The sequence below is a fragment of the Panulirus ornatus genome, chromosome 56, assembly GCF_036320965.1.
Source record: "Panulirus ornatus isolate Po-2019 chromosome 56, ASM3632096v1, whole genome shotgun sequence".
Lineage (NCBI taxonomy): Eukaryota > Metazoa > Arthropoda > Malacostraca > Decapoda > Palinuridae > Panulirus > Panulirus ornatus.
In genome coordinates this window covers 33,287,140-33,357,176 of record NC_092279.1, presented here as the reverse complement: position 1 = coordinate 33,357,176, position 70,037 = coordinate 33,287,140, and the positions used below count along the sequence as shown (strand labels likewise).

The window sequence follows — 70,037 nt, the reverse complement described above, 5'->3', positions numbered from 1 at the left end:
ATTCATCTCTATCTAGCTTTAAAACACATCCTAACTATCGATCAAAAATCATTACGAAAGAATTATCATCAAACGATAGATAACATAAGAAAAGTAGTTGTGAACGCACACCTAGGTACCCAGGCCAACCTCCGCCCGTCAGCTCCGTGATAACCCCCCCCCCCCCCCAACACACACACACACACACACACACACACACACACACACACTTCCTGTAACGGTCGGGCCAGTGTCTACTTTGGCATGGCAGTGACTTGACGGAGTCTGGGTTTTGGCGTTGGGATTTAGCTTATCTATAAATTGTTTGCATCTGATGAGACGGACGGTCTGTGTGAAATATGTAATACAACATGTATTGAAAAATACATGATAAATGAAATCATCTGAACTCTTACCGAATTCCGATTCCACCTTCATAACTATCACCATAAACTAGTTAGATTATATATATATATATATATATATATATATATATATATATATATATATATATATATATATATATATATATATATATATATATATATATATATATATATATATATATATATATATATTGAATAACCTTACCAACCAGTCAACAATACAGTCACCCCCTTTTTTAATAAATTCCACTGCAATACCATCCAAACCTGCTGCCTTGCCGGCTTTCATCTTCCGCAAAGCTTTTACTACCTCTTCTCTGTTTACCAAATCATCTTCCCTAACCCTCTCACTTTGCACACCACCTCGACCAAAACACCCTATATCTGCCACTCTATCATCAAACACATTCAACAAACCTTCAAAATACTCACTCCATCTCCTTCTCACATCACCACTACTTGTTATCACCTCCCCATTTGCGCCCTTCACTGAAGTTCCCATTTGCTCCCTTGTCTTACGCACTTTATTTACCTCCTTCCAGAACATCTTTTTATTCTCCCTAAAATTTAATGATACTCTCTCACCCCAACTCTCATTTGCCCTTTTTTTCACCTCTTGCACCTTTCTCTTGACCTCCTGTCTCTTTCTTTTATACATCTCCCACTCAATTTCATTTTTTCCTGCAAAAATCGTCCAAATGCCTCTCTCTTCTCTTTCACTAATATTCTTACTTCTTCATCCCACCACTCACTACCCTTTCTAATCAACCCACCTCCCACTCTTCTCATGCCACAAGCATCTTTTGCGCAATCCATCACTGATACCCTAAATACATCCCATTCCTCCCCCACTCCCCTTACTTCCATTGTTCTCACCTTTTTCCATTCTGTACTCAGTCTCTCCTGGTACTTCCTCACACAAGTCTCCTTCCCAAGCTCACTTACTCTCACCACCCTCTTCACCCCAACATTCACTCTTCTTTTCTGAAAACCCATACAAATCTTCACCTTAGCCTCCACAAGATAATGATCAGACATCCCTCCAGTTGCACCTCTCAGCACATTAACATCCAAAAGTCTCTCTTTTGCGCGCCTGTCAATTAACACGTAATCCAATAACGCTCTCTGGCCATCTCTCCTACTTACATAAGTATACTTATGTATATCTCGCTTTTTAAACCAGGTATTCCCAATCATCAGTCCTTTTTCAGCACATAAATCTACAAGCTCTTCACCATTTCCATTTACAACACTGAACACCCCATGTATACCAATTATTCCCTCAACTGCCACATTACTCACCTTTGCATTCAAATCACCCATCACTATAAGGTTATTTAATGTATGTATGACTCATGGTGAGGTGCCTGAGGATTGGCGGAATGCGTACATAGTGCCATTGTACAAAGGCAAAGGGGATAAGAGTGAGTGTAATTTGTACAGAGGTATAAGTTTGTTGAGTATTCCTGGTAAATTATATGGGAGGATATTGATTGAGAGGGTGAAGGCATGTACAGAGCATCAGATTGGGGAAGAGCAGTGTGGTTTCAGAAGTGGTAGAGGATGTGTGGATCAGGTGTTTGCTTTGAAGAATGTACGTGAGAAATACTTAGAAAAGCAAATGGATTATTAAGAATATATGGTGTGGGAGGCAAATTGTTAGAAGCAGTGAAAAGTTTTTATCGAGTATGTAAGGCATGTGTACGTGTAGGAAGAGAGGGAAGTGATTGGTTCTCAGTGAATGTAGGTTTGCGGCAGGGGTGTGTGATGTCTCCATGGTTGTTTAATTTGTTTATGGATGGGGTTGTTAGGGAGGTGAATGCAAGAGTTTTGGAAAGAGGGGCAAGTATGAAGTCTGTTGGGGATGAGAGAGCTTGGGAAGTGAGTCAGTTGTTGTTCGCTGATGATACAGCGCTAGTGGCTGATTCATGTGAGAAACTGCAGAAGCTGGTGACTGAGTTTGGTAAAGTGTGTGAAAGAAGAAAGTTAAGAGTAAATGTGAATAAGAGCAAGGTTATTAGGTACAGTAGGGTTGAGGGTCAAGTCAATTGGGAGGTGAGTTTGAATGGAGAAAAACTGGAGGAAGTGAAGTGTTTTAGATATCTGGGAGTGGATCTGGCAGCGGATGGAACCATGGAAGCGGAAGTGGATCATAGGGTGGGGGAGGGGGCGAAAATTCTGGGAGCCTTGAAGAATGTGTGGAAGTCGAGAACATTATCTCGGAAAGCAAAAATGGGTATGTTTGAAGGAATAGTGGTTCCAACAATGTTGTATGGTTGCGAGACGTGGGCTATGGATAGAGTTGTGCGCAGGAGGATGGATGTGCTGGAAATGAGATGTTTGAGGACTATATGTGGTGTGAGGTGGTTTGATCGAGTAAGTAACGTAAGGGTAAGAGAGATGTGTGGAAATAAAAAGAGCGTGGTTGAGAGAGCAGAAGAGGGTGTTTTGAAATGGTTCGGGCACATGGAGAGAATGAGTGAGGAAAGATTGACCAAGAGAATATATGTGTCGGAGGTGGAGGGAACGAGGAGAAGAGGGAGACCAAATTGGAGGTGGAAAGATGGAGTGAAAAAGATTTTGTGTGATCGGGGCCTGAACATGCAGGAGGGTGAAAGGAGGGCAAGGAATAGAGTGAATTGGAGCGATGTGGTATACCGGGGTTGACGTGCTGTCAGTGGATTGAATCAAGGCATGTGAAGCGTCTGGGGTAAACCATGGAAAGTTGTGTAGGTATGTATATTTGCGTGTGTGGACGTATGTATATACATGTGTATGGGGGTGGGTTGGGCCATTTCTTTCGTCTGTTTCCTTGCGCTAGCTCGCAAACGCGGGAGACAGCGACAAAGCAAAAAAAAAAAAAAAAAGAAAAATATATATATATATATATATATATATATATATATATATATATATATATATATATATATATATATATATATATATATATATATATATATATAAGATTGTCTTGGACAATAACATGTTTACCAAATGGCGTCCTAGCTAAGTTCTTAGTTGTATATCAACTGACTGTTATACTTTTGTGTGTCCCCTGATGATGTGATTATTACATTTTACAGAACCTAACTGTACAAAAGCGGAGGCATATGAACACGAATATAGCGTATATGAACGCGCATATGGTCGTGGGTTCGAACCCTATCTGTTGGAGAGTTATGCGTTCTATGACAGTGTGCGTTCATGCGCACTATATTCGTGTTCATATACCTCCACTTTTGTACAGTTGGGATCTCTAAAATGATGGGATTTGATCGGTCCAGACCCCGTTGCTCATGGATGTGAGACGAAGGATATTATGAAAGGCCACATCCACTCAACCATAAACGAGCTGTCATGTGTATTGCATCGGAATCACAGCTCCCTATCCACTCCTAGACCCTACAGAACTCTTCCGTGGTTTACCCCAGACGTTTCAAATGCCCTGGTTTAGTCCACTGACTTCACGTTAGTCTCAGCATACCACAACGTTCCAATTCATTCTACTCCGGGCATGCCTTTCACCTTCTTGCGTATTCAGGCTCCGATCGCTCAAAATCTTTTTCACTTCATCCCTCCACTTCCAATTTCGTCTCCCGCTTCTCCTTATTCCCTCCACCTTTGACACATATATCCTCTATGTCAACCCTTCCTCACTTATTCTCTCCATATGTCCGAACCATTTCAACACACCATCATCTGCTCCCACAACCACACTCTTTTTATTGCCTCACATCTCTTTTCACCCTTCCTTTACTTACTCGATCAAACCACCTCACACCACACACTGTCCACAAACACTTTATCTCCCACACATCCTCCCTCCTCGGCACAACCCTATCTATAGCCCATGCCTCACAACCTTATCATATTGGGTATTCCTTCAAACATACCCATTTTTGCTCTCCAAGATAACGTTCTCATCGTCATAGATTCTTCATCGCTCCCAGAACCTTCGCCCCCTCCCCACTCTGTGACTCACTTCTGCTTCCATGGTTCCATTCGCTGCCAAGTCCACTCAAAGATATCAAAAACACTTCACTCTCTCTCTCTCTCTCTCTCTCTCTCTCTCTCTCTCTCTCTCTCTCTCTCTCTCTCTCTCTCTCTCTCTCTCTCTCTCTCTCTCTCTCTCTCTCTCTCTCTCTCCTCTCTCCTCTCTCTCTCTCTCTCTCTCTCTCTCTCTCTCTCTCTCTCTCTCTCTCTCTCTCTCTCTCTCTCTCTCTCTCTCTCTCTCCATTCAAACTTACGTTCTAGCTATCTTGCCCTTCAACCATGAACCTAATAACCTTGCTCATTCACAATTACACTCAACTTTCTCCTTTCACACACTATTCCAAACTCGGTCAACAAATTCTGCATTTTCTCACTCGAATCAGCCTCGGCGAATAGCAACTGACTCATTTCCCTGGCCCTCTCATCCCCAACAGACTGCATATTTGCATCTCTCTCTCAAACTCTTGTATTTACTTCCCTAACCACTCCAACCATAAACAAATTAAACAAACATGGTGAAATCACACACCCTTACCGCAGACTTGAATTCATTGGGAACCATTCACTCTCCTCTTTTCTTACTCGTACACATGCCAAAACCATTATAAAAATTTCCTCTGGTTTTAGGAGCATACCTCTCACACCATATATTCTTAAGACCTTGCACAAAGCATCTCTATTAACCCTATCATATACTTTCTCCAGATTCATAAATGCCACATACAAATCCGTCTGTTTTTGAAAATATTTCTAACACATTCTTCAAGCAAACACCTGATCCACACATCCTAAATCACTTCTGAAACCATAGTGCTCCTCCCCCTTCTGATGCTCTGTACATGCATTCACCCCTCCCAGTCAATACCCTCCCATGAAATTTTCCAAATATACTCAAAAAACGTATGCCTCTATAGTTTGAACGCTCATCTTTCTTCCTTTAACATTATCCAAAGGCAATATACATGCATTTCGCCGATCCTCAGGCACTTCACTATGATCCATACATAATTGAATATCCTTCCCATCCATTCAACAACACATTCACCCCCTTTCTCAATATATTCAACAGCAGTACCATCCACTCCCGCCGCCTTGCCGGATTGTATCTTCTACAAGGCTTTCACCACCTCTTCTCTCTTCACCAAACCACTCTCCCTGACTCTCCCACTTCGTAGACCACCCCGACCAAAACACCCTACATCTGCCACTCTTTCCTTAAACACATCCAACGATCCTTTAAAATACTCACTCCATCTCCTCCTCACTCCATCACGACCTGTTATCACTTCCCCTTTGCCCCTTTCACCGATGTTCCCATTTCTTCTCTTTTCTTACGCACATTATTTACCTCCTTCCAAAAATCTTATTACTCCTCCAAAAATTTAATGTCAGTCTCACCCCAATTCTCGTATACTCTCTTTTTCAATCCCTGCACCTTCCATTTGAACTTCTACCGCTTTTTTTCATACATCTTCCAGTCATTTCCACTCCTTCCTTGTAATTACCGCCCAAAAGCCTCTTTTCTGTTTCACTAGCAAGTTCACTTCTTCATCCCAACACTTATTACCCTTTATAATCTGCCCACCTCACACCTTTCGCTTGCCACATGTATCTCTTGCATATGCCATCGCTGCTTCCCAAAAGACATCCCATTCCTCAACCACTCCCCTCATTTTATTTGCTCACATCTTTTGACATTCTGCACTCAATATCTGGTGGTATTTCTTCATACAAGTCTCCTTTCCAAGCTCATTTACTCTCACCACTCTCTTCTCCCTGACATTGTCTCCTCTGTTTCTAAAACCTCTACAGATGTTCACCTTCGCCCTCTCAAGATAGTGATCAGGCATTCCACTACCTGCCCCTCTCAGCACATTTGCATCTAGTAGTCTCTCTTTTACACGCCTATCAATTGGTACATAATCTAATAATGCCCGTTGACCATCCCTCGTGTTCACATACATATACATGTGCATATCTCTCTTTTTAAACCAGGTATTCCCAATCGCCAGTCTTTTTTCAGCACACAACTCCACAAGCTCTTCACCATTTCCATTCATATCACTGATAACCCCATGCGCACCAATCATACCCTAAAATGCCACATTACTAAGCTTCGCCTTTAAATCACCCATTACTCTTACCAAGTCTCGTGCACAAAAACTGCTGACACATTCACTCAGCTGCTCCCAAAACACTTGTCTCTCATGATCTCTCTTCTCATCCCAGGTGCATGAGCACCAATAATCACCCGACTCTCTCCACCCATTTTCAGTTTACATAAATCAATCTAGAATTTACTTCCTTACACTCTATCACACACTTACCCAAATCCTCTTTCAGGAGTAATGCTACTCCTTCCTTAGCCCTTGTCCTTTCATCAATACCTAACTTTACTAAAAAGACGTTTCCAAACCAATAAACTCCTTTACGCTTGAGTTTTGTTTCATCCAGAGCCAAAACTTCCGAGTTTATTTCCTCATACATACTACCTATTTCTACTTTCTTCTCATGCTGGTGACATCCTCACACATTCAGACACTCCAATCTGAGCCTTCGGGGAGGATGAGCACTCCCCCACTTGACTCCTCTTTCTGTTTCCCATTTTATAAATTGAAATACAGGAAGGGAGGGTTTCCGGGTATCTCCCCTCCCGGTTCCCGCCCCCTTTAGTCGCCTCCTACTACACACAAGAATACGGAGGTACCGTTCTTTCTCCCCTACCTCATTTGATAAACACGTGCCGGTCCAACACAGTATATCAGCTGACTGTTATATTTCTCTCTTGTATCTCCCCGGATGATGTGATTATTACACGAAAGTGCACTTGGGAACTTATCGTCTTTCATTTTCCCCGTGGGCTCAAAGGAATATATATATATATATATATATATATATATATATATATATATATATATATATATATATATATATATATATATATATATATATATATATATATATATATATATATATATATATATATATATATATATATATATATATATACAGATTGGGGAAGAGCAGTGTGGTTTCAGAAGTGGTAGAGGATGTGTGGATCAGGTGTTTGCTTTGAAGAATGTATGTGAGAAATACTTAGAAAAGCAAATGGATTTGTATGTAGCATTTATGGATCTGGAGAAGGCATATGATAGAGTTGATAGAGATGCTCTGTGGAAGGTATTAAGAATATATGGTGTGGGAGGAAAGTTGTTAGAAGCAGTGAAAAGTTTTTATCGAGGATGTAAGGCATGTGTACGTGTAGGAAGAGAGGAAAGTGATTGGTTCTCAGTGAATGTAGGTTTGCGGCAGGGGTGTGTGATGTCTCCATGGTTGTTTAATTTGTTTATGGATGGGGTTGTTAGGGAGGTGAATGCAAGAGTTTTGGAAAGAGGGGCAAGCATGAAGTCTGTTGTGGATGAGAGAGCTTGGGAAGTGAGTCAGTTGTTGTTCGCTGATGATACAGCGCTTGTGGCTGATTCATGTGAAAAACTGCAGAAGCTGGTGACTGAGTTTGGTAAAGTGTGTGAAAGAAGAAAGTTAAGAGTAAATGTGAATAAGAGCAAGGTTATTAGGTACAGTAGGGTTGAGGGTCAAGTCAATTGGGAGGTAAGTTTGAATGGGGAAAAACTGGAGGAAGTAAAGTGTTTTAGATATCTGGGAGTGGATCTGGCAGCGGATGGAATCATGGAAGCGGAAGTGAATCATAGGGTGGGGGAGGGGGCGAAAATCCTGGGAGCCTTGAAGAATGTGTGGAAGTCGAGAGCATTATCTCGGAAAGCAAAATTGGGTATGTTTGAAGGAATAGTGGTTCCAACAATGTTGTATGGTTGCAAGGCGTGGGCTATGTATAGAGTTGTGCGCAGGAGGGTGGATGTGCTGGAAATGAGATGTTTGAGGACAATGTGTGGCGTGAGGTGGTTTGATCGAGTAAGTAACATAAGGGTAAGAGAGATGTGTGGAAATAAAAAGAGTGTGGTTGAGAGAGCAGAAGAGGGTGTTTTGAAATGGTTTGGGCACATGGAGAGAATGAGTGAGGAAAGATTGACCAAGAGGATATACGTGTCGGAGGTGGAGGGAACGAGAAGTGGGAGACCAAACTGGAGGTGGAAAGATGGAGTGAAAAAGATTTTGTGTGATCGGGGCCTGAACATGCAGGAGGGTGAAAGGAGGGCAAGGAATAGAGTGAATTGGATCGATGTGGTATACCGGGGTTGAAGTGCTGTCAGTGGATTGAATCAGGGCATGTGAAGCGTCTGGGGTAAACCATGGAAAGCTGTGTAGGTATGTATATTTGCGTGTGTGGACGTGTATGTATATACATGTGTATGGGGGTGGGTTGGGCCATTTCTTTCGTCTGTTTCCTTGCGCTACCTCGCAAACGCGGGAGACAGCGACAAAGCAAAAAAAAAAAAAAAATATATATATATATATATATATATATATATATATATATATATATATATATATATATATATATATCATAACATTTATTTAAAGCATGTACAAAACATAAGACAGGTCTTGAAGAATGTGGTTTCAGAAGTGGTAGAATATGTGTGAATCAGGTGTTTGTTTTCAAGAGTCTGTAAGAAACAGAGAAACAGAAGGGTTTGTTTGAAGCATTTATGGATCTGGAGAAGGCACATGACAGGGATGATAGATATGCTTTGTGGCAGGTCTTAAGAAATATGGTGTGGGATGTAAGCTGATAGAAGCAGTGAGTGAGAAATTGCAGAAGTTGGGTACTGAGTTTGGTAGATTATGTGAAAGGAAGAAGCTGAAAGTAAATGTGATTAAAAGCAAAGTTATTAGGTTTAGCAGAGTTGAGGGACTGGATAGGTGGGGAGTGAGTCTGAGTGGAGAAAATTTGGGGAAACTGAAGTGTCTTAGAATACTTTGTAGTGGACATGGCAGTTAACGGAACCATGGAAACGATAAGAAGTCATAGGTTTTGAGGGCATTGAAATTCAAAATGCGTGGAAAGAAAAGTTTGGGAGTGCGAAAATGATCATGTTTGAAAGTAAAGGCCTAAAAATGTTGTATGGTTGTGAGGCATTGGTTACAAATGGGGTTGTACGGGGACGGATGGATGTGTTGGAAATGAAATGTTTGAGGACAAAATGCATTATGAGGTGGTTTGATTGAGTAATGAATGCGTAGGAGTGAGGTTTGGTAAGAAAAAGGAAGAAGCTGAGAGTGCTGAAGAGGGTGTGCTGAAATGGTTTGGACATATAGAGATAATTAGTGGGGAGAACTAGACAAAGAGGATATGTGTATCAGATGTGGAGGTGAAAAGGAGAAGGGAGAGACCAAATTGGAGACGAGAGTCCAGTATCTACCACAAAATGATGGTAACTTTCGTCAACTGTTCCGTTTTCGTGATCGCAGTGGCAACACAGAACAGCGCAAACACTTTGAAACGGTTTGACAAAGAAGACTGTTTATGAGCGAGAGAATCCAGAATGTACTAGTACTACTCACGGTGTCACATGTATAAGATAATATTGTTTGACACACGAAAAAAAACCTTCACATGTATGATCATAGCTGAACCAAGACCTGGTCAAGCTTGTCGTGATCACGTGGTAATACTGTGCGCAGGTCTGGATGAAACTACAGACTACAAGGTGAATAGGAAGAAAAATGGGGAAAGTGATGCTGAGCGGAAAGAATGTTGCCGGAGTAATGAATGAACGAAAAAAAATTGATTACCTGAAGTTATCAATGGACAGGTTTACTTGGTTGGTTAGTCAAGGATTGGATGGGGCTGCATCTATGTCCAGCAAGCAGGTCGGAACAGCAGCAGATATTAAGAAAGTTGCATCATTTGCAGAGGAGTTTCATTGTGCAAGTCATGCAAGCAACCTACAAAGCTCACAATGCTCTCAGGTTGTGGCCGTCCATTATGATCAGGATGTTGTGGCAAATGTTGTCCAATTTTTCAACGTCAATGTAAAACGAAATATGTGTAGAAGTGTATGAGAGCAACACCTTGGCAAATGGATGTCTGCGCTTAAATTGTCTCACTCGTGGTGTTGAAAAGCTTACCTCATTTGTGCGGTTCTCTGCTGCACTTCCAGTTGTGTCTGGGGTAATTTCAGAAATGGTCAGCTTTCAGGACCGTAAAACAAGCTGTCAAGCAAAATCCCATCCTAACATTCTTGCGAGCTGAGATTACGTGGTGGATTTATTGTACTTGTGACGTCTGTTTGCTCAGCTTCCTCCTCTGGCTGTTTTTGTTCGAGGAAGAGGAATGGACCTTTTGAAAGCAATTTATGTAGTCGGTGATAAATTGGTAATTCTCAAAGACTGGAGATCAAATACAGAAACAGAATTCAAGGAGATACATTCAGAAGTATGTGGTATAGCTGAGAGCTTAGGAATAGTAGTAGAAAAATGTCGAGTGGCATAACGGTCAAGTTACCAAAACAATACATAGTAAACATGATGCTGAGCCATACATCAGATACCATCATTTCTGATTTAAGTTCTGGCATTAGGGAACATCAACATGTGTCTTTCATGCCGACATAACTTTTATCGAAGCATGTAATAAACTACAAAATGAAGCAACATGAAACCTGCTGTCGAAAAGGACTGATTCACAATTTCATGTATGGAAACAGATGTGAGTCAGAAAATAGGAAGGAGTCATTTGTTTGCCTGTGTCAACAGCCGGGCTAGAACGTGTCTCTTCTAAATAGTCCATTGCTCTACATTCCATCCTCAGCAACGTGACAAGAAGAAAAAAACGTTTGGAGGCGCTTTTGTTACTGTCATTACACAGACAGAGGCTTCCAGACAAACACAAGATTTAATTGATGTTCTCTCTCTCTCTCTCTCTCTCTCTCTCTCTCTCTCTCTCTCTCTCTCTCTCTCTCTCTCTCTCTCTCTCTCTCTCTCTCTCTCTCTCTCTCTTTCCGCCTGGAATTGAAAGCAATTCTCAAATATGATTTCGACAGCGTCTTCATAGTACCTCACTGTAGCCTGTAACATATTAATTAGAATTACATTTCATTGTTTTCTTAACTTTTTTAATATGGTGTGATAGGCTTGCTATGGTTATTTCTAAAACTAACAAGAACCTACAATGATCTTCCATCCTCAACATTAAGAACAGACAAGTAAATATTGCATAATGAATTCATGTATAGAGTCAAAGTCTTTATATAAATTTCATAGCAACATGCCGCATAGTCTCCCGCCAGCGAAACTATCCATGTTGCTTGTTACATGACCAGGAATAGTTATGATGCGTGAAACTATGTGGCAATGTACAGTGTACAGCACCCAGTCTCAAGGTATGTGCCCCTCCATTGTTCGTGGACAGTATAGCACGTACGCATCACAAAAACTCTCATCCGGTAGCAGTTAACAGGCATTAATCCATTTTAACGAAATTATGCTAACACTCTCTTAGATGAATGTACTAGTAACTAATTGTGGTGCATATTTGAAGCAACTTCAGTGGCGACGGTACAGGGGGGACAGGGAGGCTAAAGACCCCCCACTTTGAAAAGCAGGGGGTCTCACCCCCCTACATAGAGGGGCCTCCCCCACTTTATAAAAGCTGCCGCCGTCTCTAAACTTTGTAATACATGTTAAAATGGCGCTACATTACTATAATGATATTCTTATATGGGCCCCAAGTCATGCATTCCCTTTCTCTTAAAAAGGGAAGTCTAAATACGCTCCAGCCTGTAGGCTGCCGATGAACGTTGCAATAATCAGAGACAAAATAGACGTTTTGAGAACTGATCCGGTGGTGATTTTCCACACGTTTCTTAATCGATATTATCAAAATGATGGACAAAAGACAAGAAATTTATATACCAGGCACGACTACTTTAATCACCAATGCTCGGTAATGAGTGAATTAGGCCGTTAAGAGACATACATGATTATTTTGGCTCATGTTCCATCATTTTATAAGCATAGAATTGACAGTTATGTAATACTAATTTCTTTTTGGTTATTGTATTAAATTATGATGAGACGTAACCCATATATAAATATTTAGCTAGGTATCCCCCATCACTACCCTGTACACAATAAAGTTCTACTCCACGATGACAAGGTAAACATTTAGAAAGTCGTTTATTCAACCTTTTTGTTTGATATTGTATCACTATTTTTTTTTATGGAATATAAAATAGTAGTAGGACATACTATTATCTTTGGAATATATGTGTTATTTCACGAGGTAGTGGAGTACGGTGTTATTGCGATAACATGAAAATGGCGCTTCCTGTTCATGACTTTTTCTTGCCTTTTTGACAGTCAATGATTCGAAGAGGGTTATGAAGATCAGGGAAAATATGGGATTAATGGTAGAATTTTCCATGTGATGATATGTGGATTTGGAAGAAACGCTTATCGTTGAACCCTATTATTGGAAAAATTGTATTAGTATCTACCAAGTGAGTTACAGGATTGAAGTGTGAGCTGGGAAGAAACCCAGAGTAATGGACTTGCAATTTGTTTAATGAGATTTAGAGTAAAGGAGGCGTTTTACAGTAGTTGGGAGATCAGTGGTGAATAGGGAATATATAGGGTGAAAGTAAATGAAACACCCAGAAATCAAAAGAATCAATGAAAATCTCATAACTTTCCCAAGGAACATAAGTTTACCATATTTTCGGTATTATGTAGGCATAATTGTACACTGTTATCCCTAAGTGGTGAAATACAAAAGGATTGCTCGAGGCTTAGTGAAATACACTGGTATTGCTGTAGAAATTCCGGTCAACAAATAAGAATTATACTCATATTTATAATTTATAGCTTTTCTCCGTGTGTTTTTATGATTTTGTTTCACCGTGTCCATTCTTATGATGCAGTGCTATATGTTTATAGTTTTTCTAAAAGTCGTCAGGGGTTGCAATTATGCACTTACAGAGTTCAGTAGAGTCTAATAATTGCTCCTCTTATCCATATCATCCTGTGAAATATGGAAGTACACTGTGTATTGTGATGACACCTCATTAGTAGTTGAGGTTCATCCAAATATACAATATTCAAGTTGAAATATACCATTCACACCCATAAGTGAGCATTGTTTAGATTCTACTGAATGTCATCAGGCAACAGACGTGTGCCACCATCAGACCTTCTCACATACACTCATTTGTTCTAATGTTTCTCTACATTTCAGCTACTAGGTTAGGTGAGGTTTTCATAGTTTTTGTTGATTATTTTACAAGTGTTACCAACATTTACATTAATGAACCCCACATTTTCCCTGAAGGAAATAAGCCTCGTCACTTTCATCTTATTTACTATTGTTCAAGAAAGTATGATCTTTGAAATCATGCATTTCATGTATTATGGTATTCTCTAAACACTCAAGCATTACCAAACAGAATCGCCCAACATCCAAAAGTGACAGTAACGTAGAGCTAGACTGGACTTTTTCTCTTGTTTGAAAAATATGTGATTGTCTTGGTGTTGTGCATTCAAGTGAAGGGAGATTTGTTTGTTGACTGTGTATGCTTTTTTCATGGCGTGTTACTACATGTACGTTAAGGAGAGAGAGTCTTAAACTCTTGTTAACCCACCTCTGAACCTTGTATATGTACCATGTCTTTTATTCCACACACACATGCACACAGTAGGCTGTGGTGTGGTCTCATGCATATGTACAAAAGAGTAAAGACATTGTAAATATATACAAGGTTAAGAGATAGGGCAACACAGTTGTAGAACTCTCCCTGTAACAAATTCATGAACAAATCCCACACACACATACGATTAGCAGAGAGAGGTTGCATGCAAAATTAACATCCACTTTGCCAATACTTGCCAATGATTGCCAAAACTTGACGTCAACTCCCTCTTAGCATACCTACTAGCCCCACTTCCTCCACGCACAGAGAGGAATATCAGGTAGCTAAATGCCGTCAGCACCTTAAAATCAAATGATTAACCACACTCTGAGATCTACCAATTGAATTGTACAGTGGAATTCTTCCATGAATTAGGTACACAACTAAGTGCCATGATTAATGCTTCACTCAGTCTAAATGTCCTACAGCTTGGAAAACGGCATATGTCACTTTAAACAAATCTGCCAACCCAGAGTCTCTTTATAGCTTATTCCTTTTTGCTGTCTCAACAATTTCTAGTCTGACTAATGAAAGTTTTGTCTTGACTGGACTTGTGCTGATTCAGTGGATCCTCATCAATTTGGAAACATGATGTCCTCCACTTCTCACTGCCTTATCAGTTGACTTTACCATTGCTTTCAACTTGGTGAACCTCATTGTCATCATAAACAAAGCTGTTAACCATGACTATATGAATATCTTGTCTCATGGCTGGTGAGCTCCCTAGTTTAGCAACACCAAGCCATTTGCTTTCAGCGGGGACACCACCACCTCACTTTCCCTCACTTGCAGTGTCCCACAGGGCATCAAGATGGGGCCATTCTGCTTCCTCATCCATATCAATGATCCCTGAGGGAAACAAACCTCTGCTGGAAGCACATAGACAACTCCACCTTTGGCATCATTAACAACTCTCCTGACTTCAGTGCCCTTCAGGACATCATCAACCTTCAGGAGTGCATTTAAACCAACAATGTCACCATTAATCACATCAAAACTGTGATTATGCACATCAACCTGGATGCAGACAGCATCCTTCCCCCTGACATCACACTCAGCCCTGACATCCCCAGGTGGTCAGAGACATCAAACTTTTTGGTTTCACTGTAGATGCATTTATTTTTTTTTTTATACATTTCATTTTCAACACATCTACCCTCCTCCTCACACCCTCATCTGTTGCTCATTCATCACTTTGTCCATTTAACATTGTTGGGACTACTATACGGTTTAAACTGGAAGACCCATGTCAGCATTATTGTCAGATCTTCCTCATAGTATCTCTACCTTCTCCACTGACTGAGATCATTTGACATCTCATCATCTGAGCTCAGGAATGTGTATACCATTTCCAGTTTACCCAAGGGACCTATGCCTCCCTAGCTTGGTCCTCCTCCCTTACAGCTACACAAACAGACCAGCTGGAAAGAGTTCAAAGAACATGCTGATTCATTGTGAGGCCAGTCTTACACCGCTTACCAAGAGGCTATCATCTTTTTGAGCAAGTCCATCCCCTCCAAACCTCATTGGCAGCTCACATGGCTGTTTGGCAATAACTGCAGACATGCTCCATCCCCATGGACAATTGACTTGCATCAGTCAGAGCTTGTGCAAATAGATTAAGAATATTCCTATACCTACCATTTTGAAGATAGACCATCCTTATACAAGTTCATAGCTAAACACATAATTAGCTTGGCCTCTCTTGGTTAGGCTGTGTGGTATGTCAACTGCTAAATTACTGTAACTTAATCAACATGTAACTATTTGTCACAGTGTCCAAATTACCACTAAGTACGTAATATGTAAAACATGGTATTTTCTGTAAACCTTCCTCTATATCTGCCACTTAGACATAGTAGAAGTAAATTAATTGTGCTTGTCCAAAGTGAGGAAATATCCAGCCCTACCTTGATTTTCCCAATGATTAGTTAACTAGCTATTGTTCTGACTTCCCAGTTTTGTAATATCTCAGCTATGTATTGTAAGCCAAATAGCTATCTAACTTCACTTCAATAATCTGTTTATTATTATTATAATTAATATTATTATTATCTACATCAGAAGATACTGGGATAGAGCAACCTGGGAACACAATATGAAATAAAGCAAGAAACAGTAAAAAAGATATATATATATATATATATATATATATATATATATATATATATATATATATATATATTTTTTTTTTTTTTTTCTTTGTCGCTGTCTCCCGCGTTTGCGAGGTAGCGCAAGGAAACAGACGAAAGAAATGGCCCAACCCACCCCCATACACATGTATATACATACGTCCACACACGCAAATATACATACCTACACAGCTTTCCATGGTTTACCCCAGACGCTTCACATGCCTTGATTCAATCCACTGACAGCACGTCAACCCCGGTATACCACATCGCTCCAATTCACTCTATTCCTTGCCCTCCTTTCACCCTCCTGCATGTTCAGGCCCCGATCACACAAAATCTTTTTCACTCCATCTTTCCACCTCCAATTTGGTCTCCCTCTTCTCCTCGTTCCCTCCACCTCCAACACATATATCCTCTTGGTCAATCTTTCCTCACTCATTCTCTCCATGTGACCAAACCATTTCAAAACACCCTCTTCTGCTCTCTCAACCACGCTCTTTTTATTTCCACACATCTCTCTTACCCTTACGTTACTTACTCGATCAAACCACCTCACACCACACATTGTCCTCAAACATCTCATTTCCAGCACATCCATCCTCCTGCGCACAACTCTATCCATAGTCCACGCCTCGCAACCATACAACATTGTTGGAACCACTATTCCTTCAAACATACCCATTTTTGCTTTCCGAGATAATGTTCTCGACTTCCACACATTCTTCAAGGCCCCCATAATTTTCGCCCCCTCCCCCACCCTATGATCCACTTCCGCTTCCATGTTTCCATCCGCTGCCAGATCCACTCCCAGATATCTAAAACACTTCACTTCCTCCAGTTTTTCTCCATTCAAACTCACCTCCCAATTGACTTGACCCTCAACCCTACTGTACCTAATAACCTTGCTCTTATTCACATTTACTCTTAACTTTCTTCTTTCACACACTTTACCAAACTCAGTCACCAGCTTCTGCAGTTTCTCACATGAATCAGCCACCAGCGCTGTATCATCAGCGAACAACAACTGACTCACTTCCCAAGCTCTCTCATCCCCAACAGACTTCATCCTTGCCCCTCTTTCCAAAACTCTTGCATTCACCTCCCTAACAACCCCATCCATAAACAAATTAAACAACCATGGAGACATCACACACCCATGCCGCAAACCTACATTCACTGAGAACCAATCACTTTCCTCTCTTCCTACACGTACCCATGCCTTACATCCTCGATAAAAACTTTTCACTGCTTCTAACAACTTGCCTCCCACACCATATATTCTTAATACCTTCCACAGAGCATCTTTATCAACTCTATCATATGCCTTCTCCAGATCCATAAATGCTACATACAAATCCATTTGCTTTTCTAAGTATTTCTCACATACATTCTTCAAAGCAAACACCTGATCCACACATCCTCTACCACTTCTGAAACCACACTGCTCTTCCCCAATCTGATGCTCTGTACATGCCTTCACCCTCTCAATCAATACCCTCCCATACAATTTGCCAGGAATACTCAACAAACTTATACCTCTGTAATTTGAGCACTCACTCTTATCCCCTTTGCCTTTGTACAATGGCACTATGCACGCATTCCGCCAATCCTCAGGCACCTCACCATGAGTCATACATACATTAAATAACCGTACCAACCAGTCAACAATACAGTCACCCCCTTTTTTGATAAATTCCACTGCAATACCATCCAAACCTGCTGCCTTGCCGGCTTTCATCTTCCGCAAAGCTTTTACTACCTCTTCTCTGTTTACCAAATCATTTTCCCTAACCCTCGCACTTTGCACACCACCTCGACTAAAACACCCTATATCTGCCACTCTATCATCAAACACATTCAACAAACCTTCAAAATACTCATTTCATCTCCTTCTCACATCACCACTACTTGTTATCACCTCCCCATTTGCGCCCTTCACTGAAGTTCCCATTTGCTCCCTTGTCTTACGCACTTTATTTACCTCCTTCCAGAACATCTTTTTATTCTCCCTAAAATTTAATGATACTCTCTCACCCCAACTCTCATTTGCCCTCTTTTTCACCTCTTGCACCTTTCTCTTGACCTCCTGTCTCTTTCTTTTATACGTCTCCCACTCAATTGCATTTTTTCCCTGCAAAAATCGTCCAAATGCCTCTCTCTTCTCTTTCACTAATACTCTTACTTCTTCATCCCACCACTCACTACCCTTTCTAATCAACCCACCTCCCACTCTTCTCATGCCACAAGCATCTTTTGCGCAATCCATCACTGATTCCCTAAATACATCCCATTCCTCCCCCACTCCCCTTACTTCCATTGTTCTCACCTTTTTCCATTCTGTACTCAGTCTCTCCTGGTACTTCCTCACACAAGTCTCCTTCCCAAGCTCACTTACTCTCACCACCCTCTTCACCCCAACATTCACTCTTCTTTTCTGGAAACCCATACAAATCTTCACCTTAGCCTCCACAAGATAATGATCAGACATCCCTCCAGTTGCACCTCTCAGCACATTAACATCCAAAAGTCTCTCTTTCGTGCGCCTGTCAATTAACACGTAATCCAATAACGCTCTCTGGCCATCTCTCCTACTTACATAAGTATACTTATGTATATCTCGCTTTTTAAACCAGGTATTCCCAATCATCAGTCCTTTTTCAGCACATAAATCTACAAGCTCTTCACCATTTCCATTTACAACACTGAACACCCCATGTATACCAATTATTCCCTCAACTGCCACATTACTCACCTTTGCATTCAAATCACCCAACACTATAACCCAGTCTCTTGCATCAAAACCACTAACACACTCATTCAGCTGCTCCCAAAACACTTGCCTCTCATGATCTTTCTTCTCATGCCCAGGTGCATATGCACCAATGATCACCCATCTCTCTCCATCAACTTTCAGTTTTACCCATATTAATCGAGAATTTACTTTCTTACATTCTATCACATACTTCCACAACTCCTGTTTCAGGAGTACTGCTACTCCTTCCCTTGCTCTTGTCCTCTCACTAACCCCTGACTTTACTCCCAAGACATTCCCAAACCACTCTTCCCCTTTACCCTTGAGCTTCGTTTCACTCAGAGCCAAAACATCCAGGTTCCTTTCCTCAAACATACTACCTATCTCTCCTTTTTTCACATCTTGGTTACATCCACACACATTTAGGCACCCCAATCTGAGCCTTCGAGGAGTATGAGCACTCCCCGCGTGACTCCTTCTTCTGTTTCCCATTTTAGAAAGTTAAAAAAAAAAAAAGGAAAAAAAAAATATATATATATATTATATATATTATATATGGCGATGGGAATGAATAAAGGCAGACAGTATGAATCATGTACATGTGTATATATGTATATGTTTGTGTGTGTATATATATGTATACATTGAGATGTATAGGTATGTATATTTGCGTGTGTGGATGTGTATGTATATACATGTGTATGTGGGTGGGTTGGGCCATTCTTTCATCTGATTCCTTGCGCTACCTCGCTGACGTGGGAGACGGTGACAAAGCAAAGGAGAGGGAGAAAATGAATATATATATATATATATATATATATATATATATATATATATATTCATGTGAGAAGCTGCAGAAGCTGGTGACTGAGTTTGGTGGGGTGTGTGAAGGAAGGGGGTTGGGAGTGGGTGTGGGTGGGAGCAGGGTTGTTGGGTGCGGTGGGGTTGGGGGTCAAGTCGGTTGGGAGGTGGGTTTGAGTGGAGAAGGGCTGGAGGAGGTGAAGTGTTTTGGATGTCTGGGAGTGGATCTGGCGGCGGATGGGACCATGGGGGCGGAGGTGGGTCGTGGGGTGGGGGAGGGGGCGAAAATTCTGGGAGCCTTGGGGGGTGTGTGGAGGTCGGGAACATTGTCTCGGAGGGCGGGGGTGGGTGTGTTTGGGGGAGTGGTGGTTCCAACAATGTTGTGTGGTTGCGAGGCGTGGGCTGTGGATGGAGTTGTGCGCGGGAGGATGGATGTGCTGGAGGTGAGATGTTTGGGGACGGTGTGTGGTGTGAGGTGGTTTGGTCGAGTGGGTGGCGTGGGGGTGGGAGAGATGTGTGGAAATGGGGAGGGCGTGGTTGGGGGAGCAGAGGGGGGTGTTTTGAGGTGGTTCGGGCGCATGGAGAGAATGAGTGAGGAGGGATTGACCAGGAGAATGTGTGTGTCGGGGGTGGAGGGAGCGAGGAGGGGAGGGAGACCGGATTGGAGGTGGAAAGATGGAGTGAGGGGGGTTTTGTGTGATCGGGGCCTGAACGTGCGGGAGGGTGAGGGGAGGGCGGGGAGTGGAGTGAGTTGGAGCGATGTGGTGTGCCGGGGTTGACGTGCTGTCAGTGGATTGAATCGGGGCATGTGGGGCGTCTGGGGTGGGCCGTGGGGGGCTGTGTGGGTGTGTGTGTTTGCGTGTGTGGACGTGTGTGTGTGCATGTGTGTGGGGGTGGGTTGGGCCGTTTCTTTCGTCTGTTTCCTTGCGCTGCCTCGCAAGCGCGGGAGACAGCGACAAAGCAAAAGAAATATATATATATATATATATATATATATGTGTGTATATATATATATATATATATATTATCCCTGGGGATAGGGGAGAAAGAATACTTCCCACGTATTCCCTGCGTGTCGTAGAAGGCGACTAAAAGGGAAGGGAGCGGGGGGCTGGAAATCCTCCCCTCTTTTTTTTTTTTTTTTTTTTTTTTTTTTTTTTTTTTTCCAAAAGAAGGAACAGAGAAGGGGGCCAGGTGAGGATATTCCCTCAAAGGCCCAGTCCTCTGTTCTTAGCGCTACCTCGCTAATGCGGGAAATGACGAATAGTATGAAAAAAAAAAATATATATATATTTATATTCCCTGGGGATAGGGGAGAAAGAATACTTCCCACGGATTCCCTGTGTGTCGTGGAAGGCGACTAAAAGGGAAGGGAGCGGGGGGCTGGAAATCCTCCCCTCTCTTTTTTTTTTTTTTTTTTTAATTTTCCAAAAGAAGGAACAGAGAAGAGGTCCAGGTGAGGATATTCCCTCAAAGGCCCAGTCCTCTGTTCTTAACGCTACCTCGCTATCGCGGGAAATAGCGAATAGTATGAAAAAAAAAAAAAAAAAATATTATCTCGGAAAGCAAAAATGGGTATGTTTGAAGGAATAGTGGTTCCAACAATGTTGTATGGTTGCGAGGCGTGGGCTATGGATAGAATTGTGTGCAGGAGGGTGGATGTGTTGGAAATGAGATGTTTGAGGACAATATGTGGTGTGAGGTGGTTTGATCGAGTAAGTAATGTAAGGGTAAGGGAGATGTGTGGAAATAAAAAGAACATGGTTGAGAGAGCAGAAGAGGGTGTTTTGAAATGGTTTGGTCACATGGAGGGAATGAGTGAGGAAAGATTGACCAAGAGGATGTATGTGTCGGAGGTGGAGGGAACGAGAAGTGGGAGACCAAATTGGAGGTGGAAAGATGGAGTGAAAAAGATTTTGAGTGATCGGGGCCTGAACATGCAGGAGGGTGAAAGGCGGGCAAGGAATAGAGTGAATTGGATCGATGTGGTATACTGGGGTCGATGTGCTGTCAATGGATTGAATCAGGGCATGTGAAGTGTCTGGGGTAAATCATGGAAAGTTGTGTGGGGCCTGGATGTGAAAAGGGAGCTGTGGTTTTGGGCATTATTGCATGACAGCTAGAGACTGAGTGTGAACGAATGGGGTCTTTGATGTCTTTTCCTAGCGCTACCTCACACACATGAGGGGGGAGGGGGATGTTATTCCATGTATGGCGAGGTGGCGATGGGAATGAATAAATGCAGACAGTGTGAATTGTGTGCACGTGTATATATGTATGTGTCTGTGTGTGTATATATATGTGTACATTGAGATGTATGGGTATGTATATTTGCGTGTGTGGATGTGTATGTATATACATGTGTATTGTGGTGGGTTGGGCCATTTCTTTCGTCTGTTTCCTTGCGCTACCTCACAAACGCGGAAGACTGCGACAAAGCAAAATAAAGAAAATAAATATTTTTTATTTTCAGTGATTGGGGCCTGAACATGCAGGAGGGTGAAAGGCGTGCAAGGAATAGAGTGAATTGTAACGATGTGGTATAGCGGAGTCAACATGCTGTCAGTGAATTGAACCAGGGCATGTAAAGCGTCTAGGGTAAACCATGGAAAGTTTTGTTGGGCCTGGATGTGGAAAGAGAGCTGTGGTTTCGGTGCATTATACATGACACCTAGAGACTGAGTGTGAACGAATGTGGCCTTTGTTGTCTTTTCCTAGCACTACCTCGCGCACATGCAGGGGGAGGGGGTTGTCATTTCATGTGTCGTGGGATGGTGACGGGAATGAATAAGGGCAGACAGTATGAATTATGTACATGTGTATATATTGCAGGGAAAAAATGCAATTGAGTGGGAGAAGTATAAAAGAAAGAGACAGGAGGTCAAGAGAAAGGTGCAAGAGGTGAAAAAAAGGGCAAATGAGAGTTGGGGTGAGAGACTATCAGTAAATTTTAGGGAGAATAAAAAGATGTTCTGGAAGGAGGTAAATAGGGTGCGTAAGACAAGGGAGCAAATGGGAACTTCAGTGAAGGGCGTAAATGGGGAGGTGATAACAAGTAGTGGTGATGTGAGAAGGAGATGGAATGAGTATTTTGAAGGTTTGTTGAATGTGTCTGATGACAGAGTGGCAGATATAGGGTGTTTTGGTCGAGGTGGTGTGCAAAGTGAGAGGGTTAGGGAAAATGATTTGGTAAACAGAGAAGAGGTAGTAAAAGCTTTGCGGAAGATGAAAGCCGGCAAGGCAGCAGGTTTGGATGGTATTGCAGTGGAATTTATTAAAAAAGGGGGTGACTGTATTGTTGACTGGTTGGTAAGGTTATTTAATGTATGTATGACTCATGGTGAGGTGCCTGAGGATTGGCGGAATGCGTGCATAGTGCCATTGTACAAAGGCAAAGGGGATAAGAGTGAGTGCTCAAATTACAGAGGTATAAGTTTGTTGAGTATTCCTGGTAAATTATATGGGAGGGTATTGATTGAGAGGGTGAAGGCATGTACAGAGCATCAGATTGGGGAAGAGCAGTGCGGTTTCAGAAGTGGTAGAGGATGTGTGGATCAGGTGTTTGCTTTGAAGAATGTATGTGAGAAATACTTAGAAAAGCAAATGGATTTGTATGTAGCATTTATGGATCTGGAGAAGGCATATGATAGAGTTGATAGAGATGCTCTGTGGAAGGTATTAAGAATATATGGTGTGGGAGGCAAGTTGTTAGAAGCAGTGAAAAGTTTTTATCGAGGATGTAAGGCATGTGTACGTGTAGGAAGAGAGGAAAGTGATTGGTTCTCAGTGAATGTAGGTTTGCGGCAGGGGTGTGTGATGTCTCCATGGTTGTTTAATTTGTTTATGGATGGGGTTGTTAGGGAGGTAAATGCAAGAGTCCTGGAAAGAGGGGCAAGTATGAAGTCTGTTGGGGATGAGAGAGCTTGGGAAGTGAGTCAGTTGTTGTTCGCTGATGATACAGCGCTGGTGGCTGATTCATGTGAGAAACTGCAGAAGCTGGTGACTGAGTTTGGTAAAGTGTGTGGAAGAAGAAAGTTAAGAGTAAATGTGAATAAGAGCAAGGTTATTAGGTACAGTAGGGTTGAGGGTCAAGTCAATTGGGAGGTGAGTTTGAATGGAGAAAAACTGGAGGAAGTGAAGTGTTTTAGATATCTGGGAGTGGATCTGTCAGCGGATGGAACCATGGAAGCGGAAGTGGATCATAGGGTGGGGGAGGGGGCGAAAATTTTGGGAGCCTTGAAAAATGTGTGGAAGTCGAGAACATTATCTCGGAAAGCAAAAATGGGTATGTTTGAAGGAATAGTGGTTCCAACAATGTTGTATGGTTGCGAGGCGTGGGCTATGGATAGAGTTGTGCGCAGGAGGATGGATGTGCTGGAAATGAGATGTTTGAGGACAATGTGTGGTGTGAGGTGGTTTGATCGAGTAAGTAACGTAAGGGTAAGAGAGATGTGTGGAAATAAAAAGAGCGTGGTTGAGAGAGCAGAAGAGGGTGTTTTGAAATGGTTTGGGCACATGGAGAGAATGAGTGAGGAAAGATTGACCAAGAGGATATATGTGTCGGAGGTGGAGGGAACGAGGAGAAGAGGGAGACCAAATTGGAGGTGGAAAGATGGAGTGAAAAAGATTTTGTGTGATCGGGGCCTGAACATGCAGGAGGGTGAAAGGAGGGCAAGGAATAGAGTGAATTGGAGCGATGTGGTATACAGGGGTTGACGTGCTGTCAGTGGATTGAATCAGGGCATGTGAAGCGTCTGGGGTAAACCATGGAAAGCTGTGTAGGTATGTATATTTGCGTGTGTGGACGTGTGTATGTACATGTGTATGGGGGGGGGTTGGGCCATTTCTTTCGTCTGTTTCCTTGCGCTACCTCGCAAACGCGGGAGACAGCGACAAAGTATAAAAAAAAAAAAAAAAAAAATATATATATATATATATATATATATATATATATATATATATATATATATATATATATATATACATTGAGATGTATAGGTGCGTGTGTGGACGTGTATATAGATGCATGTGTATGTAGGTGGGGGGGAAGGGCCTTTCTTTCGTCTGTTTCCTTGCGCTACCTCGTTAATGCAGGAGACAGCGACAAAGTATAATAAAAGAGAATAAAGAATATATTATCTCTGGGGATAGGGGAGAAAGAATACTATCAACGCATTCCTCGTGTCATAGAAGGCGACTAAAGGGGACGGGAGCGGGGGGGGGCTAGAAACCCTCCCCTCCTTGTATTTCAACTTTCTAAAAGGGAAAACAGAAGAAGGAGTCACGCAGGGAGTGCTCATCCTCTTCGAAGGCTCAGATTGTGGTGTTTAAATGTGGGTGGATGTAACCAAGATGAGAAAAAAGGAGAGATAGGTAGTATGCTTTAGGAAAGGAACCTCGATGTTTTGGCTCTGAGTGAAACAAAGCTCAAGGGGAAAGGGGAAGAGTGTTTTGGGAATGTTTTGGGAATAAATTCAGGGGTTGGTGAGAGGACAAGACCAAGGGAAGGAGTAGCATGTGATTGGTAGTATGTGATTGAGTGTAAGAAAGTAAACTCGAGATTGATATGGTAAAACTGAAAGTGGATGGAGAGAGATGGGTGATTATTGGTGCCTATGCACCTGGGCATGAGAAGAAAGATCTTGAGAGGCAAGTGTTTTGGGAGCAGCTGAGTGAGTGTGTTAGTAGCTTTGATGCACGAGACCGGGTTATAGTGATGGATGATTTGAATGCAAAGGTGAGTAATGTGGCAGTTGACGGAATAATTGTTGTACATGGGGTGTTCAGTGTTGTAAATGGAAATGGTGAAGAGCTTGTAGATTTGTGTGCTGAAAAAGGAATGGTGATTGGGAATACCTGGTTTAAAAAGAGAGATGTACATAAGTATATGTATGTAAGTAGGAGAGATGGCCAGAGAGCAATATTGGATTACGTGTTAATTGACAAGCACACGAGAGAGACTTTTTGGATGTTAATGTGCTGAGAGATACAACTGGAGGGATGTCTGACCATTATCTTGTGGAGGTGAAGGTGGAGATTTGTAGAGGTTTTCAGAAAAGAAGAGAGAATGTTAGTTAGGGTGAAGAGAGTGGTGAAAGTAAGTGAGCTTGGGAAGGGTACTTGTGTGAGGAAGTACCAGGAGAGACTGAGTGCAGAATGGAAAAAGGTAAGGGCAAAGGATGTAAGGGGAGGGGGGGAGGAATGGGATGTATTTAGGGAAGCAGTGATGGCTTGCGCAAAAGATGCTTGTAGCATGAGAAGCATGGGAGATGGGCAGGTTAGAAAGGGTAGTGCGTGGTTAGATGAAGTAAGATTATTAGTGAAAGAGATGAGAGAGGCATTTCAACGAGTTTTGGAGGATAACTGCAAATGAGTGGGAGGTGTATAAAAGAAAGAGGCAGGAGGTCAAGAGAAAGGTGCAAGAAGTGAAAAAGAGGGCAATTAAATTTTAGGGAGAATAAAAAGATGTTTTGGAAGGAGGTAAATAAAATGCGTAAGACAAAAGAATAAATGGGAACATCGGTTGAGGGGGCTAATGGGGAGGTGATGATGACCATTATCTTATGGAGGTGAAGGTGAAGATTTGTAGAGGTTTTCAGGAAAGAAGAGAGAATGTTAGGGTGAAGAGAGTGGTGAAAGTAAGTGAGCTTGGGAAGGAGACTTGTGTGAGGAAGTACTAGGAGAGACTGAGTGCAGAATGGAAAAAGGTAAGAGCAAAAGTTGTAAGGGGAGGGGGGGAGGAATGGGATGTATTTAGGGAAGCAGTGATGGCTTGCACAAAAGATGCTTGTAGCATGGGAAGCGTGGTAGGTGGGCAGGTTAGAAAGGGTAGTGAGTGGTTGGATGAAGTAAGATTATTAGTGAAAGAGAACAGAGAGGCATTTCAACGAGTTTTGGAGGGAAACAGTGCAAATGAGTGGGAGATATATAAAAGAAACAGGCAGGAGGTCAAGAGAAAGGTGCAAGAGGTGAAAAAGAGGGCAAGTGAGAGTTGGGGTGAGAGAGTATCATTGAATTTTATGGAGAATAAAAAGATGTTTTGGAAGGAGGTAAATGAAGTGTGTAAGACAAAAGAATAAATGGGAATATTGGTTAAGGGGGCTAATGGGGAGGTGATGTTAGAAGGGGATGGAGTGAGTATTTTGAAGGTTTGTTGAATGTGTTAGATGATAGAGTGGCAGATATAGGGTGTTTTGGTCGAGGTGGTGTGCGAAGTGAGAGGGATAGGGAGAATGATTTGGTAAACAGAGAAGAGGTAGTAAAAGCTTTGCGGAAGATGAAAGCCGGCAAGGCAGCAGGTTTGGATGGTATTGCAGTGGAATTTATTAAAATGGGTGACTGTGTTGTTGACTGGTTGATAAGGACATTTAATGTATGTATGACTCATGGTGAGGTGCCTGAGGATTGGCGGGATGCATGCATAGTGCCATTGTACAAAGGCGAAGGTGATAAAGGTGAGTGCTCTAATTACAGAGGTGTAAGTTTATTGAGTATTCTTGGGATATTATATGGGAGGGTATTGATAGAGAGGGTGAAGGCATGTACAGAGCATCAGATTGGGGAAGAGTAGTGTGGTTTCAGAAGTGGTAGAGGATGTGTGGATCAGGAGTTTCCTTTGAAGAATGTATGTGAGAAATACTTAGAAAAGCAAATGGATTTGTATGTAGCATTTATAGATATGGAGAAGGCATATGATAGAGATGCTCTGTGGAAGGTATTAAGGATATATGATGTGGGAGGCAAGTTGTTAGAAGCAGTGAAAAGTTTTTATCGAGGATGTAGGGCATGTGTACGAGTAGGAAGAGAGGGAAGTGATTGTTTCTCAGTGAATGTTGGTTTGCGGCAGGGGTGCGTGAGGTCTCCATAGTTGTTTAATTTGTTTATAGAGGGGTTGTTAGGGAGGTGAATGCAAAAGTTTTGGAGAGAGGGGCAAGTATGCAGTCTGTTGTGGATGAGAGGGCTAGGGAAGGGAGTCAGTTGTTGTTCGCTGATGATAAAACACTGGTGGCTGTTCGGGTGAGAAACTGCAGAAGCTGGTGACTGAGTTTGGTAAAGTTGTGAAAGAAGAAAGCTGAGAGTAAATGTGGATAAGAGCAAGGTTATTAGGTACAGTAGGGTTGAGGGACAAGTCAATTGGGAGGTAAGTTTGAATGGAGAAAAACTGGAGGAAGTGAAGTGTTTTAGATATCTGGAAGCCGATTTGGCAGTGGATGGAACCATGGAAGCAGAAGTGAATCATAGGGTGGGGAAGGGGGCGAAAGTTCTGGAAGCGTTGAAGAATGTGTGGAAGTCGAGAACATTATTTCGGAAGCAAAAATGGGTATGTTTGAAGGAATAGTGGTTCCAACAGTGTTATATGGTTGCAAGGCGTGGGCTATAGATGTATCCACTCCAATTTTCTCCTCCAAACTTCAACATTTCAGCTTTATTCCCATCCACTCCAAGTGCCTTTCTTACCTTTGACCACATTATCGCCCTTTTAACCTCCCTTGCTATAGGTTCCTGCACTTGTATCCTTTTCCTTCCATTCTCCCTACGCATGCATGTAACAACTGCTGCCTCACCTTTTCCTACATTCATCAGTATTTTAGGATATTCTTTCCAACTTACTTTTATTTCCTCCTTTTAATGCAACAATGCCCCATCCTTACTTCATAACATTTACATTTATGTTCTTACATCCACAGCTTTCCTTTTTAACCTCTTCTGATACAGTTTCTTATTTTCCTTAGCTTTTCACTCAACTTTTTCCAAGATCATCCTTTACTCTTTCTTTGCTTTCCTCTATCAGTTTCTTAACATTCCACTTACACATCTTATATTCTTCCCTCCTTCTTTGCTGGTGCATTCCTATGAAGCAGTCTACCACATACCTTTTTCTTCTCTTCCACAGCATTTCTAATATCATCCATTCACCACACATTTTTTCCCTTCAGTTCTTAAATCTCACATATCATATCCAACAACTAATTCTACAATCTTTAACAGTCTTTCTTTAAACATTTTAAACACCTCATTCAAACATGGCTGCATTGGTATATTTACTGCACTTTCTTCACTTCCTGTTTCACTTTCTTTCTTCTCACTTGCCAATACTTGCCTATCCATTCTTCCTTATGCCATACCTCCACTTCTTCCTGATCTTCACCTCCACAAGAACTGCAAAATGGTCAGAATCTCCAAAGAATCCTTTCACAACTTTAGCATACAGCACAAACTTTCCCAGTCTTCCATACAGTGCCACAGAGTCAGTCAAACCACTTTCTTCTTCTCTTTCATTAATTCTCATCCATATATATCTGTGGATCATCTTGTGCTGATAAAAGATGTGTTTGCAAGGAATAAACAACCTTTCTCACCTCTCAGCAGACATTCTCATGAAAACTCCCATTCTCATTTACTCCAGGCACTCCCCATTCACCAACTCTCTCAACCAATTTCATTACATCCCACCCACACATTCATATCACCCATTACAACCATCTTTCTCACCTCAAACCCTTTTGTACAGTCATTCACATTTCTCCAGAAATGCATCATTTTATCCTTACCTCGCATAGTCCTCATATTCATGGGCGTATATGTGAATACCAGTACAATCATCCCAATTCAAAGTTTCCTTTCACCTATACCATTCAAAATCCATTCCATCCATGTTTTGTAACAACTTCCCACACACTCAGTGATAGCACAATTGTACATCCTTCTTTTCCTCTTCCTGGATAATTACACTGGTCAACGGAATTTTGTAAACTTTTCTTTTTTGTCCCACGACCGAAATAGGTGGACCTTATAGTACTCTTTACGCTGACTTAGAATCTGTTTTTAGAATTTTTCTATCAGGCATGGTTTTTTAGTGACAGAGCTATTGAATTTTGCAATAAGTGTATATTACTCATTCATTCGTAAGATTGGTATTACACTTAAAAAACTTACCTCAAAAATGTTGTGTACAATTTTTAGTTATATTTGGCCTCAGGAACATCCTTCCTTACTGTCCAGCAGTAATCTGCCAATATAGATGAGCTCCACTATTCAGTGTCCAAAATATCCTGATAAAATCTTTTGCCATGCTCATCACCGACTGCCTAAAAATTTTCCTTTAAAAAGTCCAAGTGTGAGTCAAAAAGTGAATTCTTAGACTCATATTGCACCCCAGAGCTTTACATGAAGTCAGTAGATCTTTTACATCACAGTAGTTTTCTGATCTGTGATTTCCAAAAAAATCTTTGCAAACTCTCTTAAATGACAGCCATGCTGTTTTTTCAACTTCATTTGCACGTCATCGAATTTTTCATCTCAAAGCAGTTCCCTGATTTGTGGTCCTACAATAATAACCTCCTTACATCACTGATTCTGGGAAATTTATTCCTCAGATATGTGAATCCATGGCCAGTTTTATCCATACCTTTGACGAAGTTCTTCATCAGCCCAAGCTCAATGTGTAAAGGAGGCAGATAGATTTTCTCTGGATAAACAAGAGGAGGATTGGTGACATTCTTATTCAGTGGAGTCGGTGATATTTTTTTTTGTCCTGGCTGTCCCACTCACAGAGGAAACAACAGAACCTTTTGTAACCAAGTTGCATTCCGAGTAAAAGTGCCACAACCTTCAGGTCACCACATCCATTTCACTTAAATCCCCGTACTTAATTTTTTCCAAAAGAAGATTTGTGTTATCATATGATTTCCTTGTGTGGGCTGCATGAGCCAGAGGAAAAGAGTGGAACTTATTTCCATTGTGGAGTAGAACCGCTTTAAAACTTATTTTTGATGAGTCGGTATACAAGCCCCACTCATTTGTGTTATATTCGTGGTTTAGTGCCTCCATAACAGAGTGAATGTCATTGCAAAACACCAGACCACTTCAAGGGAGAAAAATTCTTTGAATATGACATGGTGATCACAATAAAAACAAGCTCAAGCTTCATTTTGGAGAAGATTCCAGTCTTTTAACCTGGAAACCAAAATTTCAGCTTGCTTCTTAGACAAATTAAAATCATGGACAAGATCATTAATATCTTGACTCAGTGAATGTGGTTCACTTAAAGAACTTGCTTCAAATGTTGGATCCATATTGTCCTCTACTTGGTCTACTTTTTCATCACCAGATTCAATGTCGCTCAGTGTCATCTGGCACAGATGATTCCTGACGTGTGAGGTACTAGCCTCATAGATGGTAAATTAGGAAATTTGATAGTATGCATAGACTTTGATGTTATACCTTTTACATTTGTCAGGCAGAAGTAGCAATCCAAAGCACGATCTATGGGTTTTCTCCAAACCATAGGAATGGCAAAAGGCATGTGGCATGAACCTTTTGCCCATGCTGTGAGAATCCTGACACATATGACAACAGATATCGAGGGCCCAACTTTTATCCTGGTCACCCACTTTACAACCAATGTTCACAGCAGTTTTTGATGAGGGGTGTGAAAGAACATTTATGCGATATGAATGTCTTCACTGCAGATGTAGCAGAAGGAATTTGGACTATTTACTCAGTTTCTTGGCATTATAATGATGGATTGGGTATCAGCACAACACTTGAATGCACAAAAGCACAATCTGTCAACAGAGTGGAAAAGACACTGTTTACACATTGAGCTCTAACCTACAACTGACAGAGAACTGTTACTCAGGAGTGGGCGCTGTTTGAATGTCCCAACACTTCCAGTTGTGTTTCTGCAGGTTCCTGGTGACTCATTTATCTTGGCTTATGCTTCCAAGAAAGAAGCTATTTTTTTTCACAAGCAATAAAAATAGCTGTCTTTATTGAACTTTTTGTTTCAGATGCTCCATATAGCACTGGTACATATATACTGTGGTAATGATATGCAAGTATATTGCAACAAAACATTATGGTTGATAGAGAAATTCTGAAAACATATTTGTATTCAGCATGCAAAATACATAAGAAACAGATTTTTTTTCCACAGGACAGAACCTTTGTTGACCAGTATTATCAGTCATTCCCATCCATACCACTCCTTTCCTGCCTTCCCACAACTTATATTCATTGTTTCCACTTTCAATCCACATACTCTGCTGAAGGATATGAGTTTCCCCAATCCCTAGGACATCCATAATATAACTTTTGAATTTCTGCAAAAGTTCCCTCCTCTTACACTCACTAGTCATCCTATTAACATTCAGAGCGATCTCCTGGAGTTTCTTATTTGATATGAAGAATAACATGTAATGCTCAGAATCACACTGCAGTTTTTCGTCTGTTCTTTAGATATTACATTAGTGTTGCAGATGGAAAGTTACTGAATATCCAAAGGTATTTTCAGCTTATGACTGAACTTGTAATTCACCCATTATCCAAAAACAGGTCGCAAATTTCCATAACCATCATGTTTCTCAGATATTTTGCTTTTACGAAATAAGGTAAATACTTTCAAGAAATATGGTATCAGCTGCTGGGAAAGAGGGGTTCAGTTAGGTTTCATAGCTTCTACTGATGTTGTGCATGTACATAAAGTATTCCTATATTTTGCCTCTTTTTTTTCCATTACCATTAGTATATAAATGATCATTAAATGAAATATCGTATGAAGCTCTGAATCATGCTCCAGAACTTGTATGTTATTCTCTAAACACTCCATTGCCATTAAAGACCATAGTTCCTCAGTACCCAAAGGTGTTGTTGATGTGTAATTATACTGATAACTTATTTTTCTTATTTTGCTGGCAATAAATAAGTTGATAGTGGGGTGAGTTATGAACCTCATGAAAATATGAGGTTAAAAACTATATCAGTGAAACATATCCAGGCATCCACAGATCCTATGAAACTTTCATTTTGCCAATCCAATTGTTGAAAATTATTAATGGCTCTCATCTCTGAACCAAAATGGTCAAACATGATCATGGATAGAGTTCACATGAACAGAAATAAAATTATTAAATGTCAAAATAGCTGAAACTTTATGAATCAACAGTCACTAACTTTCTATTGCTGAAATCTATGCTGGAGAGTAGAGGCACTTAATTTTTCCCAAATTTTTTGGGTAATCAAACAATAACCTTTAGGTTGTAATTCTTTGTGAATGCTAAAGATGATGTCCCAGAATTTAGTGCAATTTTTAATGGCCAAATGAAATCTGATCACTATTTGCCAATGAAAGACTGTAAGAAACCCTTATCCAACATATGAAGAACTTAACTGCAGTTAAGTTATGAATCCAATCCAACCACATTGTCTTTCACTAGGAGGTTTGCTTTACGTTGAACAGAAGAATTGTCTAGAATTACCAAGATTTTACTTGGATCCAGTCCCACAGATGTACAGTGAGCTCTTGCTTCAGGCACAGAATAATTCTTGAACCACTTCAGGGTAAGGTTAGTGTTTATCCATCCATTTTTATTGTGCAGTAGGTCACTAGCATCCTTTTGGTGTCTTTGAAGCCCTATCACACCAATTTTTTTCAATTACCATTAATATGCACATGTGTACTTGCAGTGTTGGAACAACCAGGGACAGTCAACTTGTATATTTACTTTCATTTCATTGGCTTCTTCCTTTTCCGTCATTGCCTGGGTATACCATTCCAACAGAAAGCAGTTTCATTAATCTTATAAACCTGCTTCTAACTTAAATTTTGTTAATTTAACTTAACTACCTTTTTCAGGTGCTTAGCAAGGGCTTCTTTATTTGCAGAGCATTTTTCACCTCACACACTATGTAGTTTGATACCATGTTTGTTCTTAAAATTCTTTGGACAGCTTTTAGAGTAGTCACAGTTTTTTGTAAGGTTAAATCTTCTGTGGAATATTTTAGCTTTTCCATCCATTTTGCTGGAAATACTAGCACCATTCCAACAAAGTCTAAATCTCTGAATTATTGTCCAATCCAAACCACTGTTTTATTCTTTCTTTAGAAATTTATAAATGACCTTACTTTTTTTTTTTACTTCTGATGCCATTTTAGAATCTAAGGATCTTATCTTGTGCTATTTTAAATCATACTTAGTTGAGAAACCTGCATTGTAAAGCTCACATAAATCCCTGACCAAGGTGCCCATGTATAATTTTTCAACAAATTCCTCTTGTATTGATAATGAAATGTGCTGATGTTTGATAGCACTGCCAGAATTTGGACTGCTTGCTTGTCCATCCATTTTGCTGGAAATACTAGCACCATTCCAACAAAGCTTATATCTCTGAATTGTTGTGCAATCCAAACCACTGTTTTATTCTTTCTTCAGAAATTTATGGATGACCATACCTTTTTTTTTTTTACGTCTGGTGCCATTTTAGAATCTAAGGATCTTGTGCTTTTTTAAATCATACTTAGTTGAGAAACCTGCATTGTAAAGCTCACATAAATCCCTGACCAAGGTGCCCATGTATAATTTTTCAACAAATTCCTCTTGTATTGATAATGAAATATGCTGATGTTTGATAGCACTGCCAGAATTTGGACTGCTTGCTGGTCTCTTTGTAGCCATATTTAGGGGTGAATTATTACTGAATGGTGACACATAAGATTATGAGTGCTGAGAATTTGCCCAGTAAAGAACTGCAAACTCCTATGGATGTAAACAAGCAGTTGAGGGAATGCTGGGAGATTTGCTTGACATCCAAGCTGAGCATAAGTTGGGCAAGCTAATTCTGAGCCATAGATGATTTGGATATATCTGTAGGAGTAAAGTCAGGGGTTGGTGTAACAGGTAAAGCTGAGTAAGGGGAATGTTAGAAAGATTGTAAGGAAGTGAGCTCCAGACTGTTTTAGGTAAAAATTAAAGTGGATTGTGAACTATAATTGATTGTTAATGCTTATGCGCTTACTCATGAAAAGGAAAGAATATTTTGAGAGCAGCTGAATGTGTCTGCAGTTTTGATGCAAGAAATCAGGTATCAGTGATGGTTGATTTGAATGAGAAAGTGAAAAATGTGGCAGTTGAGAGTATAATTGTTGGGCATGGAGTTAATGGAAATGGTGAACAGCTTGTTGAGTTGTGTGCTGAAAAATGACCGATGATCAGGATACCTGGCTTAGGAAGAGAAACATACACAAGAATATGTGGATGAGATTACATATTAATTGGTAGGCAGGCATAAGAGAGATTATTGGAAGTGAATTAATTGAGAAGGGAAGATGGTGGGATGTTTGATCATTACTTGGTGGAGGCAAGGGTGAAGCTTAGCAGAGGTTTTTGAAAAGGAGAAATTATATGAGTGGAAAGAGGATGGTAAAAGTAAGTGACACACTTTTCCTCTGTTTTGCCCTCTGCTTTCCTAATTCCACATATTTTGTATCTTTCTTCGACTGTCTAAGCTCCATGAGACTGTGGCAGCCTCTCACCTGCAAGCCAAGATCCTCTACTGAAGGGATTTCAACATTTTCCATTCTCAAATACCTAGAGCAAGTTATCTCCCATTCCACCCATGTTCATATGACCTCTGTGACCACTTTTTGATATTCTAGATCTGTTCTTCACCTCTAATCCTTTGAGCTGTAACTACACAATATCACCCCCATTCAGTTCATCTGACCACACTTTCCTTAATGTATCTGTTTTAACAGCACCTCCCCCTTCAGAAGCCCCTTCTAAACGTAAATTTTGGCACCTTAACAAAGCTGACTGGATATTTATCTATTTTTATTTTGCTTTGATGCTGTGGATGAGATTACATATTAATTGGTAGGCAGGCATAAGAGAGATTATTGGAAGTGAATCAATTGAGAAGGGATGTTTGATCATTACTTGGTGGGGGCAAGGGTGAAGCTTAGCAGAGGTTTTTGAAAAGGAGAAATTATATGAGTGGAAAGAGGATGGTAAAAGTAAGTGCCACACTTTTCCTCTGTTTTGCCCTCTGCATGTATAAATATATATTTCTTTTCTTTTTTTCATACTGTTCGCCATTTCCCGCATTAGCGAGGTAGCGTTGAGAACAGAGGACTGGGCCTTTGAGGGAATATCCTCACCTGGCCCCCCTTCTCTGTTCCTTCTTTTGGAAAATTGAAAAAAAAACGAGAGGGGAGGATTTCCAGCCACCTGCTCCCTCCCCTTTTAGTCGCCTTCTACGACACGCAGGGAATACGTGGGAAGTATTCTTTCTCCCCTATCCCCAGGGATAATATATATATATATATATATATATATATATATATATCATACAAAGCTCCATCAGCCAGGATCGAACCTGGGACCCCTTGTGCAAGAGGCAGGCATGCTAACCGCTAGGCTAAGGGACTGTATAATAGGAAACAACTTCGAAATACTTGAATACCCTTCGTCTCACTATGGTGAGCAACGGGGTCTATCGGTTGTTTCCGAACAGAACACATAGCCAGCTGAGAGCGTTTTACCGAACCTGACTGTACAACGCGGAGTTATATGAATACGAATAAAGTGTATATGAACGCGCACCTTCATAGAACATACAAAGCTCCATCAGCCAGGATCGAACCTGGGACCCCTTGGTTAGCATGCCTGCCTCTTGCACAAAGGGTCCCAGGTTCAATCCTGGCTGATGGAGCTTTGTATGTTCTATGAAGGTGCGCATTCATATACACTTTATTCGTATTCATATAACTCCGCGTTGTACAGTCAGGTTCGGTAAAACGCTCTCAGCTGGCTATGTGTTCTGTTCGGAAACAACCGATAGACCCCATTGCTCACCATAGTGAGACGAAGGGTATTCGAGTACTTAGTATTTCGAATAGTTGTTTCCTATTATACAGTCCCTTAGCCTAGCGGTTAGCATGCCTGCCTCTTGCACAAGGGGTCCCAGGTTCGATCCTGGCTGATGGAGCTTTGTATGTTCTATGAAGGTGCGCGTTCATATACACTTTATTCGTATTCATGTAACTCCGCGTTGTACAGTCAGGTTCGGTAAAACGCTCTCAGCTGGCTATGTGTTCTGTTCGGAAACAACTGATAGACCCCGTTGCTCACCATAGTGAGACGAAGGGTATTCGAGTACTTAGTATTTCGAATAGTTGTTTCCTGTTATACAGTCCCTTAGCCTAGCGGTTAGCATGCCTGCCTCTTCCACAAGGGGTCCCAGGTTCGATCCTGGCTGATGGAGCTTTGTATGTTCTATGAAGGTGCGCGTTCATATACACTTTATTCGTATATATATATGTATATATATAATATATATATATTGACGTTTGTGTAAATAAATTATACATTTCCTTTTTCCATATCCAGAGGTTGAACCATTATGTGACATTCATTTTTTCATTCATTTCAAGCTGGAAGTTTCAGTTTTCTAAATTGTTTCTTACGTTTTTCATATGTATATATATGTATGTGTGTGTGTGTGTATATGTGCGTATGTGTGTGTATGTGTGTGTATGTGTATATGTATATATATATGTATATTATCCCTGGGGATAGGGGTGAAAGAATACTTCCCACGTATTCCTCGCGTGTCGTAGAAAGCGACTAGAGGGGACGGGAGCGGGGGGCCAGAAATCCTCCCCTCCTTGTATTTTTTAACTTTCTAAAATGGGAAACAGAAGAAGGAGTCACGCGGGGAGTGCTCATCCTCCTCGAAGGCTCAGAGTGGGGTGCCTAAATGTGTGTGGATGTAACCAAGATGTGAAAAAAGGAGAGATAGGTAGTATGTTTGAGGAAAGGAACCTGGATGTTTTGGCTCTGAGTGAAACGAAGCTCAAGGGTAAAGGGGAAGAGTGGTTTGGGAATGTCTGGGGAGTAAAGTCAGGGGTTAGTGAGAGGACAAGAGCAAGGGAAGGAGTAGCAATACTCCTGAAATAGTTGTGGGAGTATGTGATAGAATGTAAGAAAGTAAATTCTCGATTAATATGGGTAAAACTGAAAGTTGATGGAGAGAGGTGGGTGATTATTGGTGCATATGCACCTGGGCATGAGAAGAAAGATCATGAGAGGCAAGTGTTTTGGGAGCAGCTGAATGAGTGTGTTAGTGGTTTTGATGCACGAGACCGGGTTATAGTGATGGGTGATTTGAATGCAAAGGTGAGTAATGTGGCAGTTGAGGGAATAATTGGTATACATGGGGTGTTCAGTGTTGTAAATGGAAATGGTGAAGAGCTTGTAGATTTATGTGCTGAAAAAGGACTGATGATTGGGAATACCTGGTTTAAAAAGCAAGATATACATAAGTATACTTATGTAAGTAGGAGAGATGGCCAGAGAGCATTATTGGATTACGTGTTAATTGACAGGCGTGCGAAAGAGAGACTTTTGGATGTTAATGTGCTGAGAGGTGCAACTGGAGGGATGTCTGATCATTATCTTGTGGAGGCTAAGGTGAAGATTTGTATAGGTTTTCAGAAAAGAAGACTGAATGTTGGGGTGAAGAGGGTGGTGAGAGTAAGTGAGCTTGGGAAGGAGACCTGTGTGAGGAAGTACCAGGAGAGACTGAGTACAGAATGGAAAAAGGTGAGAACAATGGAAGTAAGGGGAGTGGGGGAGGAATGGGATGTATTTAGGGAATCAGTGATGGAGTGCGCAAAAGATGCTTGTGGCATGAGAAGAGTGGGAGGTGGGTTGATTAGAAAGGGTAGTGAGTGGTGGGATGAAGAAGTAAGAGTATTAGTGAAAGAGAAGAGAGAGGCATTTGGACGATTTTTGCAAGGAAAAAATGCAATTGAGTGGGAGATGTATAAAAGAAAGAGACAGGAGGTCAAGAGAAAGGTGCAAGAGGTGAAAAAAAGGGCAAATGAGAGTTGGGGTGAGAGAGTATCATTAACTTTTAGGGAGAATAAAAAGATGTTCTGGAAGGAGGTAAATAAAGTGCGTAAGACAAGGGAGCAAATGGGAACTTCAGTGAAGGGCGCAAATGGGGAGGTGATAACAAGTAGTGGTGATGTGAGAAGGAGATGGAGTGAGTATTTTGAAGGTTCGTTGAATGTGTTTGATGATAGAGTGGCAGATATAGGGTGTTTTGGCCGAGGTGGTGTGCAAAGTGAGAGGGTTAGGGAAAATGATTTGGTAAACAGAGAAGAGGTAGTGAAAGCTTTGCGGAAGATGAAAGCCGGCAAGGCAGCAGGTTTGGATGGTATTGCAGTGGAATTTATAAAAAAAAGGGGGTGACTGTATTGTTGACTGGTTGGTAAGATTATTTAATGTATGTATGACTCATGGTGAGGTGCCTCAGGATTGTCAGAATGCGTGCATAGTGCCATTGTACAAAGGCAAAGGGGATAAGAGTGAGTGCTCAAATTACAGAGGTATAAGTTTGTTGAGTATTCCTGGTAAATTATATGGGAGGGTATTGATTGAGAGGGTGAAGGCATGTACAGAGCATCAGATTGGGGAAGAGCAGTGTGGTTTCAGAAGTGGTAGAGGATGTGTGGATCAGGAGTTTGCTTTGAAGAATGTATGTGAGAAATACTTAGAAAAGCAAATGGATTTGTATGTAGCATTTATGGATCTGGAGAGGGCATAAGATAGAGTTGATAGAGATGCTCTGTGGAAGGTATTAAGAATATATGGTGTGGGAGGCAAGTTGTTAGAAGCAGTGAAAAGTTTGTATCGAGGATGTAAGGCATGTGTACGTGTAGGAAGAGAGGAAAGTGATTGGTTCTCAGTGAATGTAGGTTTGCGGCAGGGGTGTGTGATGTCTCCATGGTTGTTTAATTTGTTTATGGATGGGGTTGTTAGGGAGGTAAATGCAAGAGTTTTGGAAAGAGGGGCAAGTATGAAGTCTGTTGGGGATGAGAGAGCTTGGGAAGTGAGTCAGTTGTTGTTCGCTGATGATACAGCGCTGGTGGCTGATTCATGTGAGAAACTGCAGAAGCTGGTGACTGAGTTTGGTAAAGTGTGTGGAAGAAGAAAGTTAAGAGTAAATGTGAATAAGAGCAAGGTTATTAGGTACAGTAGGGTTGAGGGTCAAGTCAATTGGGAGGTGAGTTTGAATGGAGAAAAACTGGAGAAAGTGAAGTGTTTTAGATATCTGGGAGTGGATCTGGCAGCGGATGGAACCATGGAAGCGGAAGTGGATCATAGTGTGGGGGAGGGGGCGAAAATTCTGGGGGCCTTGAAGAATGTGTGGAAGTCGAGAACATTATCTCGGAAAGCAAAAATGGGTATGTTTGAAGGAATAGTGGTTCCAACAATGTTGTATGGTTGCGAGGCATGGGCTATGGATAGAGTTGTGTGCAGGAGGATGGATGTGCTGGAAATGAGATGTTTGAGGACAATGTGTGGTGTGAGGTGGTTTGATCGAGTGAGTAAAGTAAGGGTAAGAGAGATGTGTGGAAATAAAAAGAGCGTGGTTGAGAGAGCAGAAGAGGGTGTTTTGAAGTGGTTTGGGCACATGGAGAGAATGAGTGAGGAAAGATTGACCAAGAGGATATATGTGTCGGAGGTGGAGGGAACGAGGAGAAGAGGGAGACCAAATTGGAGATGGAAAGATGGAGTGAAAAAGATTTTGTGTGATCGGAGCCTGAACATGCAGGAGGGTGAAAGGAGGGCAAGGAATAGAGTGAATTGGAGCGATGTGGTATACCGGGGTTGACGTGCTGTCAGTGGATTGAATCAAGGCATGTGAAGCGTCTGGGGTAAACCATGGAAAGCTGTGTAGGTATGTATATTTGCGTGTGTGGACGTGTGTAGATTTTGCGTGTAGATTTTGCGTGTAGAGGATGTGTGGATCAGGTGTTTGCTTTGAAGAATGTATGTGAGAAATATTTAGAAAAGCAAATGGATTTGCATGTAGCATTTATGGATCTGGAGAAGGCATATGATAGAGTTGATAGAGATGCTCTGTGGAAGGTATTAAGAATATATGGTGTGGGAGGCAAGTTGTTAGAAGCAGTGAAAAGTTTTTATCGAGGATGTAAGGCATGTGTACGTGTAGGAAGAGAGGAAAGTGATTGGTTCTCAGTGAATGTAGGTTTGCGGCAGGGGTGTGTGATGTCTCCATGGTTGTTTAATTTGTTTATGGATGGGGTTGTTAGGGAGGTAAATGCAAGAGTTTTGGAAAGAGGGGCAAGTTTGAGGTCTGTTGGGGATGAGAGAGCTTGGGAAGTGAGTCAGTTGTTGTTCGCTGATGATACAGCACTGGTGGCTGATTCATGTGAGCAACTGCAGAAGCTGGTGACTGAGTTTGGTAAAGTGTGTGAAAGAAGAAAGTTAAGAGTGAATGTGAATAAGAGCAAGGTCATTAGGTACAGTAGGGTTGAGGGTCAAGTCAATTGGGAGGTAAGTTTGAATGGAGCAAAACTGGAGGAAGTGAAGTGTTTTAGATATCTGGGAGTGGATCTGGCAGCGGATGGAACCATGGAAGTGGAAGTGAATCATAGGGTGGGGGAGGGGGCGAAAATCCTGGGAGCCTTGAAGAATGTGTGGAAGTCGAGAACATTATCTCCGAAAGCAAAAATGGGTATGTTTGAAGGAATAGTGGTTCCAACAATGTTGTATGGTTGTGAGGCGTGGGCTATGGATAGAGTTGTGCGCAGGAGGATGGATGTGCTGGAAATGAGATGTTTGAGGACAATGTGTGGTGTGGTTTGATCGAGTAAGTAACGTAAGGGTAAGAGAGATGTGTGGAAATAAAAAGAGCGTGGTTGAGAGAGCAGAAGAGGGTGTTTTGAAATGGTTTGGGCACATGGAGAGAATGAGTGAGGAAAGATTGACCAAGAGGATATATGTGTCGGAGGTGGAGGGAACGAGGAGAAGTAGGAGACCAAATTGGAGGTGGAAAGATGGAGTGAAAAAGATTTTGTGTGATCGGGGCCTAAACATGCAGGAGGGTGAAAGGAGGGCAAGGAATAGAGTGAATTGGATCAATGTGGTATACCGGGGTTGACGTGCTGTCAGTGGATTGAATCAGGGCATGTGAAGCATCTGGGGTAAACCATGGAAAGCTGTGTAGGTATGTATATTTGCGTGTGTGGACGTATGTATATACATGTGTATGGGGGTGGGTTGGGCCATTTCTTTCATCTGTTTCCTTGCGGTACCTCGCAAACGCGGGAGACAGCAACAAAGCAAAAAAAAAAAAAAAAAAGCATAAATATATGAAAGTTGATGGAGAGGGATGGGTGATTATTCATGCATATGCACCTGGACATGAGAAGAAAGATCATGAGAGGCAAGTGTTTTGGGAGCAGCTGAATGAGTGTGTTAGTGGTTTTGATGCACAAGACCGGGTTATAGTGATGGGTGATTTGAATGCAAAGGTGAGTAATGTGGCAGTTGAGGGAATAATTGGTATACATGGGGTGTTCAGTGTTGTAAATGGAAATGGTGAAGAGCTTGTAGATTTATGTGCTGAAAAAGGACTAGTGATTGGGAATACCTGGTTTAAAAAGCAAGATATACATAAGTATCCGTATGCAAGTAGGAGAGATGGCCAGAGAGCATTATTGGATTACGTGTTATTTCACAGGCGCGCGAAAGAGAGATTTTGGATGTTAATGTGCTGAGAGGTGCAACTGGAGGGATGTCTGATCATTATCTTGTGGAGGCGAAGGTGAAGATTTATATGGGTTTTCAGAAAAGAGGAGAGAAGGTTGGGGTGAAGAGGGTGGTGAGATTAAGTGAGCTTGTGAAGGAGACTTGTGTGAGGAAGTACGAGGAGAGACTGAGTACAGAATGGAAAAAGTTGAGAACAAAGGAGGTAAGGGGAGTGGGGGAGGAATGGGATGTATTTAGGGAAGCAGTGATGGCTTGTGCAAAAGATGCTTGTGGCATGAGAAGCGTGGGAGGTGGGTTGATTATAAAGGGTAGTGAGTGGTGGGATGAAGAAGTAAGATTATTAGTGAAAGAGAAGAGAGAGGCATTTGGGCAATTTTTGCAGGGAGAAAATGCAAATGAGTGGGAGATGTATAAAAAAAAGAGACAGGAGGTCAAGAGAAAGGTGCAAGGTGAAAAAAAGGGCAAATGAGAGTTGGGGTGAGAGAGTATCGTTAAATTTTAGGGAGAATAAAAAGATGTTCTGGAAGGAGGTAAATAAAGTGCGTAAGACAAGGGAGCAAATGGGAACATCAGTGAAGGGGGCTAATGGGGAGGTGATAACAAGTAGTGGTGATGTGAGAAGGAGATGGAGTGAGTATTTTGAAGGTTTGTTGAATGTGTTTGATGATAGAGTGGCAGATATAGGGTGTTTTGGTCGAGGTGGTGTGCAAAGTGAGAGGGTTAGGGAAAATGATTTGGTAAACAGAGAAGAGGTAGTAAAAGCTTTGCAGAAGATGAAAGCCGGCAAGGCAGCAGGTTTGGATGGTATTGCAGTGGAATCTATTAAAAAAGGGGGTGACGTATTGTTGACTGGTTGGTAAGGTTATTTAATGTATGTATGATTCATGGTGAGGTGGCTGAGGATTGGCGGAATGCGTGCATAGTGCCATTGTACAAAGGCAAAGGGGATAAGAGTGAGTGCCCAAGTTACAGAGGTATAAGTTTGTTGAGTATTCCTGGTAAATTATATGGGAGGGTATTGATTGAGTGGGTGAAGGTATGTACAGAGCATCAGATTGGGGAAGAGCAGTGTGGTTTCAGAAGTGGTAGAGGATGTGTGGATCAGGTGTTTGCTTTGAAGAATGTATGTGAGAAATACTTAGAAAAGCAAATGGATTTGTATGTAGCATTTATGGATCTGGAGAAGGCATATGATAGAGTTGATAGAGGTGCTCTGTGGAAGGTATGAAGAATATATGGTGTGGGAGGCAAGTTGTTAGAAGCAGTGAAAAGTTTTTATCGAGGATATAAGGCATGTGTACGTATAGGAAGAGAGGAAAGTGATTGGTTTTCAGTGAATGTAGGTTTGCCGCAGGGGTGTGTGATGTCTCCATGGTTGTTTAATTTGTTTATGGATGGGGTTGTCAGGGAGGTGAATGCAAGACATTTGGAAAGAGGGGCAAGTATACAGTCTGTTGGGGATGAGAGAGCTTGGGAAGTGAGTCAGTTGTTGTTCGCTGATGATACAGCGCTGGTGGCTGTTTCATGTGAGAAGCTGCAGAAGCTGGTGACTGAGTTTGGTGAAGTGTGTGAAAGAAGAAAGTTAAGAGTAAATGTGAATAAGAGCAATGTTATTAGGTACAGTAGGGTTGAGGGTCAAGTCAATTGGGAGGTAAGTTTGAATGGAGAAAAACTGGAGGAAGTAAAGTGTTTTAGATATCTGGGAGTGGATCTGGCAGCGGATGGAACCATGGAAGCGGAAGTGAATCATAGGGTGGGGGAGGGGGCGAAAATCATAGGAGCCTTGAAGAATGTGTGGAAGTCGAGAACATTATCTCCGAAAGCAAAAATGGGTATGTTTGAAGGAATAGTGGTTCCAACAATGTTGTATGGTTGCGAGGCCTGGGCTATGGATAGAGTTGTGCGCAGGAGGGTGGATGTGCTGGAAATGAGATGTTTGAGGACATTATGTGGTGTGAGGTGGTTTGATCGTGTAAGTAACGTAAGGGTAAGAGAGATGTGTGGAAATAAGAAGAGTATGGTTGAGAGAGCAGAAGAAGGTGTTTTGAAATGGTTTAGGCACATGGAGAGAATGAGTGAGGAAAGATTGACCAAGAGGATATATGTGTCAGAGGTGGAGGGAACGAGAAGTGGGAGACCAAATTGGAGGTGGAAGGATGTAGTGAAAAAGATTTTGTGTGATCGGGGCCTGAACATGCAGGAGGGTGAAAGGAGGGCAAGGAATAGAGTGAATTGGATCGATGTGGTATACTGGGTTTGACGTGCTGTCAGTGGATTGAATCAGGGCATGTGAAGCGTCTGGGGTAAACCATGGAAAGCTGTGTAGGTATGTATATTTTGCGTGTGTGGACGTATGTATATACATGTGTATGGGGGTGGGTTGGGCCATTTCTTTCGTCTGTTTCCTTGCGCTACCTCGCAAATGCGGGAGACAGCGACAAAGCAAAAAAAAAGAAAAAAAAAATATATGTATATTATCCCTGGGGATAGGGGAGAAAGAATACTTCCCACGCATTCCTCACGTGTCGTAGAAGGCAACTAAAGGGGACGGGAGCGGGGGGCCAGAAACCCTCCCCTCCTTGTATTTTAACTTTCTAAAATGGGAACCATTGTACAAAGGCAAAAGGGATAAGAGTGAGTGCTCAAATTACAGAGGTATAAGTTTGTTGAATATTCCTCGTAAATTATATGGGAGGGTATTGATTAAGAGGGTGAAGGCATGTACAGAGCATCAGATTGGGGAAGAGCAGTGTGGTTTCAGAAGTGGTAGAGGATGTGTGGATCAGGTGTTTGCTTTGAAGAATGTAAGTGAGAAATACTTAGAAAAGCAAATGGATTTGTATGTAGCATTTATGGATCTGGAGAAGGCATATGATAGAGTTGGTAGAGGTGCTCTGTGGAAGGTATGAAGAATATATGGTGTGGGAGGCAAGTTGTTAGAAGCAGTGAAAAGTTTTTATCGAGGATATAAGGCATGTGTACGTATAGGAAGAGAGGAAAGTGATTGGTTTTCAGTGAATGTAGGTTTGCCGCAGGGGTGTGTGATGTCTCCATGGTTGTTTAATTTGTTTATGGATGGGGTTGTCAGGGAGGTGAATGCAAGACATTTGGAAAGAGGGGCAAGTATACAGTCTGTTGGGGATGAGAGAGCTTGGGAAGTGAGTCAGTTGTTGTTCGCTGATGATACAGCGCTGGTGGCTGATTCATGTGAGAAACTGCAGAAGCTGGTGACTGAGTTTGGTGAAGTGTGTGAAAGAAGAAAGTTAAGAGTAGATGTGAATAAGAGCAAGGTTATTAGGTACAATAGGGTTGAGGGTCAAGTCAATTGGGAGGTAAGTTAGAATGGAGAAAAACTGGAGGAAGTAAAGTGTTTTAGATATCTGGGAGTGGATCTGGCAGCAGATGGAACCATGGAAGCAGAAGTGAATCATAGGGTGGGGGAGGGGGCGAAAATTCTGGGAGCCTTGAAGAATGTTTGGAAGTCGAGAACATTATCTCGGAAAGCAAAAATGGGTATGTTTGAAGGAATAGTGGTTCCAACAATGTTGTATGGTTGCAGAGGCGTGGGCTATGGATAGAGTTGTGCACAGGAGGGTGGATGTGCTGGAATTGAGATGTTTGAGGACAATATGAGGTGGTTTGATCGAGTAAGTATTGTAAGGGTAAGAGAGATATGTGAAAATAAAAAGAGTGTGGTTGAGAGAGCAGAATAGGGTGTTTTGAAATGGTTTGGTCACATGGAGAGAATGAGTGAGGAAAGATTGGAAAAGAGGATATATGTGTCAGAGGTGGAGGGAACGAGGAGAAGTGGGAGACCAGATTGGAGGTAGAAAGATGGAGTGAAAAAGATTTTGAGTGATCGGGGCCTGAACATGTTGGAGGGTGAAATGCGTGCAAGGAATAGAGTGAATTGGAACGATGTGGTATACCAGTGTCGACGTGCTGTCAGTGGATTGAACCAGGGCATGTGAAGCGTCTGGGGTGAACCATGGAAAGTTGTGTGGGGCCTGGATGTGGAAAGGGAGCTGTGGTTTCGGTGCATTATTACATGACAGCTAGAGACTGAGTGTGAACGAATGGGGCCTTTGTTGTCTTTTCCTAGTGCTACCTCGCATACATGAGGGGGAGGGGGTTGTTATTCTATGTGTGGCGAGGTGGCGATGGGAATAAATAAAGGCAGACAGTATGAATTATGTACATGTGTATATATGTATATGTCTGTGTGTGTATATATATGTGTACATTGAGATGTATAGGTATGTATATTTGCGTGTGTGGACGTGTATGTATATACATGTGTATGTGGGTGGGTTGGGCCATTCTTTTGTCTGTTTCCTTTCGCTACCTCACTAACACTGGAGACAGCGACAAAGCAAAATACATAAAAAATATATATATATATATATATATATATATATATATATATATATATATATATATATATATATATATATACATATATATATGTTTACCCTTTTAGAAAGTTGAAATACAAGGAGGGAAGGGTTTCCAGCCCTCCTACTCCCGTCCCCTTTAGTTGCCTTCTACGACACGTGAGGAATTCGTGGGAAGCATTCTTTCTCCCCTATCCCCTATGTGGTTGCGAGGCGTGGGCTATAGATAGAGATGTCCGCAGGAGGGTGGATGTGCTGGAAATGAGATGTTTGAGGACAATATGTGGTGTGAGGTGGTTTCATCAAGTAAGTAATAATAGGGTAAGAGAGATGTGTGGTAATAAAAAGAGTGTGGTTCAGAGAGCAGAAGAGGGTGTTTTGAAATGGTTTGGTCACATGGAGTGAATGAGTGAGGAAAGATTGAACAAAAGGATATATGTGTCAGAGGTGGAGGGAATTTGAAGGGGGAGACCAAATTAGAGGTGAAAAGATGGAGTGAAAAAGATTTTGAGTGATCGGGGCCTGAACATGCCGGAGGGTGAAAGGTGTGCAAGGAATAGAGTGAATTGGAACGATGTGGTATACCAGGGTCGACGTGCTGTCAATGGATACAACCAGGGCATGTGAAGCATCTGGGATAAACCATGGAAAGTTCTGTGGGGCCTGGATGTGGAAAGGGAGCTGTGATTTCGATGCATTATTACATGACAGCTAGAGGGTGTTTTGTAATAAATATATGTATATTTATTTTATGTATGTATTTATTATACTTTGTTGCTGTCTCCCGCGTTACCGAGGTAGCACAAGGAAACAGACGAAAGAATGGCCCAACCCACCCACATACACATGTATATATATACACATCCACACACACATTGCTCGAAACCTTTTTCACTCCATCCTTCCACCTATGATTTTGTCTCCAACTTCTCGTTCTCTCCACCTCATACACATATATCCTCTTTGTCAATCTTTCCTTACTCATTCTCTCCATGTGACCAAACCATTTTAACACACCATCTTCTGCTATCTCAAGCACATTCTTTTTATTACCACACATCTCTCTTACCCTTTCTTTACTTACTCGATCAAACCACCTTACGCCACATATTGTCCTCAAACATTTCATTTCCAACACATCGACCCTCCTCCACACAACCCTATCTATAGTTCATGCCTCGCAACCATATAACATTGTCGGAACCACTGTTCCTTCAGACATACCCATTTTTGCTTTCTGAGATAATGTTCTCACCTCCCACACATTCTTCAACGCTTCCAGAACCTTCACCCCCTCCCCCACCCCGTGACTCATTTCTGCTTCCATGGTTCCATTCGCTGCCAAATCCACTTCAAGATGTCTACAACACTTCACTTCCTCCAGTTTTCTCCATTCGTACTTAACTCCCAGTTGACTTGTTCCTCAACCCTACTGTACCTAATAACCTTGCTCTTGTTCACATGTACTCTCAACTTTCTTCTTTCACACACTTTACAAAACTCAGTCACCAGCTTCCGCAGTTTCTTACCCGAATCAGCCACCAGCGCTGTATCATCAGCGAACAACTAACTCACTTCCCAAGCCCTCTCATCCACAACAGACTGCATACTTGCCCCTTTCTCCAAAATCTTGTTTTCACCTCCCTAACAACCCCATCCATAAACAGATTAAACAACCATGGAGACATCAAGCACCCCTGTTGCAAATTGACATTCACTGGGAATCAATCACTTTCCTCTCTTACTACTCATACACATGCCTTACATCCTCGATGAAAGCTTTTCATTGCTTCTAGCAACTTGCCTCCCACACCATATACTCTTAATACCTTCCTCAAAGCATCTCTATCAATTCTCTTTTTTGCCTTCTTCAGATTCATAAATGCTACATACAGATCCATTTGTGTTTCTAAGTATTTCTCACATACATTCTTCAAAGCAAACACCTGATCTACACATCCTCTACCACTTCTGAAACCTCACTGCTCTTTCCTAATCTGATGCTCTGTACATGCCTTCATCCTCTCAATCAATACTCTCCCATATAATTTCCCAGGAATACTCAGCAGACTTATCCCTCTGTAATTGAAATGCTCACCTTTATCCCCTTTGCCTTTGTACAATGGCACTATGCATGCACTCTGCCAATCTTCAGACACTTCACCATGAGCCATACATACATTGAATATCCTCACCAACCAGTAAACAACACAGTCACCCCCTTTTCAAATAAATTCCACTGCAATACCATCCAAACCGGCCGCCTTGCCGGCTTTCATCTTCCGCAAAGCTTTCACTACCTCTTTTCTGTTTCCCAAACCATTCTCCCTGACCCTCTCACTTCACACACCACCTTGACCAAAACACCTTACACCTGCCACACTTATCGTCTAACACATTCAACAAACCTTCAAAATACTCACTCCATCTCCTTTTCACATCACCACTACTTGTTATTACCTCCTTGTTAGCCCCCTTCACCGAAGTTCCCATTTGTTCTCTTGTCTTACGCACTTTATTTACTTCCTTCCAAAACATCTTTTTATTCTCCCCAAAATTTAATGATACTCTCACCGCAACTCTCATTTGCCCCCCATGACAGATGTGATGATTGGTCGGTGGGTGGCTGTCGGCCCCATGCTGTTAATCTTAGGCACCAATCAGCACCATGAGGTTGCCAACATTTGGTCTTTCTCCCCTTCTAGTAATAATTTATATTTTTATTTTCAAGTTGTAATGTTTTCAATATATCAGATAACAACTATAAGTCAAGAATACTAAATTCTCACTCAGGTTAGAAAGATTTGTCAACACTGGCTACTATCTTATTCCTTGGTCCCCATTTGTATTTGTTTTGCCTGATAACGACATGGCCATGCAATAACTTTATGCACACAATCAGATCTCTCTTTGTTTAACACATGTACCCTGTGACATCCACCCTATTTGAACAATACTTGCTGGGAAGTAGTGCAAATGACTGGGAGATGTATAAAAGAAAGTGGCAGGATGTCAAGAGAAAGGTCCAAGAGGTGAAAACAAGGTCAAATGAGAGTTGGGGTGAAAGAATATCATAAAATTCTTGGGAGAATAAAAAGATGTTTTAGAAGGAGGTAAATAATGTGCGTAAAACAGAACAAATGGGAACATCGGTGAAGGGGCAAATGGAGAGGTAATAACAGGTAATGAAGTGAGGAGATGGAGTGAGTATTTTGAAGGTTCATTCAATGTGTTTGATGACAGAGTAGCAGATATTGGGTGTTTTGATAGGGGTGGTGTGTGAAGTGAGAGGTTCAGGGAGAATGATTTGGTAAACAGAGAAGAGGTAGTGAACGTTTTGTGGAAGATGAATTCCAGTAAGGCACCAGGTTTGGGTGGTATTGCTGTGGCATTTATTGAAAAAGGGGGTGACTGGTTCGTAAGGATATTCAGTGTATGCATGGATCACAGTGAAGTGCCTGAGGATTGCCAGCATGCATGCATAGTGCCATTTTACAAAGGCAAAGGGTGATAAAGGTGAGTGTTCAAACTGCAGAGGCATAAGTTTGTTGAGTATTCCTGGGAAATTATATGGGAGGGTATTAATTGAGAGGGTGAAGGCATGTGCAGATCATCAGATTGGGGAAGAGCAGTGTGGTTTCAGAAGTGGTAAAGGATGTATGGGTCAGGTGTTTGCTTTGAAGAATGTAAGAAATACTTTGAAAAACAGATGAATTTGTGTGTAGCATTTATGAATTTGGAGAAGGCATATGATAGGGTTGATAGAGATGCTTCGTGGAATGTTTTAAAGAGTATATGGTGTAGGAGGTAAGTTGTTAGAAGTCGTGAAACATTTTTACCAAGGATGAAAGGCATGTGTACGAGTGGGAAGAGAGGAGAGTGTTTGGTTACCAGTGAATGTCAGTTTGTAGCAGGGGTGTGTGATGTCCCCATGGTTGTTTAACATGTTTATGGGTGGGGTGGTTAGGGACGTAAATGCAAGAATTTTGGAGAGAGGGGCAAGTATGCAGTAGTTGTGGATGAAAGGGACTGGGAAGTGAGTCAGTTGTTGTTTACTGATAATACAGCTCTAGTGGCTGATTCGGGTGAGAAACTGCAGAAGCTGGTGACTGAGTTTGGAAAAGTGTGTGAAAGGAGAAAGTTGAGAGTAGATGTGAATAAGAGCAAGGTTCAGTAGGAGGGAAGTGTTTGAGATATTTGGGAGTGAACTTAGCAGTGGATGGAACCGTGGAAGCGAAAGTGAGTCATAGGGTGGGGAGGGGCAAAGGCTGTAGGAGTGAGGAAGAATGTGTAGAAGGAGAGCATATTATCTTGGAGAGCAAAAATGGTTACGTTTGAAGGAATGGTAGTTCCAACAATGTTACATGGTTGTGAGGCATGGGCTATAGATAGGGTTGTACAGAGGAGGGTGGATGTGTTGGAAATGAAATGTTTGAGGACAGTATGTGGTGTGAGGTGGTTTGATCGAGTATGTAATGAAAGGGTAAGAGAGATGTGTGGAAGTAAAAAGAGTGGTTGAGAGAGCAGAAGAGGGTGTGTTGAAATGTACATATGGAGAGAATGAGAGAGGAAAGATTTAGAAAGAGGATACATGTGTCAGAGGTGAAGGGAACAAGGAGAAGTAGGAGACCAAATTGGAGGTGGAAGGATAGAGTGAAAAATCTTTTGAGCGATTGGGGCCTGGACATACAGGAGGGTGAGAGGCATGCAAGGAATATTATCCCTGGGGATAGGGGAGAAGATATACTTCCCATGTATTCCCTGTGTGTTGTAGAAGGCTACTAAAAGGGGAGGGAGCTGGGAGCTGGAAAGCCTTCCCTCCAGTATTTACTTTTCCAAAAGAGGGAACAGAGAAGGGGGCCAGGTGAGGATTTTCTCTCTGAGGCTCTGTCCTCTGTTTTTAACACTACCTCACTAACTCGGGAAATGGTGAATATGTATGAAAAAAAAATTATATATACAGGTACACCACCGAATTTCCGGCAACTGATGGTTCGGCTCCTCTTTCAGTCTGGACAGAATTACGTGAGGGAACTTGAAATTTCTGCGGCCACCAGATTAGTTTACTGGGCAGCCACAGATGGCATTGTGTATAGGGCGTGCTTATTTACATTCTTTACACTGTACGTGTTGGTGGTGATGCCACAGTTCTGTTCTTAGCTTATTTTGCTTAAATTTAACTCTAGCTATGGCTTCTAAGACATATGAGAGTGTCTGTCGTGGTGTCAAACGTAAACACCAGTTCATATCAATGCAAGATAAAGTAGAACTGTTGAAAACTGTTTGTGATATAAAGAAGCAAAGGGAGAAATACTATAAAAGATGGTAAGAGCACTGAGCACAATCGAGTGATGATAGAATGGTTTCGACAGCGTCATAGTGATGGAGTGGACTTGTCAGGGTAGCATGATAATGGACCAGGCTAAGTTGTTCCATATAAAACTTGAATTACAGCATGAGCCTGACTATAGCGAAGGATCGATTCAAAGATTCGAGAAGCATGATGGAATTTTCATGAGTAAAGTGTGCAGAGAAAAACGGTCTGGAAACCATGAAGGAGCTGCCGAGTATGTGGATGAATTTGCAAAACTCATAGCTGACAAGCACCTCAGTCCTGAGCAGGTGTATAATGTATTTCATCTATTTAATTTACATTTAATATTTTGTTTGATTTAAATTTTTAGCAGTTCATTATATACTTTAGACACATGGGAGATGTATGATTAGTAGGTTAGTGTTTTGATGAATAATTAATACATGACCATGGTTTGTCCGGCAAAATGGGTATCCGGCAAGGCGTTGGAACCAAGAGTGCCGGAATATTGGTGGTGTACCTGTAAATAGACATGTATTGTTAGGGTCTGATCTCTGTACATATTCGATGTAGCCATACAGGTCATTTACTTAATAATGTTAAGGTTTTGATGCCTTTGTGTCATATGTCTGTCATGAACCTTGGGATCCCTTTTTTTTTTTGTTTTTGTTTTTGTTATTACATGTTACAGTTTTGATCTCTGTGCAGTATCAATACTGGATGTTTGTATTTTTCAATATATGCATCATGACCATGCGATATATAGGGTCTGATATCTCAGTATTTCATATCGCTGGTTTGATCTGTGCATACAGTATCTAATCTGTATATATCTTCAAGACTTTACAATAAAGGTCAGTAATGTTATTCATATTGCTGGTTTGACCTGGACTTACAGTATCTAATCTTTATATATCTTCAAGACTTTACATTAAAGGTCTGTAATGTTAAAGTTATTGATTTGTTTCAACAATAACTCTTAAACTTAAGGATCTCATGTTTATACTTTAAAGTTCTTTTTTGGTGTTAGGGATGTTATGTTTATTTTCAAAAGTATCTGATATTAAGGATGTCTTCCATGCATAATGTTGACTTCATATTAGGGATGTTATGTTTATTTTCAAAAGTATCTGATATTAAGGATGTCTTCCATGCATAATGTTGACTTCATATGTTAACACTTAATGTTGACAACCTCATCTTTTTATGTGATAAGCATTTCGTATGAAACTTGTTGCTACTTTTTTTGACAGCCCATAATACAAAGGGACTTCTCTGTCTTACCTTCACCATTTAATGTAAACTCTTCTGTCTTTGTCAGCTTTCTGTGTTGAGCACAAGAACAGGATACGAGCCTCAAAGCTTTCCTGAATGACAAACTGCTCAGGAATAAAGCATAGCATCTGTTGCAGTATGAAGAGCCATACAACAATAGTATTCTATTGTTATAGTCAAATACGAATTGCAGGACCACCACTAATAAAGAAGATTGTGATTAGTCAAGCAGTTGAAGCATCTGAAGAGCATCATTGACAGTGAGAGTACATTGCCACAGTAACAGTAGAGGCACTAGGAATATCATTAATAATAGCAGTGATGTGATGGTAGTATATGAGAGAAACATTGATAAAAAGAAAAAAGTCAAAAGAATTTGAGGAATTTATTTCATAGTTATTGAAAAGGACCACAGTTCATGTTTAGTACAAACTGTTTATTATATTTTTCAAAATGATCTTAAGCTACTTTTTAAGTGACAGGGACTGTTAATGATAGGTAATTGAATCATACTCTACAGGTATTTGGTAGTGAAACATACTCTGCAGTTTTTTCTCAGTAGTCATCTCACTGCATGACAAAGTCAAATTAGTACAATTATTGAGTGTATATTACATATGAAACACTAATATTTCCAAGTTAACTCTGTCAAAAGTCCCAGTATGAATTCTGGTCTGTTATACCATGTATTAAGAGTCTGATAAGGAAACTGGTCTTCTTATCTTTAATAGGAGGTACATATTTTTAAAACAACTGTTTAGTTAATGATGCTGATGTTGGAAATATCCTTACAGAAACAAGTTGATTATTTTCAAGAGCAGTCAGGAGCAGGCAGAAGTAACAAACTTTCAGTGTAAAAAGCAAGCAATTAATTGGCATTTACATGCAGAGACCACTAAATTTTTATGTATAACAGTAGGAATGCATAATATATTGAGGAATTTAGTTACCTAAGGTAGTTGGCATCTCTGGCAGGTGGTGCCAGGTTAGAGGGTATAGCAATTCATTGTAGGTGACAGGGAGAGGACTTCACTGTAGAAAGCAGACTTTAGACAAGAGACCACTGTATGCTTCACCATGTTCATGGTATAAGCATCTCGGTACAGTTGACTCTAGGGTTACCTGGAGTACGTAGGTTGGGATGAGATTAGTGTTCTACTCACCAGTCTTGTGCAAATCCCTTTTATCAACTCTAGTGTACACTTACTAAATATCTGAGGCTGTTGTAGGTTGTAGCTGTGCTCTGCAGTCTTGGTATTTTACAGGATTTTATTATGGAAGGCAAACAAGTGGAATATTCAATATACAATAAAACATTTTTAAAGGATTCTGTAATGAAAGGGCATAAGCTCACACCCATGGAAGAGCAATCTCCCAAGTGTTCACAATACCAGGAAAGCTTTATCCAACATTGTAAACTTAGAGCACATAGTATAGGTAATGCAGATGAGAATCAGTTTGAATGTTTGCTATGCCAGAAGACCTTTTCTGAGAGAAGTAACTTGGTGCAGCACATGCAGATTCATACTGGTGAAAAGGAACCATATGACTGCACTACACAGTGCCAAGAAACGCACTCCCAGAGGAGCCATTTATTGCAGCACGTGGTTGTTCATACAGGTGGGAATCTATTAGAATGTTCACAGTGCCAAAAGACCTTCTCCCGGTGGAGTTTATTAGTGCAGCACATGATTGTTCATACAGGTGAGAAACCATATGAATGTTCATATTGCCAGGAGACCTTCTCCCAGAATGGTGATTTAATGCAGCACATGACTGTCCATACAGGAAAGAAATTGTATGAATGTTCACACTGCCAAAAGACCTTTTATCAAAGGAGTCATATAGTGCAGCATATGAATGTTCATACAGGAGAGAAGCCATTTGAATGTTCAGATTGCCACAAGGCCTTCTCACAGAGGAGTAATTTAGTGCAGCATATGGCTGTTCATACAGGAGAGAGGCCATATGAATGCTCTTACTGCCAAAAGTCCTTCTACCAGAGAGGTCATGTACTGCAGCACATGGTTATTCATACAGGGGAGAGGCCATATGAATGTTCATATTGCCAAAAGACTTTCTCTCGAAAGGGTGTTTTAGTGGAACATATGTTTGTTCATACAGGCGAGAGACCATATGAATGTTCACATTGCCAGAAAACTTTCTCCCAGAGGAGTAATTTAGTGCGGCATATGAAAGTTCATACAGGAGAGAAACCACATGAATGTTCACTTTGCCAAAAGACTTTCACTCAGATGAGTCACTTAATGCGGCACATGACTGTTCATACAGGTGAGAAACCTTATGAATGTTCCCATTGCCAAAAGACCTTCTCTCGGAAGTGTAGTTTAGTGGAGCATATGACAGTTCATAAAGGAGAGAAACCTTATGAATGTACTTATTGCCAAAAGACCTTCTCTTATAAGAAGACATTAGTAAGACACATGGTTGTTCATACAGGAGAAAAACCATATGAATGTTCACTTTGCAAAACGACCTTCTTTCAGAAGGAGACCTTCATTAAGCATATGACTCTTCATTCAGAAGAGGAGCCTTTTGAATGTTCATATTCACAAGAGACCTCCTCTTTAAACGACACTTCAGTGCAACATATGAGTGTTCATACGGGAGAGAAGACATGAATGTCCATATTATCAGAAGACAGTCTCTCAGAGAAGTTACTTAGTGCAGCACATGACTGCTCATACTGGAGGGAAACTACATGAATTTTTTATTACCAAAAGACCTTCTCTCAAAAGGATATTTTTGTAATGCACATGAGTGTTCATACAGAAACTATATATATCATTACATTGCCAAAAGACCTCCCAGAAGAGTCAGTTAGTGCAGCACAACTTTTTTTTTTTTTTTTTTTTGAATACCTGATTGCCTTTCCTGCGTTAGCAAAGTAGCATCAGGAGCAGACAAAAAAGGCCACATATGCTCACGTCCATTCTCAAGCTGTCATGTGACAGCTGATATAGGTGAGAAACCATGTTCATATTTATATTCCAAAAAGACTTTCCCCCAGAAGTGGACCTTAGTGAAGTGCTTGACTGTTCATATAGGAGAGAAACCATATGAATGTTCACATTGCAAAAAGACTCTCCCAGTGGAGTTGTTCAGTGTGGCACATGACATTTCATACTGGAGAGACACTGTTTGACTGTTCAGCTGCCAAAAATTTAGTGCACCACATGATTGTTCATACAGGAGAGAAGCCTTAGGAACATACACAATCCCAAAAGACCTGGAAGGCTGATTTAATGTGCCACATGGATATTCATACAGGAATGCATGATATGATTGTTTACATTGCCAAAAATTCTTGTTGCAGAAAGTAGACTTAGTGCACCATCTGAATATCCATACAGGAGAGAAGCCATATGAACATTCACATTGCCAAAAGACATCTCAGAAGGGTTGTTTAGTGAGCTACATGAGTGCTCATACTGGAGATAAGCCATTTGAATGTTCACATTGCCCAAAGACATTCACTCAGAAGGGTTTTAGTGCAGCATATAAATTTTCACACGGGAGAAAATCACCTGAATGTTCACAATGCTGAAAGATCTTTGTCTATCTGAGGTCTTTGGTGTGGTAGATAATGGTTCTTACAGAAGCTGTGTGAAAGTTCACATTGCCAAAAGACCTTCCATCAGAGTTCTTTAGGGTGACACATGACTCTTTGTAAGGAGAAAAGTTGTGTGAATATTCACATTGTCAAAAGACTTTCTCCTGGTAGCTTAGTTTAGTGGAGCATGTACCTCTCCATACAGGAGAGAAGTCACATAAATATTTACATTGCCAAAAGACCTTCTTAAAGAGGATTTACTTAGTGTAGTACGTAAAGATTCGTACTGGAGTGAAGTCATTCGAATGTTCACATTACTAAAGGACCACTTAGAGGAATCATTTAGTAAAGCACATGCCTCTTCCTACAGATGGATGATATTTGAATTTACACATTGCCAAAAGACTTTCTTCTGGAAGGGTAGATTCGTGCACTACATGAGTTCATACAGGAGTGAAGACATACGAATGTTAACACTATTAAAAGACCTAGAGGGAGGTTTACTGCAACACATGATTTTTCATTCAATAGAGGGTCCATGTGAAGTTTACATCGCCAAATACATTCTCAACATGCTGATTCATACAGCAGAGAAGCCAGAAGACATCTACCCAAAGGAATCACTATGTAAAGTGCAGATCATATAGGATAAAAACTATATGAATGTTGACAGTGCCAAAGGTTGGTTTAGTGCAGCACCTGACTATTCACAGAGGGGAGAAGTCATTTGAATGTTCATGGTGTCAGAGGGCCTTCTCTATTTTGCACTTTAGGGCAACACATGGATCTTTACAAAGGAAAGAAAACTCTCTGCAAAAGTCCACTTTGGCCAAAGCTTTTTATACAAGGTTGATCAAACATGTCACACATCCTGCCATTGGTAATGATCCGTGTAACAGGACAGTGAGGATGATTTGTTGCCTTGATGGTAGAGAAGTCTGTTAGACCTGAGGGAGTGACTCACAAAATTGGTAGCAGTACACACTCCATCATATACAGATGGACAGTGGTTCAGAACTGGCCAAAATTAGCCATTATTCATCCATAAAGGTTTAGATGGACAAGTCTGACATTGTTAGGAAGAACTCTGAGAGTTGTACAGTTAATTTGTGTGCTGAAGGATAAGATATTCTTTTCTGTTAACAAGTATGATTATGCTGAAACAAAATTTATTAAGAAAACAAAGAAGCATCATCTTGTACAACAGATAATAAACTTTACAATGGATCTCTAAGAAAACTTATCTTTGATATGTTCAGGGAGAACATCGCATCAGCTTCATCATTTTCTTTATTTTTATTTACTTATTATTAGCCCAAGATAAGTTTCTTATGAAAGAGTCCTAGAGTTACCCAGTACATCTTAATAAAGGCATCTGAAGTCCAAGGCTGCACCACTTGAGGTAACAGTGAAAATTAGATACTTTTGGAGTTATAAGTTCTTTGATAAGACTTTAATCCAAATGATGCTGCCTCTTCAAGGGTGATTTCACTTGATGGAACATCATTTAGGCAGAACTTGGTAACACCTTTTTAAAGATGTAATGTAATGGTCTTTAAAATCAAGTTCAGTTGACATTTTGTAAGCTGACTCATTTCTGAGGAAGGCAGCTCATATGTCAAAAGTGATCACGATGGTAGTTTAATGGTTATCAGTTTATTTACAAAGTTATGGATAACTAGAATATAGTGATAAGCCGTGGTCATGGTTTGAAGAGCCATGTTTCTTTAGTGTGGGATATTTGAACTTGACAGCTGGACTTGTATATTTTTTAACAAATGTGAGATAAAACATGTTATTGTTGTAGATAGAGGTTGAATTATTTTTAAGAGAGTCATATCTGCCAGCTATTTTTTAGGTCACATTTAATTATTATAATTTTCTTTTGAGTGACATATATATTTCAGGTTTCTATTATGTCCTGCCATTGTATTTTGTATTGAGTTTTGTGTTCATAAGTGAATATCTTTAGTTGTACAAATAGAACCATGTTTCTTTTATAAATTTATCAAAATGATAGATGAAGGTAAATTCTCTTTCCATAATTGGATTGTATGTGATTGAAACTGCCCCAAAATGTTGTGACACGTAGAAGCCTGAGAGTAATGGAAAATTGTAGGGGTCCTTTTAGGCATTCAAGGCACTTTCTATGAGCATCCAACTGGCATTATAATGTCCTGCCTTAGTTTAGAAGTTTGTTGTGTTAATGACATTACTTGGTTACTTATTCCTGTCACCTACAACTCTCAACAGCAATACTGTAATTCTCATACTCTATTTTGAACCTAGATTTATGTGAATTAAAAAAACTGTTGCAAGTTATTTCATGATTGCTTTATTTGAATTGTATTTGTACCCTTTCCTCTTGATCTCACCATCAGTTTAAACTAGCTAAAACTAGACAGTGATTAAAGATAACTCACATACTTGTCATTAATACTTATGGATATAAAAACAACTCTTTTCTGTTTTTTGCAACACAATGCAGTTGTCCTGAGTATTCATCACACTGTGCTACTGGTTTGCCACTCCCTGTCTGTCTGTCTGTCTATATCTCAGATGCTTGTTCCCAGCTAGAACTCCCTCATGGGGGTGGCCACGGCAATAGAGACTCCATAACTAGTGAACACCAGTGCCGCTTTTTAGCCTTTAGTGCCTTGCCTTTAACAGGCCACTGGCAGAGAGTAACCCTAGTGATGTTTGCAAAGGCTCCCACCTAATGTTCCAGCTGATTTCTTCTACCTAATACTTGCCTAATGTTCCTATCCACTACTTCTGTCTGATGCTCCTGCCGAAATGTTCCTACCTACTATCTGTTTCTCCTACCATTTTGCCAAAAGGCAAGGCTAGTGCATAGCACCTACCACAGGAAAAATCTAGTTACAGAGACTGAACTGTGTGAGTTAAGTGTTGCTTAGTGTTATGTGTGACAAGTAGAGATCGTATGTTTGTGGACAGAATGCCAGCAGTCCTCGTGTGGATGAGGCGGACAGAAAAGACAGCTACCTGGGTCAGAAGAGTGCAACTTGACAACCACTGAAGTGCTGGCTTACTGAGCAGTCGTCATTAACTCTCCCGATATCCTTCACTTTATAACTAATATTCTTTTAGCTTTTCCTTTGTCAGTACTGAGCATATTTTTAATTGAAATGCATTTGTCAGTTTTAAATACTTAAGTGCTTTAGTAGAGCATTTTTGGTCTTCATCTCATTTTGCATTCATATTTTGGGCTATGAACTACTTTAACCTGTTGTTTAGCCCTGTCATTATAATTTTATAATCCTAGGACCCATCTACTCTGTTTTATCAACTAACAGTGATGCAGCTTTCCCAAAGTTGACTTTTCACTGATGGTGGTGTAACCTCAAGCAGTTGGAGTCTAGCCTTTTGAAACTAATCCCCTGTCAGATTTTACTCCTTCAGGAAATAGAAAGCCAAGAGTTCATTAATTCACCTCCAGTTTAGGAGAAGTCTAGCCATGACAACTAGATTTTCCCCCCAAAAAAGAAAAAAGTTTTAAATCCCTTCTATTGGGATTTAGAATAAAGGTTCTTCTTTAATTCCGTCATGAATTACATTGCATATTCTTGCAAGATGTTCTAGATCTGTTGGACTTTTCCATGTAAGTTCTAGAGATTGAACATGTCATGGGCAATGTTTTGAAAAATTTATATCTAAAGAATTTTTCTTTCTAAACCAGTGCAATTTCACTTTTCATTTATTTCATAGGAAGTTAGATGGAACCACAGGAAAAGAAAATCGTCAGAACAGAAAGCTATATTTCCTTTGCCTTCTTGAAGATTTTAATATTATTATCTATATCTAAGCAGAGTCAAAAGACTAAATAAATCTTTCCTTTAAAAGTAACAAGGCTATCATCCTTATGACCAAACAGTGTTCCAACACTAGCCTGATTTATACAGGTTTTTCAGGAAAGATGAGATTCATTTTTGAAGTTGCAAGTGTGTCTACATAGTGTATGTTTGTATGTGTATGTGTGTGTCTGTATTGGCGTGTGTGTGAATGAGTTTGTATTTCTGTGTGCAGGTCTCCCAATTTTTGTCATTTATATGAATTTCATATATGTTTGTGTGTGTAAGTGTGCTTCTTTATGTATATGTATATCTGTACCTGTGTTGTAGTATTTCAACTTGTGATCATGTCTGCATGTGTATATGCATGTCTGTAGGCAGTGTGTCCTTGTGATTTATTGTCCGTTTCATTACATGACTTCACAATGTGAATTAAGAAATAACTTATGTCTTTTGCACAGACATGAAACAAAACATGATCTTTTCCTTTAACGTATATTTTAGGGGTGAACGGTGCCCTTAGCATATATATGGTCACACTGGAGTAGAATTGCTCATGGGAAGATGATGCTAGTTATATGATAATTATAGAAATATTTTTTTTCATATTATATTCAACCAGTGTTTCCTGTGTTAGTGAGGTATTGCAAGGAAACAAAGTATGGCCCAACCTCTCATATGCACATATATGTACATAAATGTCCATACACGCACATATACATACACAGACACATACATATATACACAGGTATATTTTCATACTTGATGCCTTCATCCATTCCCATCACTACCCTGCCACACAGGAAATAGCCCCCTTTCCCCCTTACAGTGAGGTAGCACCAGGAAAAAGAAAAAAAAAAGGCCACATTCACTCACACTTAAGCTCAAGATGTCATGTGTAATGCACCTAAACCACAGCTCCCTGTCCACATCAAGACCCCACAGACCTTTCCATGGTTTGCCCCAGATGCTTCACATGCCCTGGTTTAGTTCATTGACTGCAAGTCAACCCCAATATACCACAGTTCACTCTATTCTTTGCACACCTTTCACCCTCCTGTATGTTCAGGCCCTGATTGCACAAAATCTTTTTCACTTCATCCTTCCACCTCCAGTTTGGTCTTATGCTTCTCCTTGTTTTTCCTCCACCTCTTATACATATATCCTCTTTGTCAGTCTTTCCTTACTCTGCTCTCTCAACCACACTCTTTTTATTACCACTCATCTCTCTTAACCACTTTCTTTTTATTACCACAAATCTTTCTCAGCCAAACTCTTTTTATTACCACACATCTCTCTCACCCTTTCATTACTTACTCAATCAAACCACCTCGCACAACATACTGTCCTCAAACATTTCATTTCCGACACATCCACCCTCCTCTGTACAACCCTATCATTAGCCTGTGCGTCTCATCCATATAACATTGTTGGAGCCACTGTTCCTTCAAACATACCCATTTTTGCTCTCCAAGATAACATTCTCACCTTCCACACATTCTTCAATGCTCCCAGAACTTTTGCCCCCCCCCCCCCCCCCCCCCCCCCCCCCCCCCCCCCCCCTGTGACTCACCTGTACTTCCATGGTTCCTTCTGTTGCTAAGTCCACTCTCAGATATCTAAAACACTTCACTTCCTCCAGTTTTTTCATTCAAACTTACCTTCCCAATTGACATGTCCCTCAACCTTACTGAACCTAATAACAATAACATTTACTCTAAGCTTTCTCCTTTCACATACTTTACCATACTCAGTCACCAACCTTTAAAGTTTCTCACCCAAATCAGCCACCAGCACTGTATCATCAGCGAACAACATCTGACTAACTTTCCAGGCCCTTTCATCCACAACTCTTGCATTCACCTCGATAACCACCCCATCCATAAACCAAATAAACAACCATGTGGACATCACGCACCATCGCCGCAAACCAACATTCACTGAGAACCAATCACTCTCCTCTCTTCCTACTCATACACATGCCTTACATCCTTGGTAAAGACTTTTCACTGCTTCTAGTGAATTAGCTCCCACTCTTACAACCATCCACAAAGTATCTCTTATCAACCCTATCATATTCCTTTTCCAGATCGGTAAATGCTACATACAAATCCATCTGTTTTTCCAAGTATTTCTCACATATATTTTTTCAAAGCAAACACCTGATCCACACATCCTCTACCACTTTTGAAACCACACTGCTCTTTCCCAATCTGATGCTTTGTACATGCCTTTACCTTCTCAGTCAATACCCTCCCATATAATTTCCCAGGAATACTCAACAAACTTATGCCTATGTAATTTGAACACCCCCCGTTTTTCCCCTCTGCCTTTATACAATGGCACTATGCATGCATTCCCCAATCCATACATACATTGAATATCCTTACCAACCAATCAACAACACAGTCACCCCCTTTTTCCATAAATTCCACTGCAATACCATCCAAATCCACTGCCTTGCCAGCTTTCATCTTCTGCAAAGCTTTCACTGCTGTTTCTCTGTTTACCAAACCATTCTCCCTGACCCTCTCACTTCGCACACCACCCTGACCAGTACACCCTATATCTGCTACTCTTATCATCAAACATATTCAACAAACCTTCAAAATATTCACTCCATCTCCTCACTTCATCACTACTTGTTATTACCTCCCCATTTGTCCCCTTCACCACTATTCCCATTTGTTATCTTATGCATGTTATTTACCTCCTGCCAAAACATCTTTTTATTCTCTCTGAAATTTAATGATACTCTCACCCCCAATTCTCATTTGCCCTCTTTTTCACCTCTTGCACCTTTCTCTTGGCCTCCTGCCACTTTCTTTTATACATCTCCTAGTCATTTGCACTACTTCCCTGCAAAAGTTGTCCAAACACCTCTCTCTTTCTCCTCTTTCACTAACAACCTTATTTCTTCATCCCACCACTCACTACCCTTCCTAATCTGCCCACCTCCCACCTTTTTCATGCCACATGCACAAGCCATCACTGCTTTCCTAAATACATCCCATTCCTCCCCCACTCCCGTCATGTCATTTGCTCTCACCTTTTGCCACTCTACACTAAATTTCTCATGGTACTTCCTCACATGAATCTCCTCTCCAAGTTCACTTACTCTCACCACTCTCCTCTCCCCAACATTCTCTCCTCTTTTCTGAAGACTTCTACAAATCTTCACCTTCACCTCCACAAGATAGTGATCAGACATCCCTCCAGCTGCCCCTCTCAGCACATTAACATCCACAAGTCTGTCATTTACAAGCCTATCAAGTAACACGCAATCCAATAACACCCTTTGACCATCTCTCCTACTCACATACATATTTACATTTTATTTATTATACTTTGTCACTGTCTCCCGCATTAGCAAGGTAGCGCAAGGAAACAGGTGAAAGAATGGCCCAACCCACCCAAATGCACATGTATATACATACACAGACATATACATATATACACATGTACATAATTCATATTGCTGCCTTTATTCATTCCTGTTGCCACCCCGCCACACATGAAATGACACCCCCCTCCCCCCGCACATGCATGAGTTAGCACTAGGAAAAGACTACGAAGGCCATATTCGTTCACACTCAGTCTCTAGCTGTCATGCATAATGCATCGAAACCACAGCTCCCTTTCTACATCCAAGCTCCACAGAACTTTCCATGGTTTACCCTAGACGCTTCACATGCCCTGGATCAATCCATTGACAGCACGTCAACCCTGGTATACCACATCGTTCCAATTCACTCTATTCCTTACACGCCTTTCACCCTCCTGTATGTTCAAGCCCTGATCACTCAAAATCTTTTTACTCCATCTTTCCACCTCTCTTCGTTCCCTCCACCTCTGACACGTATATCCTCTTTGTCAATCTTTCCTCACACATTCTCTCCATGTTACCAAACCATTTTAACACACCCTCTTCTGCTCTCTCAACCACACTCTTTTTATTGCCACACATCTCTTTTACCCTTTCAATACTTACTCGAGCAAACCACCTCACACCACATATTGTCCTCAAACATCTCATTTTCAACACATCCATCCTCCTCTGAACAACCCTGTCTATAGCCCACACCTCGCAACCATATAACATTGTTGGAACCACTCTTCCTTCTAACATACCCATTTTTTTCTTTCGGAGATAATGTTCTTGCCTTCCACACATTCTTCAACGCTCCCAGAGCCTTTGCCCCCTCCCCCACACTAAGACTCACCAACACTTCCATGGTCCATCCACTCCCAGATACATAAAACTCTTCACTTCCTCCAGTTTTTCTCCATTCAAACTTACCTCCCAATTGACTTGGCCCTCAACCCTACTGAAACTAATAACCTTGCTCTTATTCACATTTACTCTCAGCTTTCTTCTTTCACGCACTTTACCAAACTCAGTCACCAGCTTCTGCAGTTTCTCACCTGAATCAGCCACCAGCGCTGTATCATCACCGAACAACAACTGACTCACTTCCCAAGCCCTCTCATCCACAACAGACTGCATACTTGCCCCTCTCTGCAAAACTCTTGCATTCACCTCCCTAACAACCCAATCCATAACAAATTATACAACCATGGAGACATCTCGCACCCCTGCCGCAAACCAACATTCACTGAGAACCAATCACTTTCCTCTCTTCCTACACGTACACATGCCTTACATCCTCGATAAAAACTTTTCACTGCTTCTAGCAACTTACCTTCCACACCATATATGCTTAATACCTTCCACAGACCATCTCTATCAACTCTATCATATGCCCTCTTCAGATCCATAAATGCTACATACAACTCCATCTGTTTTTCTATTTCTCACATACATTCTTCATAGCAAACACTTGATCCACACATCCTCCTGACCACCTCTGAAACCACACTGCTCTTCCCCAATCTGTCGCTATCTACATGCCTTCACCCTTTCAATCAATAACCTCCCATATAATTTCCCAGGAATACTCAACAAACTTATACCTCTGTGATTTTAACACTCACCTATATCCCCTTTGCCTTTGTACAATGGCACTATGCATGCATTCCACCAATCCTCAGGAACTTCACCATGAGCCATACATACACTGAATATCCTCACCAACCAGTCAACAACACAATCACCCCCTTTTTTAATAAATTCCACTGCAATACCATCCAAATCCGCCACCTTGCTGGTTTTCATCATCCACAATGCTTTCACTACCTCTTCTCTGTTTACAAAACCATTCTCCCTGACCCTCTCACTTCGCACACCACCTTGACCAAAACACCCTATATCTGCCACTATATCAGCTAACATTCAACAAACCTTCAAAATACTCACTTCATCTCCTCACATAACCACTACTTGTTATTACCTCCCCATTTGCCCCCTTCACCAATGTTCCCATTTGTTCTCTTGTCGTACACACTTTATTTACCTCCTTCCAAACCATCTTTTTATTCTCCCTAAAATTTAATGATACTCTCACCCCAACTCTCATTTGCTCTCTTTTTTACCTCTTGCACCTTTCTCTTGACCTCCTGCCTCTTTCTTTTATACATCTCCCACTCATTTGCACTATTTCTCTGCAAAATCATCCAAATGCCTCTCTCTTCTCTTTCCCTAATAATCTTACTTCTTCATCCCACCTCTCACTACCCTTTCTAATCTGCCCACCTCCCACGCTTCTCAAGCCACAATCATCTTTTGCGCAAGCCATCACTGCTTTCCCAAATACATGCCATTCCTCCCCCACTCCCCTTACATCCTTTGCTCTCACCTTTTTCCATTCTGCACTCAGTCTTTCCTGGTACTTCCTCACACAAGTCTCCTTCCCAAGCTCACTTACTCTCACCACTTTTTTCACGCAAACATTTTCACTTTTCTGAAAACCTCTACAAATCTTCACCTTTGCCTCTACAAGATAATGCTCAGACATCCCTCCAGTTGTACCTCTCAGCACATTAACATACAAATGTCTCTCTTTCATGCGCTTATCAATTAACACGTAATCCAATAACACTCTCTGGCCATCTCTCCTACTTACATACATATACTTATATATATATATATATATATATATATATATATATATATATATATATATATATATATATATATATATATATATATTTTTTTTTTTTTTTTTTTTTTCGCTGTCTCCCGCGTTTGCGAGGTAGCGCAAGGAAACAGACGAAAGAAATGGCCCAACCCACCCCCATACACATGTATATAAATACGTCCACACACGCAAATATACATACCTACACAGCTTTCCATGGTTTACCCCAGACGCTTCACATGCCTTGATTCAATCCACTGACAGCACGTCAACCCCGGTATACCACATCGCTCCAATTCACTCTATTCCTTGCCCTCCTTTCACCCTCCTGCATGTTCAGGCCCCGATCACACAAAATCTTTTTCACTCCATCTTTCCACCTCCAATTTGGTCTCCCTCTTCTCCTCGTTCCCTCCACCTCCGACACATATATCCTCTTGGTCAATCTTTCCTCACTCATTCTCTCCATGTGACCAAACCATTTCAAAACACCCTCTTCTGCTCTCTCAACCACGCTCTTTTTATTTCCACACATCTCTCTCACCCTTACGTTACTCACTCGATCAAACCACCTCACACCACACATTGTCCTCAAACATCTCATTTCCAGCACATCCATCCTCCTGCGCACAACTCTATCCATAGCCCACGCCTCGCAACCATACAACATTGTTGGAACCACTATTCCTTCAAACATACCCATTTTTGCTTTCCGAGATAATGTTCTCGACTTCCACACATTCTTCAAGGCCCCCAGAATTTTCGCCCCCTCCCCCACCCTATGATCCACTTCCGCTTCCATGGTTCCATCCGCTGCCAGATCCACTCCCAGATATCTAAAACACTTCACTTCCTCCAGTTTTTCTCATTCTTAAAGTCACCTCCCAATTGACTTGACCCTCAACCCTACTGTACTTAATAACCTTGCTCTTATTCACATTTACTCTTAACTTTCTTCTTCCACACACTTTACCAAACTCAGTCACCAGCTTCTGCAGTTTCTCACATGAATCAGCCACCAGTGCTTTATCATCAGCGAACAACAACTGACTCACTTCCCAAGCTCTCTCATCCCCAACAGACTTCATACTTGCCCCTCTTTCCAAAACTCTTGCATTTACCTCCCTAACAACCCCATCCATAAACAAATTAAACAACCATGGAGACATCACACACCCCTGCCGCAAACCTACATTCACTGAGAACCAATCACTTTCCTCTCTTCCTACACGTACACATGCCTTACATCCTCGATAAAAACTTTTCACTGCTTCTAACAACTTGCCTCCCACACCATATATTCTTAATACCTTCCACAGAGCATCTCTATCAACTCTATCATATGCCTTCTCCAGATCCATAAATGCTATATACAAATCCATTTGCTTTTCTAAGTATTTCTCACATACATTCTTCAAAGCAAACACCTGATCCACACATCCTCTACCACTTCTGAAACCACACTGCTCTTCCCCAATCTGATGCTCTGTACATGCCTTCACCCTCTCAATCAATACCCTCCCATATAATTTACCAGGAATACTCAACAAACTTATACCTCTGTAATTTGAGCACTCACTCTTATCCCCTTTGCCTTTGCTACAATGGCACTATGCACGCATTCCGCCAATCCTCAGGCACCTCACCATGAGTCATACATACATTAAATAACCTTACCAACCAGTCAACAATACAGTCACCCCCTTTTTAATAAATTCCACTGCAATACCATCCAAACCTGCTGCCTTGCCGGCTTTCATCTTCCGCAAAGCTTTCACTACCTCTTCTCTGTTTACCAAATCATTTTCCCTAACCCTCTCACTTTGCACACCACCTCGACCAAAACACCCTATATCTGCCACTCTATCATCAAACACATTCAACAAACCTTCAAAATACTCACTCCATCTCCTTCTCACATCACCACTACTTGTTATCACCTCCCCATTTGCGCCCTTCACTGAAGTTCCCATTTGCTCCCTTGTCTTACGCACTTTATTTACCTCCTTCCAGAACATCTTTTTATTCTCCCTAAAATTTAATGATACTCTCTCACCCCAACTCTCATTTGCCCTTTTTTTCACCTCTTGCACCTTTCTCTTGACCTCCTGTCTCTTTCTTTTATACATCTCCCACTCAATTGCATTTTTTCCCAGCAAAAATCGTCCAAATGCCTCTCTCTTCTCTTTCACTAATACTCTTACTTCTTCATCCCACCACTCACTACCCTTTCTAATCAACCCACCTCCCACTCTTCTCATGCCACAAGCATCTTTTGCGCAATCCATCACTGATTCCCTAAATACATCCCATTCCTCCCCCACTCCCCTTACTTCCATTGTTCTCACCTTTTTCCATTCTGTACTCAGTCTCTCCTGGTACTTCCTCACACAGGTCTCCTTCTCAAGCTCACTCACTCTCACCACCCTCTTCACCCCAACATTCACTCTTCTTTTCTGAAAACCCATACAAATCTTCACCTTAGCCTCCACAAGATAATGATCAGACATCCCTCCAGTTGCACCTCTCAGCACATTAACATCCAAAAGTCTCTCTTTCGCACGCCTGTCAATTAACACGTAATCCAATAACGCTCTCTGGCCATCTCTCATACTTACATAAGTATACTTATGTATATCTCGCGTGACTGTATGACGCGAGTGTGCCGTGATCCGACGTTTTATATCGTGTTGTATCCCCGTAATCTTACAACCCTGAGGAAAATCTCGTACCATTGGAACGTTGTTATAGTGTTCGCACGAGGCAACGCGATTGTGTTACTCTCGACTTGAAACTTAAGGTGATAAAGGACTTTTGAAATGGAAGAACGTGCTGTCAATACTGCTAGCCATCTTGGCTTGCTTCCGACCACCGTGCCATACCGTCGTCATGTACGCCGACCAGATCATGGCGAAAGCACAGACGATGCGGGAAGGCCAGCCAGTCCACTTTCAAGAGGTCATATCCAGCAGTGTGACGACTTCGAAAGTTTGCAATCGTGATTAATCTTGAGATGGCCACGTCCACCATGGATGATGGATACCCCAGCTGGGCGGCCCAAGAGTCCTTGCCAGCACCTGGAGGCGTCACTCCCCTCCCCTGCCTGGCGTAGTGGTACGCGAGTCCAGGCTGGAGTGACCTGTGTCCTCACCGACCTCAGCATTGGCTTATGGCGACTCGTGGACGGTTGGAGCAGCCACCGACTCCTTAAATTCAGTCACCAGGACTGTCAAGATGGCACCGATGAGGAGCAGTGCCAGCCAGCCTACAAGACCCGGAAGTGTCGGTGACTGTGGATGGTGTGGAGGGAGATAGCGCGTCAGTGCCCTGTGATCTCTTCCCCTCCGACCCCAAAGACAAGGTCAACCTCATCCTCTGGTACAAGGACGAAGCCAAGGACCCAATATATAGTACTTATGTGGGGTGCCTCAGAGTGGGGTGCCTAAATGTGTGTTGATGTAACCAAGATGTGAAGACCCTTACTGGAAAAACAATCACTCTTGAAGTAGAACCTTCAGACACAATTGAAAATGTGAAGGAAAATAGTGAAATTGGAGAAAAATGTAGCTTAGACATTGAAGCTTATCGATACAGTGGTTAAATTGATGAG

The 70,037-nt window shown here is 41.3% G+C and overlaps 1 protein-coding gene across 4 annotated transcripts; it reads left to right on the top strand.

Annotated features, from left to right (window-relative positions):
- Positions 1-12,391: 12,391 nt before the first annotated feature.
- LOC139766062 (uncharacterized) lies at positions 12,392-58,915 on the top strand. 4 transcript variants are annotated; one of them, XR_011716779.1, is made up of 4 exons: positions 12,392-12,438; positions 32,872-33,000; positions 53,050-58,371; positions 58,425-58,915. XR_011716779.1 is itself a non-coding variant. In XM_071694214.1 (3 exons), the coding sequence occupies exon 3, from the start codon at positions 54,278-54,280 to the stop codon at positions 55,643-55,645; it is 1,368 nt and encodes a 455-aa protein (XP_071550315.1). In that variant the 5' UTR covers positions 12,392-12,438; positions 32,872-32,995; positions 53,050-54,277; the 3' UTR covers positions 55,646-58,915. The 4 variants fall into 4 exon arrangements, 3 of the variants coding, with proteins under 3 accessions (XP_071550315.1, XP_071550314.1, XP_071550316.1); XM_071694214.1 differs by having other exon boundaries at positions 32,872-32,995; positions 53,050-58,915; XM_071694213.1 differs by having other exon boundaries at positions 53,050-58,915.
- Positions 58,916-70,037: the final 11,122 nt, after the last annotated feature.

What these genes read in the sequence shown, in the direction of transcription:
- LOC139766062 (XM_071694215.1), top strand. Translation starts at nt 54,278, where the DNA reads ATGGAAGGCAAACAAGTGGAATATTCAATATACAATAAAACATTTTTA.